This window comes from Tachysurus vachellii, chromosome 14 (assembly GCF_030014155.1).
Source record: "Tachysurus vachellii isolate PV-2020 chromosome 14, HZAU_Pvac_v1, whole genome shotgun sequence".
NCBI classification, from domain to species: Eukaryota; Metazoa; Chordata; class Actinopteri; order Siluriformes; family Bagridae; genus Tachysurus; species Tachysurus vachellii.
Window position 1 is genome coordinate 18,713,347 of NC_083473.1, and position 70,845 is coordinate 18,784,191.

Below are 70,845 nucleotides of genomic sequence, written 5' to 3' on the forward strand. Positions count from 1 at the left end.
GACGCAATGCGAGTCGCATTCTACCAAGCAAGCACCACGTCTGAACGAACCCACGTTTACCAGAACGCTACTGGTTAGTAAGTACGTATTATTAACGTTACAACCTGAAGTAAAAAGCTGAAGAAACCCTAAATGTTAACAGAAAAGACCCGCGAACCCGAGTGACTGAGGGAGAGACAGAGAGCTGTTCTGTGTGTGACTGTGAGTGAGCAGAGCGAGACACAGCAACACAATACATGTGTACTGTATGTGTGTAGGGGAGGGGCGCTGTGACTAGCCTATCACAGAACGCTGACAGCTGAAAGCTACCCAATGATGATTTTCATTCAATCCGAGCACAGATATTGACTCGTATTACTCGTATAATACTCATACTCGGCAGAAGTGCTTTATCCGTACCGGATACTCGTTTCAGCCGAGTATCCGGCTCATCTCTACCGAACATACACACCGTGTGTCATCCCAATAAGACATTTTTTGCTTTAGATATTAGACACTTCCTGTTTCTCTGAATTCGCCATAACCTAGTCGCCTCACCATGGCAGCACCATTTGAGATATCAAAAATCCCTTCGCAATTTAGCAAGTGCAATGTCTCGGCATCATGTTCACCACGTTTGATGTCATTCGCATGAATTCCCTAGGAGGAGTATTTAAAAGTTCACCGCATGCATTTATAAAACAATCCAAAATGGCCGACTTCCTGTTGGGCAAAGCTCATAGTTTAGAGCGCGAAAGTCGTTCGGGTCGATGAGATCTATATGCGTACCAACTCTCATACATAGGCGTACATAATTGCCCGATCTGTGCACCAATGTTTGTTTTTGCATTACAGGGGGCGCTAGAGAGCCCCCCTGCCACGCCCGTATTCCAGCCTTTGCCTGAGCCTAGTGTCACACGACTCTGACGTGTGTGCCAAATTTCAAGAGTTTTCGAGCATGTTAAGGGAGCACAATTGGCCAATGTGTGCATAAAAAAAAAAAAATAAATTTATAAACCCGAGCAAAAACAATAGGGCTTCGCACCTTTCGGTGCTCGGGCCCTAATAATAAATCTGAGCAAAAACAATAGGGCTTCGCACCTTTCAGTGCTCAGGCCCTAATTAAGACATTTTATCTGTTCGTTTGCTCAGAGCCGATCCTGACCTCCCTGGGGCCCTAAGCAAAATTCTGCTAAGGGGCTCTCCTACCTGACCTGTGAGCCATGTACACCATTTGCCACACATTCACACTTGACACCTCACTGCTCCCAGTACAGACCTCCCAGTACAGACCCTCCTTTTAAAAAAGTTTGCTCCTAGTGAATATGCAGATATCAGAATTTACATTTTTACTAGCGTAAAATGTAATTCCTGATATCAAAAATATGGTTACTACTAGAAATCACACTCTTAATATTTGCATTTTAATTATTGAAAACTGAATTCTTGATATCAAAAATCCATATCATGTGAATGTATAAAAGCTAAAATGGCTTGCCATACCGTATCACTGTGTTTTATAGTATGCATGAGAGCAATACTTGATCCCTGATGGTTATCATTTACTGAGAGATGTGCATTCATATTGACCTGGCATTATGCTCACTCCAATGTAAATCCATTGGTTTCCATATTGCATTTACGTTGTTGTAACCTTGATTGAGAGACTATAAACATTGTCATTTAGGAGTGCTATCACGCTACTTTTTGTACTGGTCCCCACACAGATGTTGCTGCTGGAACGGGCGCGTGTCATTTCGTGCACGTTTGCACGCGCATATGAACGCATGTCCGGTTATCGAGCTGCCGTTTATAAACTCTGTTGCCTTTGGGCGTTTATTTACGGGATTGTTCACGCAATAAATTGTTGTGTGACAGACAGGCCAAGAGATGCACTGGCAGCACTGCACAGCTAATGTAGCTAGTCAGATAGAGACTAGAGACAGAATCACATCAACTTAACTTTACTGTTATTTGCTCTTGCTGACATCAAACTTGAAGAGAACACAAGTTTACCTAATTGCTGTTCTCGCATTTCACTCTCATTTTGTTTCTTTTTTCTCTTTTCATGGCCAGATGCTCCGCTTCATATTGTCATATACTGCACACAGTAAACATTAACACGCGCTGTAAAATGAGGCAGGTTAGGTGGGGCCTTGCGTAATTTGCGGGTCCTAGGCAACTTGCGTAGTGAGCTTATCGGTTCTGCGTTTGCTTTTACATGTGTTGAAAAGTTTAATTGTTCCAAAGCAATTAGATATTGAGATCATTGATTGATGTTTCACTGATGTTTTGAGTATATCTCACGTTCTTGTTTTTTTTTTGTATTTAAATTCGAAACTTGAATTCAGTGCTTATGTGATATGGTAGGTATTAATTATTACTCTTGTATAGGTTTGGAAAGCCTATATACAAATACATATAAAACTTGATTGTAAAAAATGTTTTATTAATTTGCGACCATTTAAATAGGATTTAAAATGTTAACTGTTTACATAAGACTCTAAACTAAATCAAAATTAGATTCAATACATAACATTAATACAATAATAAAATTAAGATCATGATATAAATCCCAAACCGCAAAGCTATTATATAACAATTATAAGGCTGAGAGAAGGCAGAATTTTATTTGGTTTTACATAAATTTGTAAAAATCTTGCTCAGATTATGGCTGTCTTTCCATCTTCAATGGTCACACAGTCTCAGCTTTTCAAACTGTATTATTGTCTATCTTTCGTTGGGCATTATTTTATTAAGTGATGGGAGAGTGAAATGCACAACAGGGAGGTTTTGGAATACTCTTGGTGCTGTACAGGGGCAGTGTAGTGGTGCAGGAAAGATGGAGTTATGGAGCAACAGATGATTTAAACAAAGTTTATGAGAAGCAAACCGAAAGCTCCAGCCTCACCGGTATTACTGTGTACAATTTTGACTAGCTTTTGATCTCATCACTAAAATGACATGTAGACTGAAGCTTGTAGGATGAGACTGTACATAATTGATCATAATATATGAATTTGTTCCCTGAACCTGATTATGGCTGAAAGAAGCCGGAAAAGCAGTAAAAGTGGTTAACTGAGGCCCACGACAAACACTGAGACTCACTTTATCACAAAACTTTTAGAATTAAAAAGTTAGCTTTAGATTTTGTTCACTGTCCTCTTTGTTGTCCATTATTTTGTTTTACTTGTTCAAAGAGCAAATCAATAGATAAATTATGTATTTTCAACCTCTTGTGCACACCTCAGTCTTATAATATAAAACCGAAGTGGCGAGGTTACTGGGATCTAATATTACTGAAAAGTAAGTTTTTTTGTTTTTGTTTTTGTTTTTTTATTGCTTCTGCTGCTCTAGTAGCAGGAAAAGGATATTATTATTATTATTATTATTATTATTATTATTATTATTATTATTATTATTATTATTATTATTATTATAAACAAAAAGGCTCAACGTGGATGTGTGACCTGGTATCATAGTTAGAAAAAATAAGTATTTAATGAAAATATCTGTGCAAAGCTTTTATAAGACCTGGCAACCTATGATCACATATTTTGAGGAGCCTATTAGTGATAAATGCAAATAAATTTACACAAACTTTTTCGCTGAGACAATGTTCATTGTTAAAAGCGCTATACAAATAAAATTTAATTGAATGATTTTAAGTGAATGTAAAAAAATATGTAGAATAATTAAGATAAAATTATGAGTCAATTAATTTCAGCTTTATGCATCTTGTAATCACTTTGGTGCCCGTGATATGAACTATTATGTGTTTTGCTTTTAAAATTTAACGTGTTTTTTTTTGTTGTTGTTTTGTTTTGTTTTGTTTTGTTTGCTATCAGTCATCAATCGATGTCCGACGCCAGAATAGAAGTAGAATAGATTTAAAAGTAAAACGTGAAAAAGAACGCGGAGCTTTCATTGAAAACATTGAACTTTGTGCGAGTAATGTGTTTGTTAAAGTTACTTTGATTACGAGAAGTTAATAATGAAGAGGTTTATTAGTGCAGTTTGGGCGGCTGTACAGAGTTTTTCTTTGGGACTCCTGCTGGTGGCGATAGGAGCTGCAACCGCGGCAGTCATTATTTATTACTATGTTGATCAGGACGATGAGGAGGAAACGAAAGAGAACACAGAGGACACCACCGGCCCTGTAGTGTTCGCTGAAAGTTGGTGAAGTTTATTATCTCATTACAATGGCATCTGTCAAGAATTGCGATGTATTAGTCAATTCTCAAAGTTGATCTTTAACAAGAACCAAATTGTGGTCACGTGAGCTGATTGTGTCTGATCGGTGTTTATGTAAATCAAAGTTCTAAGTTTTGCATATGTTGACATGCAAATGTATAATCATAGACATTTAAGGACACCACAACAGCACAGACTGTATAACAGACAGCAGACATTCTCTCTTTATTTGAACTTTGTGGACAGTTCAATACTAGCCTTACACCTGATTTCATGAATGCCTTTAATGTTTTTTTTTTTTGTTTTTGTTTTTTGTGTGCATGCAATGAATTTTCCAGCAGACACTGAGCCCCAGGACTGGAGAGAGGTACAGAAATTGAAAATGCTAAATTGTAAATAAAATTTTTAACTAAAATGCCATTTAGTGTGAACTTCACTGATGCTTCTTTCTTACTTAAAATTCACAGCTTTACAAAAGGTTATATCAGCAAAGAGCAACGAAAAATAAATAATGAGGCATTATGCTCAAATTTCTCCAATTCATCTTCACCTCCAAGATCCCATCCGTCCTCTACAAACTCCTCTTTTTTCCCCCGGTATCGTCAGAGATGATGACAATCTGACACATGCTCTTCTTCAGGTTATCCTGCCACGCCAACACCATGACCTTATTGGCCGGTTTCTAGGTTACGAACCACCAGTTTGACGCCATTTGCCGAGGCCAGGGAGAGGCCATTATTTCTGGGATAATTTCTATTTATTACAGAATAAACTAAATATATTACAAAAAGATATGTGTACTTTTTAAATAACCAGAATGAAGTCATGATTTTTTCATAACACACTGTAAAAAGTTGCTGTAAAATATTTTGGACAGTAATTTTCCGTTTCTCATAAATACAACTGAATACTGTAAATGAAAATTAATTTGACGAGCAAACTAATAACAGCAAGCTACTGTCCAGTTTTACGGGATTTACAATACAGTATTGTATTTACAATACAGTATTTTTTTGGTCTGGTCATGCATGTCAGGCATGTGAAGAACTCGTCTCCAACAACGCACATTAACCTCGTCTCCAACAACGCACATTAACAGTCAAATAGATTTAATGACACTGTTTTTCTGCATGTCATGAACATATATCCGTTCAAAACACATTTAAACACCATATTACCCTTATAGTTACCTTAAAATGTATCTTTATATCCATAACCGTTAGCACACGTGACGTTAGAACGTGACGTTAGCATGACATTTTCTACTGATTTACACACTTAATTAATCAGTCAAACTTCATGTAAACATCACATACAAATATAAATAACAAAAATAATGTACATATTCTTGCAAAATATTTTAAATATATCCAATATTAATCTTGAATTTTTTACTCTATTAATGTTTCTATTCTTTATATTATTCTTTTGTTCTATGTTTATGTTCTGTAAAGCTGCTTTGAGACAATATCAATTGTAAAAAGCGCTATCAAAAATAAACTTGAATTAAAAATTGAATTGAAAAATAGAAAAGTCCATGAAACTCACCGTCAGATGATTTTACAATGTAATAGACACCTATTCACGGTCATCAAAGGTTCCACAATCGTCTTGTATCCATTTCAATAACAAACATCACACTGCAAATAATTCAATATAAATGCTCAAAGGTTCTGTCACACTTTTGTTATTTATTTGTAATTAACAATAATTATATAACAATAATTTTAAAACTTTAATTTACCATTTCACACTCGGGCATCATCTCACTCTACAGTTTCTTCATGACTGTCATAAGAAATTTCATCACACTTGCATATATTACCATGCATTATTTCTGCATTTTATTTATTTTCCTTATTCTTAAACAGTTATGTATCAGTTGTAATATATATATACTTGAATTGTAATAATTTTTAAACAAAATAGTTATATTTTATTTTTCATTCATTCATTACTTCGACATTTAGGATTACACTGACTTTATTCATTTTTTATTTTGTTTTGTGAGTCCACATATTTTGGGGGTTATTTAAATAAATTAATGTTCCTGTGGTATTTCATGATAAATTAGTTATTTGAATGTTTCTTTAGATATTAATGCACAGTGCAGTATTTTGAAGATTGTACAGCCCTTTGTTAGACATAATATTAAACATAATATTAAACAAATTGTAACACTACACCACTCCTTTAGTTTTAAAAAGAAACACTTCTAGAGAGCACAGGCCCAAAAACAAAACACTACAAATCATTCAAGGTACAAAGATTTATTACAAAAATAGGACAGCAAATGATATACACAACAATCAAACACAGACATGAAATGATTTATGTAAATAACTCATCAAAATTTGGTCACAGCTCTCCAAGATGTTAACAGCCAGCTCACACTCTTACTATATTAGCTAGTTTCCTGGCATATGGCAGACCCTTAAAGCGTAGGGAGACATCCACCTGATATAAACTGAAAAGAAAAAAAACAGCACAATTCAAATAAAACTAACACAACTCAAAACATAAACCTTCACTCAACCACTTCAAGAAAACACAGCAAATATGGATCCCATACACAGAAAAGCCCACACACACAGAAAGCAAGCATTAGGAATCAAGCTGGGAACGTAAGGCTGGGAAGGTGTTAAAAAAATTAATACAAAAACAAAACCCCAGCCAACCGGACTCGTACACAAACAAACAATCAACAAAATACACGTGCTGCCACCATGCAGTACACACCTCTGAGACCGGATAGGCAGGGAATCAAACAAAAAAACACAGGAGAAACAGCAATTGACTTAAATCTAAAACAGAAGAAAACAAAATTAACAAAACATCATATGTTTTATTACAACACTAAACATTTTCATAAACACAATTATCAACTGCCCCATTTCATTTTTATTAGATTAACAATAGTAATCCCCTCCCCCTCCCCCCCCCCCCCCCACACACACACATTTATCTTCATCGGGTACCCAAAATGAGCATTTCAGCATTTATCCACATCTATAACATTACAAAAAAAACACTAAACATTTAAAACCATGGTTACCATCTGCACACTCATTTTTCTTGAATTAAAATATGAATATGACATAAAATATGACATTTACTTTCTTTGCCAGATAGCAGATATAACAGTCAGTGTTTGAGCATCTATCCACATCTGAGTCAAAACAATTCCCAAAGAGAAATAAAATTAAAAACTTTCATCCCATCTTAATTAAAAATAAGACTAACAAGTCTACCCTGAGGGGGGCATGGTGGCTTAGTGGTTAGCACGTTCGCCTCACACCTCCAGGGTTGGGGGTTCGATTCCCGCCTCCGCCTTGTGTGTGTGGAGTTTGCATGTTCTCCCTGTGCCTCGGGGGTTTCCTCCGGGTACTCCGGTTTCCTCCCCCGGTCCAAAGATATGCATGGTAGGTTGATTGGCATCTATGGAAAATTGTCCTTAGTGTGTGATTGTGTGAGGGAATGAGTGTGCCCTGCGATGGGTTGGCACTTCGTCCAGGGTGTATCCTGCCTTGATGCCCAATGACGCCTGAGATAGGCACAGGCTCCCTGTGACCCGGGAATAGTTCGGATAAGCGGTAGAAGATGAGTGAGTGAGTGAGGTCTACCCTGCTACTAGATATAGTTCCATTCCTTACCTGTAGGGGGCAACCCTTTAGTGTGGCGAGTGTGTATAAGGAAAGAAGCTAGTAGAAGGAAAGACGTATAACGTATAGAGTTTGTGGTTTGCCAGTGTTTGTACTGGCTTCTTGATAGGAAACTTTTGTTTCTATTGCTATTGGCCTTTTGTGTCCATCCCATTTCATGCTTAAAGCATAACACGGACAATGGATTGAAACTGATGGCTTACTTTTATTGGAGTTGGAAGAATGTAGCTACCTTATTCAAGTGTATGTTGATGGAGATGTTTTACGTACACAAAGCAGATTTAACTCAACACGGATAAACAAATAACTTCTTTGCAAGAACATTGTTTGCTTTTGTCATCAGCGTTTCTGGTCTTCTCAAAACTGGACATCTACCCAGATAATAGATATTGTCAACATTTTGAATTACATTTACAACATTTAGCAGACACCCTTATCCAGAGTGACTTACAACTGAGCAACTGAGGGTTAAGGGCCTTGCTCAGGGGCCCAGCAGTGGCAGCTTGGTGGACCTGGGGTTCAAACCCATGAACCATTCTGATCAGTAGCACAACACCTTAATCACTGAGCTACCACATCCCTTAATCCACCATATTCATCCAAAATATGTTGCTCAAAGATTTGTGTATGATCGTAAAGCTGAGTAACCCTGTGTTTAAGGTGGATGAGAGTTCATAAATAATATTAAGCAAAGAAATTGTTTTTCTGGTTGCCTTACTTCACTTAGTGGTCTTTATCATCATTTATGTGAAAGTCTTGGAATAATTAGCCAACCACACCCACTACTGGTAGGCGCTTGCCTGGCTTCAATATGTACATATGAAAAAAGTATGCGTGCATTTATCATTGTGCGTTTGTACACATAGATATACAGTAAATGATGAGAGGTTTTTTTTTTGTGCCAAACATTAAAATTACAATGCAAACCCCCATTTTCCTTTTCTTTATTTGTGTGTCTCCCACTTATTGGTATCCACCTGGTTGTGCTGTAAGTCCCTGCCACTTGCATCTGAAGTACAGCAGTACATCTGTCTAATACACATAGTTAGAAGGACATGTATATCTAACTGCAAGTCAGCAACAGTATTGAATTTGGTATAGCAACATGATTGAAACAAAGTTTATGAGAAGCAAACAGAAAGCTCCAGCCTCACCAGTATTACTGTGTACAATATTGACTAGCTTTTGATCTCATCACTAAAAATGACATCTAGACTAAAGCATGTAGGATGAGACTGTACATAAACTGTACATCATAATAAATGAATTTGTTCCCTGAACCTGATTATGGCTGAAAGAAGCCGGAAAAGCAGTGAAAGTGGTTAACTGAGGCCCACGACAAACACTGAGACTCACTTTTTCACAAACCTTTTAGAGTTAAAAAGTTAGCTTTAGAATTTGTTCACTGTCCTCTTGGTCCTTTATTTTGTTTTACTTGTTCAAAGAGAAAATTTTCCGTAGTGTGTGAGTGCGTGAGGGAATGAGAGTGTGTGTGTGCCCTGCGATGGGTTGGCACTCCGTCCAGGGTGTATCCTGCCTTGATGCCCGATGACGCCTGAGATAGGCACAGGCTCCCCGTGACCCGAGGTAGTTCGGATAAGCGGTAGAAGATGAATGAATGAATGAATGAATGGTTTCAGGTGAATGTAAAAAAATCTGTGGAATAATTATGATAAAATTATGAGTCGAATAATTTCAGCTTTATGCATCTTTAATCACTTTGGTGAACATGATATGAATTATTTATATTTTGCTTTTAATCAGTCATCAATCGAGTTCCGACGTCATAGAGAATAGAAGTAGAACAGATTTAAAAGTAAAGAACGCGGAGCTTTCAGTAAGACATTGAACTTTGTGCGAGTGATGTGTTTGTTGAAGTTACTTTGATTACGAGAAGTAATAAATAATCATGAAGATTTTTATTGTTAGGGCGTCTGTAGAGAATCTTCCCCGGCGCGATGAGGACGAAACGACAGATAACACAGAGGACACCACCGGGCCTGTAGTGTTCGCTGAAAACAGGTAATTTTATTTGTACAACATTGAGAGTAAAACAGTAAACAATAGACTTTGGAAAGCTAGTGCCGCTTAATAACATAAGTAATTTAGTTTAGTAAGTTTGTGTGGTCTGACGCTTTGTGGCTGAGCTGATGTTGATCTGAGATGCTTCCATTTCACAGTAACAGCAATGTTTCAGCTGATCAGAACACAACTCAGAGTCCCGCTGGATTATCTACACACCAGGTGAGTGCTGAGATGTGTGTGATATGACAACATAATATTAGTATTGTGTTAATGATGTCATAATACATTTTCACAATACATTGTCACAATACTTTTCTGTGTCTGTGTCATGATATATTGTAAATATTTGTAATAATTACAAATGCCTTTTATTTTTTTTCTAAATATATAAAATGTTACACAGATTTATTTTGTATTTTTACACTATTCCCTTTGATGCAGGGTTAATTGTATAGCGCTTTTAACAGTGGACATTGTCGCAAAGGAGCTTACAGGAATTAAAAAATTAGATTAAAAATGATAAATGAATATTTATTTCTACTACTACTAACTACTGTTGCATTACATATTTTAATACAACAGAGTTGATGCTACAATAAGTTTCTATCAAGTATCGCAAGTATCGTAATATTTTTGTTTGGCATATTTCCTGTCTCTGCTTGTAAGATGGTAGAGGATGGATGGATATATACAGTATATATATACAGTATATGGGTGGTTGACGTGACATGTGATTTTAATGTTACATAGTGTAAATACTCACTAAAATGTGTTTTTTCTTACAACAATCATATGTAAATGAAGCAAATTACTGTATTTTATGTTGTAGTTTTACATTTGGATGAAAAAATATTTTTTGTTCCTGTTTATTTAAAGGCTTTTATGCCAAATGTCCTGCGGTGTGACAGTAACATAAATGAGATATGAAATATAAACAGCTATAAAATAAACCAGCAACATTTGGAATAATTCATAAGAGCTTTGGCATTATTTTACAAATTTTAACTTAATAAAAAAAGGTTTTTAGATACAAAAACAATATACAGGAATATTTATAACAAGCAAAATCTTGTAACATAAATGCCGTCCTGTGGCGTGACATGTAAGTCACGTGGTGTGACATCACTTTAAATGCAACTAAATGCCTTAAGTTAATTTGTGATCAAGTTTTATCATGATTAAGCACTGCATAATTTAACTATCACAAAAAAATAAACAGTGCAGTAAGACTTTTTCTCATTTTACGAAATATTTCTATGCGAGTGAGTGAGAAAAGAAGGTGCAAGTAAGGAGTGGAACTGAAAAACAGTTGTGAAAAATAACTGTATGTTGAATTTTAATGATGATTTTTAGAAAAGGCTTCTTAAACTTGAACATATGTGATTTGCAGTTGAAATCAGTAATATCTGTATATTTTCTCTTTACTGTAGTGTGGTGTCACACCGCAGGACATTTTACGTCTGTTGCTGTGAAAAAGGCTTAGAAAATAGCATAAAGAAGGGGAAATTCTATAAAACAGTAACAGTGACACCATCTTCAGCATTATAACATTATAATTTCATATATTTTGTTTGAAAAATATTTATTTTGTTTGTCAAATATATATTTTGTTTGTCATATAGGAAAAAAAATACTGTTTCACCTCTATTTGTCAAGTGCCCATATACGTATATATGTATATATATGCTTTTAATGAATGTCAGAAATCTGTGTGTCTTTTTTCCAAGAAGCTATTTTTATTATTTTTAGCCAAAGTTTCAGACTGTGTCTTGTTCCTTGTAATAATAAATAAGCAAATATATTTATAACATTTTCATCAACTCTGAGTTCATTCCTTCAGTCAGACACCAGCAGCAGCCATGAGAGCCCAGACAGTACATGTGCTACATGTGAGACTGAGGAGACTGATATGGACAGAGGTGAGGCTGAGCAGGGGGGGCTGGGACTCTTCATCCCTGAGCCCATGCTGTGCTGTGAAGCTGAGAAAGATAAGGTTCCTCACTCTCTAGAAACACTGTACCAGACTGTGCAGTGCAGCAGCACCTCGGACTGCCTGCTGTTAGCAGCCCACATGTTACTGCTGGAGACCGGCTTCTTGCCACAGGTCAGAGGTCACACAATACACAACCGATCAATTAATGCATAAGTCTATTTCAAAGACAATATTAGTATTAAAACCCTTAAAGTGCCTTACATTGTGTAGCTTTATTGCATTCTCTGTTGTCACTTTTACCAATCAAACAAAGAAAGCTTGGTGGTTGTTTGAGTGTTTAAAACGTGTGATTTGGTTTGATTATGTGATGAGTGCAGGGTAGTGACATCAGAGCCAGAGAAATGCCCAGCAGCTGGCTTGCATTAGAGTATCTCTGCAGGCTGCAGTACTTTCACCCGTTCTGTGAGTACAGCCCAGTTCAGATGGTTGGTGTGCTGAAGGGCCAAACACTTATTATAAAAGGTACGCATGTTGTTTCTGTTACATAGGTGTTGTTATTGCATTCATTCATTGTAGCTGCAGCTGATGGTGTAGTCATTGTGTCCCCCCTCTCAGCCACTATGACGGCAACCGGTGCAGAGTTTTCACAGATACTGGCACTGAATCCTGATGATTATGTGACTAAGGAGTGGGCAGGTGCAGTATAAGACACCATGTACATTAAATGAAAATATCTTCGTCATTAGTCTTTATTTTCATGGGTAGTAGGTCAGTTGTTCAGTCCCAGTCCTTGAACAATGTCCTTGACCATCTCTGCTATCATGGCTGACCCTGTGCTGACCCCAACCTCCTAAAAGTCTCAGATATACAAAATAAGGAATTTCACTGTGCTGTAATGTATAGGTGACAAATAAAGGTTGCTTTTTCTCAGTACATCATGGAAGAGCTGTTAAATTTAAACAAGCGTAACTCCACTGTCTAGCGCTGTAAAGAATTTGGTATAGATGCTCTAGAGTCTTAGAATCACTTAGGCTTATAGAAGACTTTGTAACAATTTATTTGTATTTATTGTCTTTTATGTACAGTTATATTTATGTATGAAGATCTAATGTGTGTTTATTGTACACATTTCCATGGACGATGCTTTTAATTTTTTGTCTGGTGGTTTTGCCTTCGTAGGTGGAAATGCTGGACTGGTCTACAGAGATATGCAGAAACTATCTCGTGTTTTTAAGGACCATTTGGTTTACCCACTAATTGCAAGAGCTAGAGAAGGTACAGTATATCCTTAAATCAGAGCCAGTTCTTTCTTTACTGTTCTACCCCTTTGCACACTAGTTACAGTAGATTTGTACCCACTTATACACAGAATGTCTGTGTTTTTGTTTCCTGCTCACTCTACAGCACTGGGTCTGCCTGCACTGTTTGGTCTGACTGTGCTGCCCCCTGAGCTGCTTTTAAGGATAATGCAGCTGCTGGATGTTCCCTCGATCCTAACTCTGTCTGAAGTATGCAGACGCCTGCACTCTGTTTCTCAAGATGACTTACTCTGGAAATACTTTGTGTACCGTGACTTCGGAGGTACCAGCACATCACACAGGCCATCTATAGAGTTAAACTGAAGATAGAGCTGGTCATTTTTTTTTGCTAGAGATTGTGCTATTACCAAGCTAGGAATCTTCTATATTTGTGAAGTGACCTGATAGATCTAGATCAAAACGTTGGATCTTCAACATTATCACCACGTTGTAACTATTAAGTATAATTTTTCATTTTAGCCGACTTTGGAGCTCTATTTATAGCTTATATGAAACCTCATGCACTCTCCAGACATTGTTTATTCTGTCAAGAGGTGCGATGTATTAGTCAGTTCTCAAAGTTGATCTAAGTGACTTTGACAAGAACCGAATTGTGATAGTACAGATATAATACATAGTATAATACAGATTTTCAAAGTTTTCAGTGTCTTTTGCTTTAAAGACAATCTTATAGAATCAATATACAGTAAAGTTCCATTTCTTTTTTAAATGATATGAAACAGGGTTTTTTCCAGAAAATTTACATTTGTGAATGTGAAACTTTGCTAACAAAAGGATCAGATTTATTATGTAAATACTATTGGCAGAATGTTAGTCTCTTTGATGCTTCAAAACACCAAAAAGCACATTTTTCCAAAATAAAGCAAAATTAACATCAATATTCTTAACAATAAAATCACAAACATTTTCCCAAAATGGTTTTACAAGTGGGCAGTACCCAGAGCTGATCCTGACCTCCCTGGAGCCCTAAGCAAAATTCTGCTAAGGGGCCCTTGATCCCAGATGGTTATTACTTACTGAGGGATGTGCATTCATATTGACCTGGCATTATGCCCATTCAAATGTAAATCCATTGGTTTCCATATTGCATTAACGTTGTTTTAACCTTGATTGAGAGACTATAAACATTGTCATTTAGGAGTGCTATCACGCTACCTTTTGTACTGGTCCCCACACAGATGTTGCTGCTGGAAAGCGTGCGTCATTTCGTGCACGATTGCACTCACATATGAACGCATGTTCACACGCGGCGCAGTTATCAAGCTGCCGTTTATAAACACCGTTGCCCTTGGGCATTTATTCATGCGAATGTTCACGCAATAAATTGTTGTGTGACAGACAGGCCAAGCACTGGCAGCACTGCACAGCTAATTGCTGTTCTCGCATTTCACTCTCATTTTGTTTCTTTTTTCTCTTTTCATGGCCAGATGGATAGTTCCGCTTCATATTGTCATCTACACAGTAAACATTAACACGCGCTGTAAAATGAGGCAGGGGAGCCCTACGCAACTTGCGTAGTGAGCATATAGGGCTGATCGGCTCTGGCAGTACCAATATAAGTGAACCACGGTTTCTAAGCTGTTATTACAAAATGTACAATTTGTGTCTATATCGCTTTTAAATTTCACAAGAAAATGTTTTGTTGGGTAGATCCTATGAATAAGTTTAAATGAGACTTCCTTTATTTTATGTGTAATTAAATATGGATTTGGAAGTAGCCAAACCTTTTTCCAAACAATATCATCTGTAAATTAGCACCAAAACGTTGCTGGTCTAGACTTAAGAACCGCTTGCGTCAGGGACTGGGGGTGGGGTTACTGTTAGATAACGTACCTTAAGTATACTAATGTTTAATACACTTTTACTTTACAGCAATATGATCAATTATCAGCACACATGATAGTGGGTAGCTACATGCTAAGGCTAACTTTTTTCGTGTTAATGCATGGATGCCAACTTTTGAGTTCAGCTTAGAGTGAGATCCTGGGGGCGGGGCTCTGGTTATGGGGAGGGGCTTGTGGAGGGGCGTGGCTTTGTGTGGAAAAAATACAAACACAAAATCCTTGCATTAGCAGAAGTGTATTAAGTATATATTGATTGTCAAAGTATTTGGTATCTGTACAGAATTTCTTGGGAGATTTACATTACATTTAATTTTCACAAACATTTTACAGAAATAGGATTAACATGTGATTAACATGTTCACAGATTAACATGTGCTCTATTGTAAGTGCTGGTGGCTGATTTTGCAGACTTAATCATTGATTGGGATGTCGTTGACTTGACATCCTGTTCTTAGAAAACAATAATTAACATTAACTACTAGGCATGTCCAGATATTTGTCATCTGGAAATGCTTTTGTACTGTTTTTTATGATAAAGTTATGTAAAATAACTGCTCAGTGCTGCAAAACAAATAACTCTGCTAATGCTAACTTAATTCTATATAAACTATATAACAGCATAGGCCTATTAGTTACTAGCCTAAACTGGACTTAAGTAAAGTTTCCCGAGTCAATAACCCCTGAGCTAAACGCTCTTTTTACATAAATAACACCTCTTTTCTATCGTAGTAATGTAGAGAGGCAGCTACAACCCAATTTTCCTCAAAATCTGCTTTCCTCCTTGGTGGACAAAATACATAAGTCTCTATGTGCAGATGGCTGAGAGACAGGTTCCAAGGGACCGTCTGCAAAGTGCAAAACCCGAAAAGCGAATACTAAAAAACAGTCAATAACTTCACTGTAATACACTGTACTGTCACCAGCTCACACATCACTGATGTGCCACTGTACTGTCACCACTGTTATACTACAACACTTACTTGGGGGAATTGACTTTTTTGTATAATTTATGATTTTTCATTTTAAAAAAAATCAATAACTTCACTGTAATTGTTACGCCCAAGGACATATGTTTTTGTGTTTTTTTTTTCCCCTTTCTTCCTGTTTCCCCTCTCTACTTCTCGCAAGCAGGAAGTAATAGGTACCACCTGACCCCAATGATTGGTGAGCTGATGTGATTGGAGGAGGAGAGGAAGCTGTGGAGATTTAAGCTGCACCATGGCACAGAGCAGTGTGTGTGGGAGGCTGTGTTGTGAGGCTTCTTTTCTGCAACCCTAAAGGCATTGACTTGAAGTCTGTTAATTGAATTTCTCCCAATGTGTTATTGGGCTAGTCATCTTGTTGTACAGGTTGCCTATTATCAGAGAACCCATTTTTGTTGTATGTTTACTGTTTTGTACATACTTTTGTTATCTCTTGACCTATTAAGTTATTGTTAATTCTTTGGGGAGGGATTTGTAGAGAGGTGGGTGCCATTTTTCTTTCATATATTGTTTTCTCTTGTTTAAGTTAGTTAGGGAGTTAGTTTAGTATTGTAAACTCTTGTTTTTTGTTTTCTTTTGTAGTTTAGTTAGTCTTTTTCTAATAGTTAGTGGGTTTGTTTGTTATTTTGGCCTTGCCCCCTCTTGAGGCCTTGAAATCCTCCCACATTTGAAAAATAAAAGAACTTGTTTTGGTCTTTGTAAAGCCCTGGGGTTTGGAACTTGAACCTCGCTGCCTCCACACATCACACCAGTTTTATTCTGTTACTCGTTCGGGTTTTGTACTTTGCAGACGGTCCCTTGGAATCTGTCTCTTAGGTATTTGCACATAGACTTGTGTATTTTGTCCAACGCGGAGGAAAGCTGATATTGAGGAAAATTGGGTTGTAGCTGCCTCTCTACATTAGTACTACGGTGAAAAAGGTGTTATTTGTGTAATAAAAGCGTTTAGCTCAGGAGTTATTGACTCGGGAAACTCCAATCTGTGAATATGTGGCCAACTTTAGTCTAAACTGGATGGGGACACGGAGCGCCCTGTAACTCACTGACCTGCCTGCGTTCAAACTTCACACGGTGCAGATGGGAGGGAGAACGGCTGACTACACGGTTTATGGGAATACATTGTGTATTTCCCTCACAATTGTCACAAAAAAACTCACTACACTGTCTGTCTGGTCTCTCTGCGCGTAGCTTTGCGAGATCATGAGGTGCGATTTGTTTTTCCTCACTGCTGCACGAGTCGGCGTGAGACTATGGGGGTGTGGCGTGAGAATCGGGTCAATTGAGTGAGTCTCACGCTGAATGCGTGAGAGTTGGCAGCCATGGTTAATGATAAAATAATGTTATGTACTTTCTCGATTACAACCTCCGTTTTTACAGATTACAGGGAGCTGCAATTACACGGTGGAATCGCCACATTTGGATGCCAATGTAGGTTCACAAAGCCATGAGCCTTAACAGTAAAGCAACTTCCACCATTGTTGATGTGTTTGTGTTTGCCGCTGCTGCGCTAAAGTTGCTGGGACACGTGACACGTATACAGTGACGTCAGACTCGGCTTTGTGATGGCTCTCTAACCGATGGAAAGGCAAACCGGTTCTTAGAAGGTTCGCCAGTGGAACCAACTGTGAACCAGCACCAGTGCTAGCTCTGAACCAGCACCCGGTTCTTTCTGGTGGAAAAGGGGCATAAAAGACAAGACATTCTCTCTATATTTGAACTCTGTGGGCAGTTCAGTAGGCTACTAGCCTTACACCTGATTTCATAAATGCCTAATTTTTTTTGTGTGTGCAATTATTTTCAAGGTGGAGTTAGTCGCAGATACAAAGACTGGAAAGAGGTACAGAAATTGAAAATGCTAAAGTGTAAATTAATTTTTCAACTAAAATGCCATTTATTGTGAACTTCACTGATGTTTCTCTCTTACTTAAAATCCACAGCTTTACAAAAAGGAATATAAGATAAGGAAGTCACAGAAAGGATGCAGATTTTCTAGTTTTATAGCATTCATATAGAGTTTCCAACCACCAGCGAAATTCCGCCAGGAGGAGGCCATTTTCTCTGGAACATTACAGAATAAATATATTACAAAAAGATTCATGTGGACTTTTTATACTGTATAACCCGAATGAAGTCAGATTTTTTCATAACAGGCTTGAAACTGAAAGCTGTAAGGAAGAGAAAAATCACGCAGCTGTCAGATCCAATTACTTCTTTTGATTAAAGCCAACAGTTTGACTTTGCTCATTTTCCTTGCTTCCCAGAATGTAATACAATTAAAAATATATATAATTTCCCCAAATTTAAACAGAAATGCTAACTGACTGTCCGATGCTTCTCATGCTATAAAGCCACCATTGATCTGACATACACTTGATGTCATTTATATGACTTGATTTGAGTTGTGACTTTATTTGATTCATGAAAAGCAAAAATGAATGAGGAGCGATTTGAGTGAAATCATATGGGTCACTGTATAACACATTAAATCAAGATGGCACTGAACCTCTTCATTTAAAGTGTAACAGTACTAGAAGATTTAAAACTGCTTTGCATATTCTGATGTTTGTGCTCATCATTAATTCAGACAACAGTGTTTCACTTAGGTTCCTTTCTCTGTTAAATTGAAAATCCATCAAATGTGACGTAACCTCTTGACAGATGTAATAATGTCTTAAGCTTAAATATAACTTGGTGCTTGGTGAAATCCAAGAAGGCATAAGTCTTAAAAAGTGAGGGATTCTTCATGGTTAGAAAATTGTAATTCTATAATATTTTACATGAGTCACACCATGTGCCTCCATTGACTCCTACACGGTCACAAATATAACCAGGATGTGAAGATTTTCTGCACCTAGCTTTTAGCAACTGATCATTTAATTTAATGTCTGTAGCATAATAAATAGTTTGGGAGAGAGTAATATTATTATTATTATTTTTTTGCCTGCTTTTATTACAATTAAGATCTTAATAGGATCTTAAAGTAAAATCTGAAATCTGTCATCACACAATACAGAGTCTGGCTCTTTGTATATGAATACACCCTGTTCAATCTCAAATACATTCTAATGCCCAAATGATGCTTTTTTTTTACACAGTCACTTGTGTGGTTTGTTAGTTGAGTTAGTCATGTGCTTTTGGTCTACAGAGGTTAGCATTTTTCTACAAAAGGCCGAATACCCTCCTGCCCATCATGCAGCACCAGATTGTCCACCATGACAGCTGTGACGGTGACATATGCAGCATCTCAGCTTTGTGCCATCTGCCTCTGAAAGGCTGTTTTTCCGAGAGCCGACTCTGGGCGACTAGACTTGCAGATTATGTGTGCGATGGCCAGTGTTTCTTCCATCCAAATATTCCTCATGCACCACCTTACTGACTAATCCATGTAGCAAAGCCTCCTGTGCAAAGCCTCCTGTAAACATCATCATTGCAACCTGGGTAAAATACAACACGGTTTAGGATGCTTGATCGAAAAAAAAAAAAGGTTTCAAGTTCCTAGTTACCTCTCTAGGAACAGCTCTTCCAATAGCCACTCCTGGAGTAGCGCAGAGCATGCCGACATTCACACCGGGAGTTGCAAAGCTTGATTTGTCCGTCGCTACAGCAATATCACAACTGGCAACTAGCTGGCATCCTGCTGCTTTGGAAATGAAATTATTAACCATTGCGATCACGGGAACTGGAAGGTCCTGAATCAGGGTCATGACCTTCAACAACAGTAATGGCCAAAAAGGACTAAAATGAACATCACCTTCTTTACCATACTATGCTTTGTTTTCATGTGACATCACAAAAACATGTGCACTGCCATTCTGATTCCTAACAAGAACATTTATGTGCCAAGATCATCACACTGTATAGTAAATATGAAATCATGTTGTGTTTTAACAAATTTGAATTTGATTTTCTTTAAAATAAATTACACTGAACAAAATTATAAATGCAAAACTTTTGTTTTTGCCCACATTTTTCATGAGCTGATCTCAAAGATCTAAGACTTTTTCTATGTACACAAAAGGCCTATAAAAACCGGTCCAAGTCCAAAAAAGTCCAAAAACCGGTCAGTATCTGGTGTGACCACCATTTGCCTCACGCAGTGCAACACATCTCCTTCACATAGAGTTGATCAGTTTGTTGATTGTTGAATGTTGGTCCACTCCTCTTCAATGGCTGTGCGAAGTTGCTGGATATTGGCAGGAACTGGAACACGCTGTTGTATACACCAATCCAGAGCATCCCAAACATACTCAGTGGGTGAATTGTGAGGAATTGTGTCCAGTGAGTATGCTGGCCATGCAAGAACTGGGATGTTTTCAGCTTCCAGGAATTGTGTACAGATCCTTACAACATGGGGCCGTGCATTATCATGCTGCAACATGAGTTGATGCTCGTGGATGAATGGCACAACAATGGGCCTCAGGATCATGTCACGGTATCTCTGTGCATTCAAAATGCCATCAATAAAATGCAACTGTGTTTGTTGTCCATAACATACGCCTTCCTATACCATAACCCCACCGCCACCATGGGCCACTCGATCCACAACATTGACATCAGAAAACCGCTCACCCGCGCCATACACGTTGTCTGCCATCTGCCCTGTAAAGTGAAATCCGGGATTCGTCCGTGAAGAGAACACCTCTCCAAAGTGCCACACGCCATCGAATGTGAGCATTTGCCCACTCAAGTCGGTGACAAACTTCCTTATTTTAGATTATTTATTTATCTCTCTCTTCTGTTTCCATACTTCTGTAAAGCTGCTTTGAGACAATGGGAATTGTTAAAAGAACTATACAAATAAATTGAATTTGAATTTGAAATACTCAAGGGTGGCTCGCCATCTCACTTTCACAGAGTTTGTGAAATTGCTTCCACTGTGTTTTTCAATCCAGGTCACAGACCTGTTTTTTGTTTTTGTTTTTTTTTCTTCCATAAAACCGTGTCATGAACATCTATCCAATCAGCACACGTGACATTAGCATGACATTTTCTACCGATCAAAACAATTAAGTAATCAATCAAACTTCATGTAAACACTAACGAAAATAATGTAGACATATTCTTGCAAAATAGAAAAGTGCATAAATCTCACCGTCAGATGATTTTACATTATAATAGACACCTTTTCCTGATCATCAAAGGTTCCACAATCGGCTTCAATATTAACAAACATCACACTGCAAATAATTCAATATTAATGCTCAAAGTTTTCTGTCACACTTTTGTTACTTATTTGTAATTAACAATAACTCTATACAATAATTCAATAATTGTAAATCTTTATTTTACCATTTCACAAGGTTTGGTGAATTTCTAACTCCTGTCACTCTCTGAGGCATCATCTCTGCATCACTATGCCATACGTAATTTCGTCACACTTGCATATATTACCATGCATTATTTCTGCATTTTATTTATTTTTCTTATTCTTAAACAGTTATGTCAATTGTAATACATATATACATATATTCTATCACAAAACGTTCAGAGTTAAAAAAGTTAGCTTTAGATTTTGTTCACTGTCCTCTTGGTCCTTTACTTTGTCCTTTAATGTGTGTTTTTTTCAAGGAGCAAATCAATAGATAAATTATGTATTTTCATCCTCTTGTGCACATCTCAGTCTAATACAACAGAAAGTCATCCAGCGTGCCTACTACATGATGTGTGTAACATAAAGGCAACAAATCAGACTTTCTTCATAGGTGAGTGACTATAGGACATTCATATTTAAAACACTAAATGAGGTCCTTAACTCCGATATAATACCGAAGTGTCGAAGTTACTGGAATGGAATATTACTGAAAGTATAAGGTAAAAAAACAAAACTGTTTTTTATACTGTGTTGCAGCTGTAGTAGCAGGAAGAAGATATTATTATTATTATTATTATTATTATTATTATTATTATTATTATTATTATTATTATTATTATTAACAAAAACGCTCAACGTGGATGTGTGCCTTGGTATCGTAGTTACAACTAGAAAAAATAAGTATTTAATGAAAATATCTGTCCAAAGCTTTTAGAACACCTGGCAACCCATGATCACATATTTTGAGAAGCTCATTAGGTATAAATAAATAAATAAATTTACATAAACATTTTGTTTTCTGTAAAGCTGCGTTAAGACCACGTTAAGACCATTGTTAAAAGCGCTATACAAATAAAATGTAATTGAATGGTTTCAGGTGAATGTAAAAAAAATCTCTGGAATAATTATGATAAAATTATGAGTCAAATAATTTCAGCTTCATGCATCTTGTAATCTCTGTGGTGCGCATGGTATGAATTATTTATATTTTGCTTATATTATTCATTCATTCATTCATTCATCTTCTACCGCTTATCCGAACTACCTCGGGTCATCTCAGGCGTCATCGGGCATCAAGGCAGGATACACCCTGGACGGAGTGCCAACCCATCGCAGGGCACACACACACACACTCTCATTCACTCACTACGGACAATTTTCCAGAGATGCCAATCAACCCACCATGCATGTCTTTGGACCGGGGGAGGAAACCGGAGTACCCAGAGGAAACCCCCGAGGCACGGGGAGAACATGCAAACTCCACACACACAAGGTGGAGGCGGGAATCGAACCCCCAACCCTGGAGGTGTGAGGCGAACGTGCTAACCACTATTGCTTATATTAAATTAAATTAATTTATTTTTTTGGCTATCAGTCACCAATCGATGCCCGACGTCATAGAGAATAGAAGTAGAACAGATTTAAAAGTAAAACGTGAAAAAGAACGCGGAGATTTCAGAAAAAACACTGAACTTTGTGCGAGTAATGTGTTTGTTAAAGTTACTTTGATTACGAGAAGTTAATAATGAAGAGGTTTATGAGTGCAGTTTGGGCGGCTGTAGAGAACCTTCCTTGGCGCTTCCTGCTGGCGATAGGAGCTGCAACCCCTGTAGCCGTTATTTATTATTATGTTAATCGGGACAATGAGGAGGAAACGACAGAGAACATAGTCGACACCACCGGCCACGTAGTGTTCACTGAAAACAGGTAATTTTATTTGTACAACAATGAGAGTAAAACAACATGAATCATTAAATTGCTTATTAACCAACTAACTAACTAACTAACTGTCAGCGGTTCACATCATGATAATATTAGTATACAGTCGCGGTAATAGTCATATGTTAAAGTGGGAGTGGAGGTTTGACCCAGTGTTCAGTATGCTAAAGGTTTATGTTAAAAGTTGTAGCAACAATCCACAACAAACACGTCACATATAGAAGTGTGTCTGTTCTCCTGGACTGAGGTGTGATAACTGTTTCCCCCTGTGCAGTAAAATGAAGTTAAGAGTAAGAGTAATCGAGCAGACGAGCCGAGTGGAGCTTGAGGGACCAGAACCGACCCTGACCCAACTCAGCACCCAGGTCAAAGAGGTCGTGCTGCCTTCAGCTGGACTCAGGTAAGTTCTCTCTTATATAAAGCTAAAGGTGTGTTTACACATGACCATCACACAGCTGGTTAAACACCCTCATTCAGGATTATTTCCCCTTTGTGTTATGATTCCACTTTACACTTTACACCACTGTAAACTCTACGCTTTTACATCACTTTAAACTCCACAGCACTAAACTCTATGCTTTACACCACTCTAAATTTTACAATTTATGCCACATTACACTTTACACAACTCTACATTTCACACTATTCTACACTTTACACAACTCTACACTTTACACTATTCTACACTTTACACCACTCTAAACTCTACGAGTTAAGCCATGCTACACTTTACTCCACTCTTCACTATTTCATGAGCACACAGTTTAGTACTGTAAGTTTGTGTGGTCTGACGCTTTGTGGCTGAGCTGTTGTTGATCTGATGCTTTTATTTCACAGTAACAGCAACGTTTCAGCTGATCACAACACACCTCAGAGTCCCGCTGGATTATCTACACACCAGGTGAGTGCTGAGATGTGTGTGATATGACAACATAATATTAGTATTGTGTTAATGATGTCATAATACACTTTTCTGAAGTGTTGTGACATATTGTGAATAAATGTAATAACTACCAATGTCTTATTCTTTTTTTTCTTAATATACAAAATGTTACACAGATTTTTTTTTGTTACATTTGTACACTATTCCCTTTGATGCAGGGTTAATTGTATAGCGCTTTTAACAGTGGACATTGTTGCAAAGCCGTTTACAGGAGTTAAAAAATTTAGATTAAAGATTAAAAATGATAAATCAATATTTATTCCTACTACTACTAACTACTGTTGCATAACATATTTTAAGACAACAGAGTTGATGTGGAGTTTTCTACAATACGTTTCTATCAACAATCGCAATATTTTTGTTTAGTATATTTCCTGTCTCTGTTTGTAAGGTGGTAGAGGATGGAGAGACATATATATATATATATATATATATATATATATATATATATATATATATATATATATATATATATATACCAGCTTTTAATGAATGTCAGTGTGTCTTTTTTCTGAGCTATTCTAAATATATGCAAATATATGTATAACATCTTCATCAACTGAATTGATTCCTTCAGTCAGGCACCAGCAGCAGCCATGAGAGCCCAGACAGTACATGTGCTACATGTGAGACTGAGGAGACTGATATGGACAGAGGTGAGGCTGAGCAGGAGGCAATGGGGCTCTTCATCCCTGAGCCCATGCTGTGCTGTGAAGCTGAGGAAGATAAGACCCCTCCCTCTCTAGAGACACTGTACCAGACTGTGCAGTGCAGCAGCACCTCGGACTGCCTGCTGTTAGCAGCCCACGTGTTACTGCTAGAGACCGGCTTCCTGCCACAGGTCAGAGGTCACACAATACACATGCATAAGTCTATTTCAAAGACAATATTAGTATTAAAACCCTTAAAGTGCCTTACATTGTGTAGCTTTATTGCATTCTCTATTGTCACTTTTACCAATCAAACAAAGAAAGCTTGGTGGTTGTTTGAGTGTTTAAAACGTGTCATTTGGTTTGATTATGTGATGAGTGCAGGGTAGTGACATCAGTGTCGGAAAAATGCCCAGCAGCTGGCGTGCAGCAGAGCGTCTCTGCATGCTGCAGTACTTTCACCTGTTCTGTGAGAACAGCCCAGTTTATATGGTTGGTGTGCTGATGGGCCAAACACTTGTCATAAAAGGTATGCATGTTGTTTATGTTACATAGGTATTGTTATTGCATTCATTCATTGTAGCTGCAGCTGATGGTGTAGTCATTGTGTCCCTCCTCACAGCCACAATGACGACAACTGGTGCAGAAGAGTTTTCACAGATACTGGCACTGAATCCTGACGATTACATGACTAAGGAGTGGGCAGGTGCGGTATATGACACTATGTACATTAAATGAAAATATATTCAAGTCATTAGTCTTTATATTTATGGGTAGTAGGTCAGTTGTTCAGCCCCAGTCCTTGAGCAATGTCCTTAACCCTCTCTGATACAGTCTGACCCTGTGCTGACCCCAACCTCCTAACAATCTCAGATATACAAAATAAGGAATTTCACTGTGCTGTAATATATATGTGACAAATAAGGGTTGCTTTTTCTCTTATATGCAACTGCAGTACATGAAAGAGCTGTTAAACAAGCGTAACTCCACTGTCTAGCTCTGTAAAGAATTTGGTATAGATCCTCTAGAATCCTAGAATCACTTAGGCTTATAGAAGATTTGTAACTTTTTTTTGTATTTATTGTCTTTTATGTATAGTTATATTTATGTATGAAGATCTAATGTGTGTTTATTGTACATGTTTCCATGAACGCTGCTTTTAATTGTTTGGTGAATTAAAGAGGTTTTGTCTTCGTAGGTGGAAACACTGGACTGGTCTACAGAGATATACAGAAACTATCTTGTGTTTTTAAGGACCAGTTGGTTTACCCACTCATTGCAAGAGCTAGAGAAGGTACAGTATATCCTTTAATCAGAGCCAGCTCTGACTTTGCTGTTCTACCCCTTTGCACACTAGTTACAGTAGATTTGTACCCACTTATACACCAAATGTCTGTGTTTTTGTTTCTTGCTCACTCTGCAGCACTGGGTCTGCCTGCACTGTTTGGTCTGACTGTGCTGCCCCCTGAGCTGCTTTTAAGTATAATGTTGCTGCTGGATGTTCCCTCGATCCTAAAGCTGTCTGAAGTATGCAGATACCTGCACTCTGTAACTCAAGATGACTTACTCTGGAAACACTTTGTGTACCGTGACTTTGGAGGTATCAGCACATCACACATGCTATCTATAGAGTTAAACTGCAGATAGAGCGCACTGGTCACGTGATCACTTTGTTCTGTGACTGTGCCGTTAGGAAACTAGGAAGCTTCTGCACTTGTGAAGTGACCTGATAGATACAGATCACAAAGTTATCGCCACGTTAAAATGATTAAGTAGACTTTGCCAATTTAGCCGACTTTGGAGCTCTATATGTAGCTTATGTTACACCTCATGCACTGTCCAAAGTCCAGACATTGTTTATTCTGTCAAGAGGTGCAATGTATTAGTCAATCAAGTTGATCTAAGTGACTTTGATAAGAACCGAATTGTGGTCATGTGATCTGATCGTAGCTGATAGGTGTGTATGTAAATACAAGTTCTTAGTTTTGCGTACACTGCCATGCATATGTCTAATCATACTGGCAAAGGATATTATTTTGCATTTCAGTACACCACAACAGTACAGACTGTATAACAAACAGACTCTCTCTATATTTGAACTCTGTGGACAATTTAATACTAGCCTTACACCTGATTTCATAAAAGGCATTAATGTTTTTTTTTTTTTGTGTGCAATGAATTTTCAAGAAGACACTAAGCACAGAAGACACATTGACTGGAAAAAGGTACAGAAATTGAAAATGCTAAATTGTAAATTCATTTCTAAACTAAAATGCCATTTAGTATGAACTTCACTGATGCTTCTCTCTCACTTAAAATCCACAGCTTTACAAAAAGAAATATCAGCAAAAGATGAAACGGCAAAAATGCAGAATGGGGATTGTATTCTTGCTGTAGTTCTGAGTTAGGTACCACCAGTGTGACCATTTGCTGAGGCCAGGGAGAGGCCATTATTTCTGGGACATTACAGAATAAACTAAATATATTACAAAAAGATTTATGTGGACTTTTTAAATAAACAGAATGAAGTCATGATTTTTTCATAACAGGTTTTAAACTGAAAATGTATGGACGAGAAAAATAACCAGATCTAATTTCCTCTTTTGATCAGATCCAACAGTTTGACTTTGCTCATTTTCATTGCTTCCCAGAATGCAATACAATTTAAAAAATATATCATTTTTTTCCCCCAAATTTAATTGAACAGAAATGCTCACTGACTGTCTGATGCTTCTCATGCTGTAAAGCTACTGTTGATCTGACATACGCTTAATGTCATATACAGCGGGTAAAATAAGTATTGAACACGTCACCATTTTTCTCATAAATTTATTTCTAAATGTGCTATTGACATGAAATTTTTACCAGATGTTGGTAACAGCCCATTCAATCCACACATGCAAAGAAATCAAACCATAGATGTCCGTAAATTAAGTTATGTTTAATAATGTTAAATGACACAGGGAAAAAGTATTGAACACAGGTGCAAAAAGGCACGGAAAGCCAAGACAATCAGTAATTAGAAAGCAATCCTGCCCCTTGTCAATGCAAATTAATATCAGCTGGTTCTGTCCAAACTGATGGCCTATAAAAAGGTCTCGTTACCAAGGTATCACACAAGAAACATCTCATGTTTCTCATCTCATGATGGGTAAAAGCAAAGAACTCTCTCAAGACCTTCGCAACCTTATTGTTGCAAAACATTCTGATGGCATTGGTTACAGAAGGATTTCAAAGCTTCTGAATGTTCCAGTGAGCACTGTTGGGGCCATAATCCATAAGAACATCATTATACCATAAACAGGCCACGACCAGGTGCTCCTCGCAAGATTTCTGACAGAGGAGTGAAAAGAATTATCAGAAGTGTTATCCAAGAGCCAAGGATCACTTGTGGGCTGCTTCAGAAAGACCTGGAATCAGCAGGTACAGTTGTTTCAAAGAAAACAATAAGTAATGCACTCAACCGCCATGGCCTGTATGTAACGCTCACCATGCAAGACTCCACTGCTGAAGAAAAGACATGTTGAAGCTCGTTTAAAGTTTTCTGCACAACATTTGGATAAGCCTGTGAAATACTGGGAGAATATAGTCTGGTCAGATGAGACCAAAATTGAACTCTTTGGATGCCATAATACACACCATGTTTGGAGGAGAAATGGCACTGCACATCACCCCAAAAACACCATACCAACAGTAAAGTTTGGAGGTGGGCACATCATGGCCCATGGCAAACTTCATATAATTGAAGGAAGGATGAATGGGAAAATGTACAGAGACATTCTTGATAAAAATCTGCTGCCATCTACAAGCAAGACAATGATCCCAAACACACAGCCAAGGAAACTCTCAACTGATTTCAGAGAAAGAAAATAAAGCTGCTAGAATGGCCCAGCTAATCACCTGACTTGAATCCAATTGAAATCTATGGAAAGAACTAAAGATCAGAGTTCATAGAAGAGGCCCATGGAACCTTCAAGATTTGAAGACTGTTTGTGTGGAAGAATGGGCCAAAATCACACCTCAGCAATGCATGCAACTCGTTTCTCCATACAGGAGGTGTCTTGAAGCTGTCACTACCAACAAATGCTTTTGTACAAAGTATTAAATATGTTTCGGTAAGCGTGTTCAATACTTTTTTCCTGTGTCATTTAACATTATTAAACATAACGTAATTTATGGACATCTATGGTTTGATTTCTTTGAATGTGTGGATTGAATGGGTTGTTACAAACATCTGGTGAAAATTTCATGTCAATAGCACCTTTAGAAATAAATTTACCGAGATAAATGGTGACGTGTTCAATACTTATTTTACCCGCTGTATAAATGACATTAAGCGTATGTCAGATCAACAGTAGCTTTACAGCATGAGAAGCATCAGACAATAAACAACTACTTCTTCATTAAGTAGTTTATTCCCACGTAGCAGTGACAAAATTCATGAAGTACTTTGGGTTCAGCGGAGTCAAGAAGAACACAGGACGATGACCTTGATGTCCTGCTGCCACTCCCATACTAACACTTTAATCAAGTTTATTTAGCCTTTCTGCAACTGATTGTTTATTTTTTTCTTTTTTTCAGTAGTTTTATTAAAACACATAATTGGAGCATACTAAATAGAGAGTAAGACTATTTTTTTTGTCTGCTTTTATTACAGTTAAGATCCTAATAGGATCTTAAAGTGAAATCCGAAATCTGTCATCACACAATACAGAGTCTGGCTCTTTGTTTATGAATACACCCTGTTCAATCTCAAATACATTCTAATGCTGAAATGATGCTTTTTCTACACAGTCATTTGTGTGGTTTGTTAGTTGAGTTAGTCATGTGCTTTCTCAGTGCTGTTGGTCCACAGAGGTTGGCGTTTTTCTATAAAAGCCCTAATTCCTTCCTGCCCATCATGCAGCGCCAGATTGTCCACCATGACAGCTGTGGCGGTGACATACGCAGCATCTCGGCTTTGCGCCATCTGCCTCTGAAAGGCTGCTTTTCCGAGAGCCACCACTGGGCGACTAGACTCGCAGATTCTGCGTGCGATTGCCAGCGTTTCTTCCTCCAAACATTCCTCACGCACCACCTTACTGACTAATCCATGTAGCAAAGCCTCCTGTGCAGTGATAGGCCGGCCTGTAAACAACATCTCCATTGCAACCTGGGTAAAATACAACACGGTTTAGGATGCTTGATGGAAAGAATTTAAAGGTTTCATGTTCCTAATTACCTTTCTAGGAACAGCTCTTCCAATAGCCACTCCTGGAGTAGAGCAGAAGAGGCCGACATTCACACCAGGAGTTGCAAAGCTCGATTTGTCCGTCGCTACAGCAATATCACAACTGGCAACTAGCTGGCATCCTGCTGCTGTGGCAATGCCATTAACCATCGCGATCACGGGAACTGGAAGGTCCTGAATCAGGGTCATGACCTACAACAACAATAATGGCCAAAAAGGACTAAAATGAACATCACCTACTCTACAATACTATGCTTTGTTTTCATGTAACATTACAAAAATATGTGCACTGCCACTTTGTTTCCTAACAAGAACATTTATGTGCAAAGAGCATCACAATGTATAGTAAATATGAAACCATGTTGTGTTTTAACAACGTTGATTTGATTTGAAGTTCTTATCTAGGGAAGCAAAATGAACAAATACTGTATTGTGCGTAATTGTTTAGATTGCAGTGACTTCATTGAAAACAAAATATTGTTACAAAGGATGGTGTTTTGGAGAAATATTTAGTAATTATGGCCTGACCTCTGTGCAAACCCTGAACACTCTTGTATGATAATCTCTGCCTTGTTCCGAGGTCAGCTCCTTCAGATCATGCCCAGAGGAGAACACTGGACCCTGCGCTAATCAGTAAAAGAGAGTGATCCAAAAAGTCATTACATTATTTCCCATAGCAATTGCTGCAGTCTTATTTATACATGACGAGACCTGCCTGATATGATAATGACTCTTAGGTCCTTGTCGTCTATACCAGTCAGGATGTTCTCTTGTAGAGAGGTTAACATGGCGAGAGACAGAGCATTCCTCTTCTTGGGGTTATTCAAAATGAGTCTCCTAGAATAACAACTTAATCTTACTTATGTAATCAGTGATCTTACAAAGTTAGAAAAAAATTGAAGCACAGAGCCATATTACTTAATAATATAATCCATAAGCCATAATATACTTAACAGTGACATAGTTACATATTAAGCATTTTCACCTTAATGACATTTATCAGCTTACAGGGGGAAAAATCAGACATTGCCAAAAGGATTTCTTATATAGAAAACTATATCTTAATTAAAATGTATTTTCCAGAGATATGTGTTTTGTTTTGGCCCACTGATTTATTATAGTAGCTTCACGTGTTTTTTCCTCCTGAACTTGCAGTACATGTTGTGTTGTTGTTGTGTAAATGGCACTGATCAGATGAATTTGAACCTTATCCCGTCCTCTTGCTCCCGATTTATTAATGGAGAAGTCATCTGAGTGCAGAACATCCGTGTCGATAAACGATAGAAGCTGGAGAACCTTCCGAACACCTGAGACATGTTTATAACTGAGACTCTGCTGAGACACTATGCAGTGGGGTTAAAGTGACAGTTCATAATAAAAGTCCGTGTTAATAACGCTGCGTTCAGAGTGTTAACAGTTGTACAAGTAGTATAAATAAACAAACAAACAAACAAAAAACAAACAGTAATACCTCGAACAAAATTCGCTAATTTAGGTTCCAGAACCCGTCTCGGATCAGGAGGAATCGTGAATGTTTGGTACGAGCCACTAAAAACGCTTATTTCTAGAGTTTAACACCCTAAACACGACCCAAATCATTCTCCCAAAGCACTTTAAATTCATTTACAAGGTAAAAGTTGATGTAAAAATACCGCACATTTACAGTACGGTGTACTAACGTTACCCCTACAGTATACTAATTCATTGGCCTTCAATACGAACTTTTAACTCGTCAATTTACGGCGATGTTCTCAACCAGTTTCTTCCGTGTTTACTAAGTGACGTCAAACCAACCGCACTCAGGGGGAGAAACTTTACGAGTAGGAATTACGATTTGGAGAGTAGGTTAAATTGGAGGGGGAGTAACGATACATTCTGTTTACGATTCGATTCTTCGATTTATTTATTTATTTACTTATTTAAATAAATATTTATTAATTAACTAATAAAAATAATAATTATTATCATTATTATTATCATTATTATTATCATTATTATTATTATTATTTTAATTCTTCACATTTCATCTGCTCTCTGTTCGGGGTCGCCACAGGATTAACTCTTCAGCTCTTCAATAATTAACGGCCAAATGGCCCAATTATATTTTACTTTGTTTTAAATTGTAAACTAAATATTTGTTTGTTTGTTATCAGTGTTGTTTATGGATGAAAAAGGTGAGGTTTTTAATTCAAAGAACAGCATCCTTAAAGTAACAATACCAAAGTAAAAAAGTGCCCTTCACAAAGTCCTGGCTAGAAAATATTGTCTGAGAAAGGAAGGGTTAAAGTGACGAGTGAGGGAGGAGATATGCTGTTTTTTCTGCATAAGCTCTTCTACAGTGATTCTGATGTTAATGCAGGCCCAGTAGTACAGGTTTAGAAAGGATGTCAGAGCCTTGTACATGTTTCCATGTATCGGCTAAGTCTTATGTCTTGTGGGCTCTTTGTCGCATTTATATATCAGCACATCACTATCTGCTGCATCAAACCCTGTGGATAATGAGGACAGCTGAGAAGATCAGCAGAGTCCAGGGCTCTCGTGACAGTCACATATTTTGGTCTTTTGTAACGCTCTCCTGCCACACATTGTATTTCTCCCACAGAAAAACTTACAATTTATCATATATTTAATATGCCGCAGCGCCCAAAACGTATCTGTCCGCACCGCTGTGTCTATGGAACCGGGCAGGAACCAAGCATTGCCAAGCACTCCGCTGGAGTTCTTAGCCGAGCCTGACAATTATCAGCCAATCAAAAAAAGAGGCTACACAATAGCCAATCAGAAAATAGCACTATTGTATCTGGGTAAGATTTAATGCAACAACCAATGACAAAAAAGCAGATCCTGGAAATGTTCAGCATCATCCTCGTTCACCAACAGAGAAAACCATTGGAGCTGTGAGAATCATTTTGAGCACAGAGTAAGTCATGATCTCCTGTTTTAATGTTACAACAAATTCACCACTTGTTTGACACAAACAATGACATTTTGACTGCTGTTAGAGACGTTTTCCAGATAATCAGCATCAGTTTTTCATGAGTTTCTGTAACTTAGCCAACAGTTTTACAGCCTGTTCACTGACAACACCTGCTCAGAACAAGTAGTCTAGACCAGTGGACCTCAAACTGGGGGCCCTGAGATGGTTTGAGATGGTTTGAGAATGCTTAGTTGCATTCTCTGATTCGCCATGAGAGGAAAGGCCAGGTTGCAGGATGCTGGCCCAGAGAAGGTGTCGAATACGGTAGGCCCATTGTTGTGTTTGGGTGGGGGGTTGGAGATGTCACTCTTGCCTGTCTTCAAAACTTGAGAGCCCTGAGAGTCTCTCTTCCCTCTATCATGGATATCTTTGGGATGCTGATGATTCCAAGCACCCATCACACACACTCTTAACCGCTCTGCCATCTGGAGAAAGGTAATGGAGCATTCAAGCCCTCATAACCAGAGTGTGTAACCATTTCTTTCCTCAAGCCATCAGACTCCTTAACACCCCAGAACTGAACTGAACTCTCGCTCTCTCACACTCTCTCTCACACAAACATACACACTCATTTAATATACATCTATTTTTACAGCACCACTCATATAAACAGTGGCTGTTTTTCACATTACATCACATTTTTTTTACATTACAGTTTAATGTTTCCACCAGCTGTTGCTATTGTCAGTTTACATGTTGCCCATTGGTAAGTACAGACTGTATTCTGGTCGGGGCTATTTTGTATATCTATCCTGTAGTGGATTGTGTTGTCTGTCTGCACTGTCTTTATGTGGCTAGGACAACTTACTTTTTAGTTCTTAGCTCTGGTTGTTTTATTTTACTATGTACTGTGCCAGCTATAAATATTGTTAAAATGACAATAAAAGCTTCTTGACTGTTTGCTCTTGACATCAACAATGGCCAAATCTGCCTAGTAGTACTACTAGTAGTCCCGGTTATACTGTGACCATTGGTGTTAGCCTTTTCGGGACTATACTCTCAAAGGTCTTCATGCAATGAAGCTAATCCTTAAGAGTACTGACTGGATGTATGAGTATACAGAAAGTATTCCAGAGGCAGTGCACTTTTTGTAATATTAGGCAGACAGAAAACAAATTCTCTGGTATGCTACACACCTGGCTGGCACAGACCTACAGTACACTGGGGACATGACTGGCAGAATTTTCCCAGTTCTTTTCTCATTTGGCCAACTGTAGTAGTCAGGTGTTGGAAAGGAAATATGCAATGGTGGCAGAGGTGGTGTCTTCAGTAGGCTGTCATTAATAGACGAGATCTTAATGCAAGGGATTTCAATTTTATCCACAAAGGGCTGGCGTGGCTGCTGGCTTTCAGTTACAACAAAATCGGCGGCACATTTGATAGCTGAGGCAAGGACGAACGAAAACCCGCACGCGCATAATGCTCTTTGTGAATAAGATTAAAGAAAATCCCCTGGCACCTGTAAGTCAATTAAAAAAACAGATTTGACTCATTAGCACTCTTCTAAAACTATGTATTCGATGATGGTCCTATGAACTAACATTAGAGTAAATATACTAATGCATACTGTCGGTTCCAAAACCTGACCCTGGTCTGCCCCCTGTACTGCACATCTTTAGTTTTCTACTCAGCTAATTAACAGCCCTTCCTCCGCTGATGTGGGTGTGTTAATGAAGGGTAAACAGGAGAACATATCAGAAGATCTTAAACTCTGGTAAGGAAGCTAAGGTAAGATTAGTGGGATTTGGATTGGGGATCTTGGATTACTTTTCAAATAGAGAAATGAGCATATTACTTGACTGAAGTGAATGAAAGGATGAAAGCACTTTTTCTGTGAAAGCTTCATGAATGTCCCTACAAAATATTAAATTATAGTATCTGATCTCTGATTGCTATTCATGTAAAACCAAAACTGGATACACTCCATTCATCTGCACTACTCTGCAATTTAATCTTTAATTATAGACTGTTGATGACAAGGATGAATATCTTTCATATATTTTATTTGTGAATGATCTCATTTAAATATTGCGTTGGCTACACATAAAAAAAGCATCCCAAAACACTGCTGTGATGGGAAGACTACAATATTATAAATGTCACTACTGTTGGAACACTAAAGTATACTAGAATTATACTTACAGCATTGGACTGAATGCACTTATTTATTTATTTATTTATTTATTTATTTATTTATTTATTTATATTGATGTTACTAATCAAAAGGATTTATAACACCTAAAGGAACACAGGCCTGATCCTGGTTGTGACAGGGTAATAAAAAAGTCTACTAAAATAATAGTCTCACATCAAGAAGCAGGTAAATATGTCACGTTTCCATTTTCCATAATTGAAACTTCAGAATTCCTGTTTAGCTACTAGTCCTGGGGATTACCCTGGACACTGTATAGGACATGCGAGAAAGGAGGATGGTAGTTAAGCTATCATCATTGATGAAGAATGACTCTCTCCCCCTGTATGAAACAGTTTTATTTTTGAGCCGCTCCTTCAGTGACAGACTGTTATATCCTAAGTGTCTGAAGTAAAGATACCGAAGGTCTTTTCTCCCTGCTGCTATTAGACTGTATAATCCGAGCTGCTCCCAGTAAACCAGTCACCATAATGCACACTGCTTTTAATGTTTTTTTTTTTATCTGTACTTTCTTTGCTGCTATATAGAAATTTCCGCACTGTGTGACGAATAAAGGTATATCTTATCTTATCTTATGTTACCTTATCTTATCGTATCTTTAAGAAAAATACATAAGGAGAATCCTCAGGAGGAGGAGTTTGTCTCTATATAAAACCTGTGAGGAACATTTCCAACTGAGAGGATTCCCAAATGAACCCCTGTATGAATTGCAAAAAACCTTAACTATCCTTATAACCTGTGAACAACCTTTTGTTTCTGTACTGGTGCAATGCTTTGTCCTTTCACCAGTCTTAATCACAAAAACCACAAGAGGGAGACACACACCAAATATGCTATGTGGCACTCTTGGTTTAAATTTATGACACCGCAATGCCATTTACACAGTTTGTGCAAATGTAGAAGGTCAAATTGATAATAGGTAAGCTGCTATACAGTAGGAATCCTGAAAATGTCACTTTCTTCCTTTTTAGCTTAATTAAAAATATTGTTGATCATATTTTACAGACAGAGAAACACATCTGTACTGTATGTAAGTCATATCAGTCACAGTCTTAACATTCATTCATTCATTCTCAGGCTTCATCGGGCATCAAGGCAGGATACACCCTGGATGGAGTGCCAAACCGGAGGAAACCGGAGAACCCGGAGAAAACCCCCGAGGCACGGTGAGAACATGCAAACTCCACACACACAAGGCGGAGGCGGGAATCGAACCCCCAACCCTGGAGGTTGTGAGGCGAACGAAATTCTATGAAATTATGTCATGATTAATACAAGATGCTAACTGGTGTCCATACAGTACGTCTCCATTAATGGGTACATAATTAAGCTTCATCTCTACAGATCAAACCTGACTAAAAAAATATTTGGACACAATATACATGCCTGCATCATGGCTCATCAAGTAAAAATTAATGTAAAAACAAATTCAATTGAATTCATTGCAAATCAAATTTATTTGTATAGTGCTTTTAACAATTGACATTGTCTCAAAGCAGCTTTACAGAACATAAACATAAAACAAAAAGTTAATACAAAGAATAATATAAAGATTAATACAATACAGAAAAAAAAATTCAAGATTAATATTAGATATATTTAAATGTGTTTGTTTTTATCCCCAATGAGCAAGTCTGGGATGACTCAGGTGACTGTGGGAAGGAAAAACTCCCTTGAATGGTAAAGGAAGAAACCTTGAGAGGAACCAGACTCAAAGGGGAACCTCATCCTCATATGTTGACACTGTAGGGTGTGATTATAAATATAAGTCTGATAAATGTATTGATGAGGAGATTGTTGTCCTCAAAGACCACATGGAGGCATCTCCTCTGTAGTATAGCAGAGTCCAACTGGAGCTGGTAAATCTCTAGATGGCTCAGGATGGTTAGAAAGAAAGAAGTATGGAGAGGGATTAACATAGCTGCTGTTCATAATATTAGCAAGCACTAGATGATAATGTGCGTTTGGTCAGATGTACAAGAGCACAAGATTATGGGAAGTATTGTGTGTATGCCTTACTAAAGACATGTTTTTAATCTATATTTAAACTTGGAAAGTGTGTCTGACAAATAATAAACAGACTGTAGCTGATTTATGGTCTACACTGAACAAGGACTCCATTATATTCTGCTGCACCATATTAAAATACGTTTTATTTATTGTGTATTGTTTACATCTGTGGTTTTTGGGGAATGATGTCTAGAATAGAAGACCACAAGACGCTTGGCTCAGAGACTATAATTTGCAAGGATGGATTTGGCTCCACAGTCCAAGAGCGTTTAAAGCATATAGCCAAGGAGTTATGTAGGCTTTAATAAGGCTCATGAAGGTGGCACTTTGTGGTGGGTGTGTAGCTGTTACAGCACTACCCTGTTCTGCTCAGGGGCGGGGGCGGGGCCGTCGCTGTGACGTCACCTAGGCGAACCGGACGCGCCACTTCAGGCGCAATGAAGCAGCTCCACAAAGTTAAAACACCAAACACACTTCCACTTACTTCAGAACTGCTCAAAACATCACGCTTTACTTACCACACGTCAAGCTGATTTCGACTTCAACCGAATTCTTTCTGAACTCCTGTGGCTTTTTCTCTCAGGCCAAAGGTGCGTATTTTTTTCCCTACCAATCATTATTATTATTATTATTATTGTTATTATTATTGTTATTATTATTATTATTATTACTTTATTTCAATGTATTTAGTTGGAACGAATTATAGCCCACTGTGGATGTGCCATTTAATTATCAAATATGTGTGTGTGTGTGTGTGTGTGTGTCCTGTAGCTGTAGCTGTGTGTTAACGCGCGCGAGCCGGAGTGTGAGGTCCCAGGCCCCAGGTGGAGATGCTCGTGTTGAACGTTACCACGTGACCGCTGAGCTGCGAGACACGGTGTCGCTGACCTTGTAACCATGGACGTACCACGTCAAGTCCAAGGCACCCCGCGTCTTCACTACAGACTCAACGGCTGCCAGCAACCTGTAAGTCCTGAGGAGTGTCTCATAGACTTATATACAGGGAGAGAAATTCTCTCTCTCTCTCTCTCTCTCTCTCTCTCTCTCTCTCTCTCTCTCTCTCACTCACACACACACAGCATGTCTTAGTACCTTCTTAAGGACCTTCCATTGACCTAATTAATAATGCAGTTAATTAAGCTCCTTAAAAACCTTCTTTAGGTTTTTCTTTTTTTATTTTATTTTATTATTATTATTATTTTTTAAAATAAAAACCAACCAACTTTTGTCCTCACAAAGTCATATGTGTTCTGTTCAGCTGCTCAGAGAAAGATTTGTTAATAGAGTCGATGAGTCACAAAATGTCAGAATTCTAGTTTCTATAGGACTGAAATTGATATATTTTTCAATAATGAGAACTATATCTGGAGTTAACTGAGTAGATCTGTAAAATGAATATGAATAATACATTTCTGTGTGGACAAAAAAATGGTGTCAAATAATAACACCTGCTTCGTCGTGACCATGTATTGTTTAAACACGAGAGGAGGTTATAGTTTTATCAAAAAAAATTCTGCTTGGTTTCGAAACAATGAGAATACGCTAAAAATAATGCTATTTTTAAAGCTTTTAGAAACAGATGTATAAATATACACATTTATTTACATGAGGGTAAACACTATATATTCTCAAAAACACACTGATTAAAATATTTATGTAGATACACACATACACATCCAGAAGAGAGGAAGGGAAACCAGTTCTGCTGCAGTTTTGGACAGGACAGCGTGTCAGGAGAGCTCATTATTCTTCTCATACTTTTTGTAAGGTGTGGCCCCTAACACAGACATGTGTATAAATATTCCCGAAAAAGCATAAAATATAGAAACCTGATAACACTAAGCTTTATTCTTATAACAGAGAAAACCTAAAAACGTGCATATTTGTCGTGCCAGTTTAACCGTCATAGAACATCTTGCAGAATTTGCAGGGGTTTTTTTTTTCTTCTTTTTTACAAAAATAAAGACACATAACACTTATAGTAGAAGTGTTGTATAGTGCAGTCATGGTTATTTCCTGATTGTATTCAGCTTGGGCTGTGCTTAGATAAGGTCAGAGCTTAGATAGAGCTGCTCTGGCCACACCGCCACTGCCACAGAGCCTAATGCATTGTGTTTGATACAAAGTCCGAGTAACATGAGAGCTCGCTGTGATGAGTTGAGTTGCTTACTGAATTCAACACAGGCAGAAAAGCTGGTTCTACTTCTTTTCTCTCACCTGTCTCTTTCTCTCTGTCTGCCCCACATCTGTCATCAATAATGATGTTAATCAAGGAAAGGTTCAGGATCTATAATAGCTTTCTACTAGTTTTAGCTTCCTATTTAATCCTTTATTGAATCAAACTCTAAGGACATGGTATAATATTGCTGTGACTGCCTCTGTGCTTAGAGGGTGACTTTATGTTTTTTTTACAGAAGCATTCAGGGCACCCCACCCTTACATAATCCTCCAGCACAGATGCAGGTATAGTTATCCTGTCTTCCACGTCAGGTTGAGAGGTGGGGGCATGGGACCAGAGAAACAAGTAGCCTACTGTTCACTTGCGCACACACACACACACACACACACACACACACACACACACACAAGAGCGAGAGAGACAGGAGGGTGCTGACTGCTTGCACACTGTGCTGTGTGTTGTGTATGTGATGCTGAGGCGAAACATTTCTGCACTGAATCAAGCCATGGTAAAATAACTGACATGGCAGACGAGTCTGAAAAGTCACTTTTCTGCTTTTTATTTATTTTTTAATTGTTCATTTTAGAGAAACTCCTTACAATTATAGATAAATACACCAATCCCTCTATTTATTGTGCATCTCTGGGTGGGGTGGTTTGTTATTTATCTTGAACATGAACACAGTCCATTTCAGATAAATAGATAACAGATATTGTATAAATTTGCACTACAACACTCTTAAATTTAGTTTTTTGCCCCTTGAATGTCTAAGGATTAATGATGCTTTCAAAGGTATGATGTACAAAATCAGTTTTTACTGTGTAGTCAGGATGTGCTGAGTTTTCCTGATTTTTCATTTTCCTGAGTAGATTGCAGTATTTCAGCGGCTGCTTTGTTGTTGTTTTTTTTGTCTAGAAAGATGATGGCTTACAGTTTCTTAGTGTGGAGGAAAAGGAGTGTATACAGTTCTTTGAGGAGACTATAGACTCACTGGAGGAGGGTTTTGATGACACCACAGGATTGACCTTACGAAGAACCGCTCCTGCTGAGAACCTTCAGACTCCATCTCGTTCATCGTTAAGTCCTGCCCTTGCTGCAAATGTTTCCCCCAGCCTAATGGAGCATGACATCATTGACTTGGTGCATTCTCCAACTAACTTCACTATGCCAGGTACTGGTTCATATTTCTGATTACTGAAAAGTGATTTACTTATTTGACCAATTCTACAACAGAGCTGTGTACAAAACTATATAAATAGATAAGTGAACAGAAATAAAGTCTTATTTATTTGGGGCAGAAATAAGCTTCAAAGTAAAACCTAAGCATATCAGTTATAGAAGTGCCTATAAAACACAACAGAAAAAAAGAATAAAACAAACACTAGAGTTATGAAAGGCACATGAGTAATAGAGTATAAATAAATCAGCTGCACTGACAATAGATACAGGTGGTTGTAATGGCAGTAATAATCAAGGGAGTGATCAGACAGAGGTGGTGCAGTTTGATTAGTCACGCCAATATGTTATATATTTGAGAAATTGAATGTAATCTAATGCTGAACATGTTTTGCTCCACAGATTTTCAGAACCTTGCTGTAACACCAGAGTTTCATTATGAAATCCTACCAAAAAAAGACCCTAATGAGAGTGTTGTCCCATCCTCGACTGCAAGCTGTAATGATTATGAGGAGAACAACCACCAGCCTCCTCCAGGATCCGTTCCCACACCCGTTGTCATAGCCAGCAAGATCGCCGAGCACCAGGGCACTGGCGGAATCACTCCATCCACACTATTAAGCCACAGACGCAGCCTAGAATCCAAACGTGAGCATCCAGTGTCTGCTAGGAACTCCCGTCTTCCCAGCAAAATCAGCATGACTCGGAGCACACGAGACACCAGCCCTCACTCAATTGCCACGGCAGCTGTCAACATTCAGGAGCGCCGCTCACAGATGATTGCTAACCTGCCTGTTGGCAGCCACCCACTAGAGGGGGGAGAACCTTCCTGCATCCGCAACTTGCCCATACGCAGTGTGTCATTCAAAGATATGGCACCTGAGAGATCCAGGATGGAGGCATTGTCCAAGCTTGGGCTAACAGGGGGCAAAACATCTAATTCAACAACCAACTATGTTATTACAGGGAGCAGCACCAATATTTCACCTATTAGCAGCCCTAACAAAGTGAACAGCAGTGCTGATTCACCTATCAGCAGCCCAAACAAAGTGAACAGCAGTGCTAATTCACTAATCAGCAGCCCTAACAAAGTGAACAGCAGTGCTAATTCACTAATCAGCAGCCCTAACAAAGTGAACAGCAGTGCTAATTCACTAATCAGCAGCCCAAACAAAGTGAACAGCAGTGCTAATTCACTAATCAGCAGCCCTAACAAAGTGAACAGCAGTGCTAATTCACAAATCAGCAGCCCTAACAAAGTGAACAGCAGTGCTAATTCAGCTAGTAACACTGCTAACAAAGTGAGTGTCAACACACAGGCTCATATTTCTAACAACATTCATACTTCAAGTAACATCTTTGCCTCCAGCAGTAGCTACGAGCCAAAACCCAAGAGTGAAGTCTCTTCCAACAGCTTTAGCTATTATGGGGGAAAGGGAAAATCTGCAGCGATCTCACCTATGAATAAAGACACTGCCGCAATTGTAAACCAAGAAAGAAGGTCTAGCGTCCCACCTTCAAGTGCTGAATTGAAACAGACCGACTTTAACAGCTATGGTGGTAAGACCACCATTTTGAATCCCACAAAAAGTGTCAAGGAAGAGTCTGTCCCTTCCTCCTCTACAAACATGTCTGAGCCAGCTGAAACCCATTTCAACAGTTACGGTGGCAGATCAAAAGTTATAAATCCTTTGTTGAACACAGACGTACCACACGGGGTGAATTGCCACTCACCAACTAATGCTGTCACACCCACCATGCATCACAGTGACCCCACCAGATCAAGACAGCCATTCGATCAAACCAGCTATCATGCTACACCCAAAGTTCCAACCCCTTTACAACCTGACCCAGTTCACCAACCTATAGTCAGGACCAGGCCTGCAACGCTGCCTCCTCCAACAGCCCCCAGACCCCACTATTCCACTGGATCTGTAAGACCTCGTCCAGATCCGGTTCCTCCAGAGATCCTCAGTAAACCTGCACCGTCATTCCGCGCTCAAGGCATCACAGTACAGTTTTCCGGCAAAGGAACGACAGGAGAAGCCAGGCGAGATGCTTTGCGCAGACTTGGACTGCTAAAGAACACTCACTAAACACAGTACCTTTGGACATTATTTCCTGAAACCCATTTTAACAAAAAGTCTGATGAACTAAAGGCTAAAAGTTTAAAGATTAAACAGTTGTCTTTGATAATGGAGCTCATCAACTGCTATAGTATTATTTTCTATTTTGAAAATATGTAATCGGTTATAGTTATTTGAATTATATCTAATCTCATGGAAATTTATTTAAGATTGTATAGTGCTTAAGAGCTGCTACATCGCTATTCAACAAACCACCAACTATGACACAGGCTATTATTTAGCCAGTCTAAGGAAAAAGGCAGACCTCTTATTGTGATTTCTGAGACAAGTTGGACTGATGTACATGCATGGCATTTAGCCCACGTGCCAAAGTGACTTGCGCTTATTTCATTTATTCAGTTGAGGATTAAGCATCTTGCTTGAAGGTCCAGCAGTGATATCTTGGCAGTGCTGGGATTTAATCCGTCCAGTGTGAAGTCCGGGATCGCTGAGCTACCGCTGCCATGGAAATTTTCTCTACAACAATCACTACAACAGTGGTGCAAGAACAATACAATGCAAGAAGGATCACAGTGCCACAGGCCAAATATGGTTGTTCCCCAGCAATCTCTGAGCACCTGAATGGCCTCTTGGTTGACAGTAAATTGAGCAATGTCTATAGACATTGTAATGAACATGAGCGAAGTCTCCGCTACTGATTTGGTAGTGGGTGATCCACATCTGGGCTGGACATTTGGATAATACGCTATAAAGGACCATGTCACTGGTGATCTTTTACCAGATGTTATGCAGAAACCACACCATCCAGATGTAACACGTTTACGCCTGTCAACTCTCAGATGAGTTATTTCTCACAATCCGGCCTGTGAGTAACCTTTTAAAGACAGCAATTTGTCAACAGTTCTCAGCAGTTTGAAGCACAATTGATAAACAATGAATTTGCAGATTCCAGCTCCTTGTTTAGAGTTGGCTTCTTTATGCTGTGCTCATGTCTGCAGGATATTTTTAAACGGCACGGCAGCATCTCCCACACTAAACCACAGCAATCCAAATGTAGCCTCTATAGATGAGGGTGGTGATGGAAAATATATTTTTTTTCCTCTTTTTTGGTTCTGTTTCTGTTTGGATTGGCACACTTTTATTCTGGACTTTTTCACTCTGAACTGAAGTCTTTAATATTTGCTACAGCGTTTTTGTTCAGTTTATTCAAAGATATGAGTATATTCTGTGATTTGTGTTGTATAAGTAGTTTGTGTGCATAAGTATGTGTAAGGAAACATCTTTGTGACAATGCAAGTGTGTGTGCATTTGTAGGTATGAGTGTGTGTGTGTGTGTGTGTGTGTGTGTGTGTGTGTGTGTGTGTGTGTTAAATGTGTTGAATGATGTATGTATGTTTTTATTATTTTTTTTTATTTTATTGTATTTATTTTTTAAATACTGACTCCGGTTTTTTGTAGCAATTCTACAAACATAATTGAAGGACCTAAAACACAAGGCTGTGTCTTTGCTTACATGCACACAACACACAAACACACAAAGCAAACCAATCTTAATAATCCATTTTTCATTTTATTTCAGTCTTCACAAATGGTGCCACTGCAATAAGAAACAGAACCATAAGCCTTGTTTTCTTTTCCCCTTTTTCCCCATTTAAATAACATGTCTACTTTTGAGCTATTTGTATTGTCAATTCTAAGTTATAAAGTTACTCCTGTATCACAGCCTGCTATTTTTTCTGTGAATAAAAGCAGTTTCTCACCCTCGTGATTGTGCTTATGCCTTTAGAATCTGTGCCGTGTTCTTAACTGAGTAATGAATTAATAAAGCTGTAAATATATATTTTAATCATTTAATTAAAACATCATGCTTTAAGGATACAGTAGATGTATGAGCACTGTTTCCTTTCAGCTCCCTTTAGCAGATTATACTTTTCAAGAAGTATTAGCAAACAGAATCTGATGAAAAATTCCTAACTGGAATTCCTAACGAGGAAAGAAACAGAGAAAGCATTTAGGCTTGGAAAAAAAAAAGGAATGTCAAAACTAACTGCACAAGAAATGGCCTGGAAATAAATGAAGTACTGTATATAACAAACAAGTTAAGTGCCTTAGTTCTTATAAAATGATGACATTTTATGCAATATGATGCATTATGAAATTGATTTGAGACTGTCTGTAATATTTAGAATAAAAGCATTTACATTTATGAGTTATTCACAACCACAAGGCTTGATATAACAGACTATATGATCTTCCTCATCAGTTGATCATCATGCCCTTTATTAGCTGTGTCAGGTCTGTTACGGCAGGAAGCTAAAATTGTGATTAAAAGGGAAGTCCAGTAAACATTCATGTCCCCTCATGTCCATCTGGATAAACAAACAGAAAGGTTATAGAAGAGGCAGATATTGTCATGGTCAAACTTAAAATAGAGTTAAAATATTAAACTCTGTGCAGTTGAGCTACAAAGTAGGAGGAAAATCTGGACACCTCCATGTTGGTCTTTTGTTTGCTAAAAGCTAGCTAACTAACTGAAACGAACAAAAAGCTAACCATGAGGAGTGGTTATAGGAATATGTTTGCAGCTTGCCCTATTAGAAGAGGCCCAGACTGTCCAGGGTGATGCCTACCTTGTGCCCAGTGTCCCCTGGGATTGACTCCAGACGTGGTTAAGGTTTAAGTTAAAGAACTTGAGTGTACTGCACAGAGCCCTGACTCTGACTCAACCCCACAAAACACCTTTGGTATGAAATGGAATGAACACCAGACCTCCTCACTCTTACATCTGATCTCACTAATGCACTTGTAGATGAATGATCACTAATCCACACAGACACGATCCAACATCTAGTGGAAAACCTTACCAGAAGAGAAGAGTGGAGCTTATTATAACAAAAAGGAGAGGAACTACATATTAATGCCCATGGATTTGGAATAGTTGCTCAACAAGGACATACTGTACTATAAGTGTGAAGGTCACATGTCCACATACTGTACCACATACTGTACTTTTGGCCATATAGAGTATAACTACAAACTTATACATTCCATGTAGTGTAACTGTATGTTAGAAGCCAGATGCACAGGCCTCGTAGAAATTCTGATCCTGATTGGCCATTACTGTACAACAACATCCTCTTATAACACACCAATGGGGTATAATCTGGTTATAAATTCAGCCCAATTTGAAGGAGGGAAATTATTCCAAATGTCCTTGGTCCAGTGACTGATTTTTGCTGTTCTCAACTAACGCTTGGTTTTGCTACATGGCAGGTTAGGAACAGAGCCAAGAACAGCGTATAACGTTAAGAATTTGGAGGAGAAAACAGAGGCCAAATGATGGATTCTTATCTTCCGTGATAATCTCTACCTGAAACCCATGCTCCCACATCCTTAATCCCCTGCCCCATTGATTCTGCCCCAAAATGTACCTAAAGAAAGGCATTTTAAAGTTCTCTCATTTGATTTGATCCCACCTCTGATCAGACATGATTTGGGGCTGAGGGTGTCATTCTTAGCACAACAGATATTTGTGTAGCACAAATTCAACAGATGTACTGTAGAATTGTTATTGAGGCATTCACATGCCTACAATTAATGAAAAATGTATTAGACACACCTACATTTTAGGTACACCCTGTAGGCATACAGTTCAAAATGACATTGTGTTCATTTTCTTCAACTTGACTTTGTTTATCATACTGTCTAAACTGCTACTGAAACTCTGATACAGTTATGCCATTTCAGTGTCACTGCTGTTCCCATTAGAGCCTTTCTATACTATACATACAGTGGCTTGTGTAATATGTTGATTATATATTGATTATATGTCACACATCTAGCCAAAAGAACCCGTAAAAAGTAAAGTGGAGGTAGAAATCAACTTATGTTAGATGAAAATTAGAACTGTAAAAGCTGAGACTATATATGTATTCACCCATTATTTTAAAGCTTCTTATTTAGTTCTGGTGTAACCAGTTGCCATCAGGCATCATATAATTAGTTAAATGGAGTTGACCTGTGTGCCATTAAATGTGAACTCAGTAATAGACCTGTTCTTGGAATAGTTCAGAACATTCCTAAACAAATATCGTCATGGAGAGCAATTAAAACAATCAAGGAAAAGGTATCGAGCAATCCCTGAACATTCTGTGAAGCATGAATAACCAGGTAAATTGGGGCTTAATCAAACAACAACAAAAAAAAAAGTCAAATCAAAAAGCAAATCAGAGGCCAAAATTAACTCTCACCATGATGCAATCACCACCATGTTTCATTGTGGGGTTTCACGGTGTTCTCAGGTTGATTATCAGTGTTGTATTTCCTGCCAAAGAACCAACACGTCTCCAACAGCTCTTTTGGTAAACTCTATATGGGATTTCAAGTTGAGAACATCTGAAATTTGGATCTCTCCAAGCTCCTTTAGAGTTCCTCTTGACCTTTTGACTGCTTCTCTGACTAAATTCCAGCCTTACCTTTAGTGAACAAAAAGCGTTCCATTGCACCCCCACTCAACCCCCTCTCACACACACAAACAACCATGTACACACTTCAGTAGAATGGTTTATTTTGTGTAGAATTATGACATAATCCTACTTAAGTCCTTTTAAGTTCCAGGTCATAAGAAAAAACAGAAAATGTGGAAGTTTAAGAGGGGGAATATTAATGTTTGTTCATTCATTTTCTACCGCTTATCCGAACTGTTCTCGGGTCACAGGGAGCCCGTGCCTATCTCAGGCGTCATTGGGCATCAAGGCAGGATACACCCTGGACGGAGTATTAATGTTTGTTATATCACTTAATTAATAAACCTCTATACTATTTCAGGTAGCAGTAGTAACATTCATCAGTTTCACTTTGTATTCCTTTTCAATTTTAACTTTGGAACAATTTTTTGGAAATCTGGAGTAAACTGTAAATAACCAAAAGTTGTACGTTCATCAATGGTCCAACTAATTATCACCTGATCTATGAATCAGATGTGTTGATAGTAATGGAAACTTTAAACTGTGCACTGTGTTCAGTCTCTAGGCCTGGAGTTGTACGTATTAACCAGTCTTACTACTTAAGATATTTTAGCCAAAGAACTTTGTACACTATGTACACTCTGTAGCACATATCAGCTTCTTCGTGAAGAAACCTCTTCAGTAAATACTGTACGACCGATCCCATATGTGCTTGTTGAACATCCCGTTCCAGATTTATTCCCTCTTTCCCTCATTTCTCAATCATTCAGCTACAAGAATATTAGTGAGATCAGATACTGATGTTGTAAGAGTTTGTGATCCAGTTCATCCCAAAGGTTTTGAATAGGGATAAGGTCAGTCTTTCCACTCCAGTCTTTATACACCATGTCTTAATGGAGCTCTATGCTTTGTGCACAGGGGTATCGTCATGCAGGAACAGGGTTTGAGCCTATTAGTTCAACGAAAGCTACAGCATACAAAAGCATTCTATACAATACTGCTTCCAACTTTGTGTAACAGTTTGGAGAAGAACCACTTATTTTTGGCCATAAAGTGTTTATTATTTTCTGTAGTTATGTGATAGAAATGCTTTGCTAATTAATCATAGGCTAAAAAAAAATTATAGGTACATTGTTGACTTCCCCATCTGATATTTCCTATATTCTCCAGTTATTTTAGGAAACGTGTTGGTTTCATTGGGCTTGGCCAGGCTCTCCCAGCTGGGCAGGACAATTAGAACAAAACAAAACAAAACAAAAAAAAAAATCAGAAGACACTATTGCTAATTGAGTTCAAAGAGCAATCATGGTTTACTGAATGGTTTCCATTTGTGTATGCAATCTATTTAACAATCAGAAAGGAATGCAGCAGAACGGGGCTCATTCCATGTGCTGGTGTGTCAGACACGTACCATCAATGTGGCTTCATGACCCAGCTGCTTTGCATACAAGCACCACTTTCAGTCCAGAAAGATCTACTGAACTTTTGTCCAGTAGTTAGTTTGTGTGACCACAACGACTTTTTTACCTTCCTAATCATTTTTATCTTTTGTCATGTGTTACTTGTGTATGCCCAGTGTAAGCACACCCTGTAATAGAGTTTGGATCAGAATCTATACACAGATGAGTGACAAATTAAAGAAAAAAAGAAACACCACCACAAAAGCATCTTAATCTTGATCTACTGCAACCTGCTAGAAGTTTCAGCATACCAGAAGTCAGTCAAAAACAGTGAAAAGAAACAGGACAGGAGACATTGTGATCACAGCAAATAATTCACTTTTTATTTCATGTTATTAATATTCAGTGATAAAGCATATGCTGAGGCTTTTTGCCATCTCTAAGAACACATATCTATTTTAATACAAGCTGCATAACAGAGAGAAAAATCACTTGCCACTAGAGTCGGGTGAATGTGGGATGTCAGGAAAGAGGGATCATTTGTTCAAAACTTGATAAAAAGCACAAAAGAATGAAAGAAAGACAGAAAGAAACAGATCCAGGAGTGCGAATGATTTACAAATTAGAAAGCTTGCCCATGAAAAATAAACAGCACAACAGTTTTCCCTGCTTGTCCAACTCCTCTGCTCCTGCTGAGGGAAGCAGCGTGTTCTACAGTACTCTCACACCTTCGTGTCTTCAGCTGCCCATTTTGCTCCTTTTATTTTGATTTGTTTTTACCCGGGCCCTGTTTCCTTTTTGAGTTCTCTAACCCTGTGCAAGTTGGTCACCACGTTCTCCTTGTTGCAGTGTGATGCAGCTGCCGAAACAATTCAACACACACACCAAATATTGACCCACTGCAAGCCTTCACACATGTACAGTCTGCGCTCTGGAGCCTGTCTGTCCATCACATGGACTCTGTCTATAACTGGAGATATCCGTTTGTGTGTGTGTATATGTGTGTGTCCATATCTTGTTCTTCTGTGTGTGAACCGTACTGGTCGTTGAACTCCGCAGCCGTAGAGCTGATGGGGCTCGTCTTTGTCGCCTTGCTCTCCTCTCAGGTTGGTGTAAGTTGGAGTCTGTAGCGGGTACGGTTTCCCATCAGTGAGGGAGCAGTGCACCACGCTCTCCCTTTGTTTCTCTCTTCTTCGTGTGATCGCTCGCTCGCTCAGCGTCTCCTAGGAGGCAGAACAGCATGTTATCATATGTGATAATCCTTAGGCAATGTGAGTACGTGTGCTTCTCTACAACTAGACAATTTAATTGGTGGCCCGTGGGCAGAATCTGGCTGCGAGGTAATTTGTTCCACCCATCAGGTAGCCTAATATGAAAAAGACATGTCTAGAGTAAATTCGGTTCAGCTGGACAACAGACCCTACACTTATGAAGTGACGCATGCCTGTTCCATTCGGCATGAGCCACAGTCGCAGTACAGAGCAGGAGTCACATCACGTTAGGTGTGACGTGAGCAGCCTTTACTCTGAGACAAGCCAAATTATTAAGATGGATGTCGAAAAATACAATAAAACAATGATATTTTCCATATTGTGAACTTTTCTGTCTTATGCACTTAAGTCTCTGTTAAATGAGTTCTGATTTATTTCCCTTTCCTGATATAATACCCTCCACTTTTCTCCTTCCACTAGATTTTGGCACGTGGCTGCGGGTGGATTAGTGATCATTCATGAACAAGTGCATTAGTGAGATCAGACACTGATGTTAAAAGAGTAAGGAGGTCTGGGGATCCAGCTCATTCCAAAGGTGTTCAATGGTGTTGAGTTAGAGTCAGGGCTCTGTGCAAGACACTCAAGTTCTTCTACTCCAAAATGAACTTCTACACCATGTCTTCATGGAGCTCTGTGCTTTGTGCACAGCGGCATTGTCATGCTGGAACAGGATTCGAGTCTCTTAGTTCCATTGAAGGGAAATTGTAAAGCTACAGCATACATAAATGTTTAATACGACTGTGTGCTTCAAACTAGTAGTAGTAGTAAAAGTCTGGGAAAGAAGCACATATGGGTTTGATGGTCAGTCAGGAGTTTATATGCTTTCATTTACAAACATCAGGCTGCACAATGCCTTTGTAACAAAATGTTCTCCGCTGTTATGAAAAGAAATATCCCATTAAAAATCATCCTGTCATTATACGTTTACGTACACAGTTTACGTACACATTTCGAAAGCGTGTGAATGTTTCTGAGCTTTCTTTAAAGACACAATTTCAAACATTTGAGCAAATCTGATATAACGATTAAACATCGTTTTGCTAATTTGGGTAAGAAATCAGTTCCCTGTCTTACTCAGTCACCTTTAATAGAAAGTCAGAAACGTGTTTGTGAGCAGCAGAGCGCTGTTTCTCAGTCAGTGTTGAATAACCAGAGCAGATTGATGTGTGCTAGAAAACGACAAGCAGCTTTATTGTGTGCTGTTTGAAGTGGATCACTGATCTGCTCTGAAGTGACTGTCTTCCCTGCTGCTCTGTCACCACCACCTCTCCTCAGCCCCTGGTTTACGTCTCTGGTTTGCCCTACGGTACCTTCTTTCTGCTCACAGAAACAGCAACCAGGAATTGTCTATTCCAAAAAAACCAAATTGTGTTGCCCAAACTATTAGCACAGACTTATATAGACTGAGAAAAGGTCAAGCAGAGAAGCCAGATTAACTCTTTTTTGATTTATATATTTTTTAAACTTTTTTTTTAATTCACAGGATCTTTCCTTTTTACATTTTAATTAAAAAAATATTTATAGTATTTATTTAAAATATTTATAAGTATTTATATAAATGTAGTATTTATTTCTAGAAAGAAACATATACCTGGCAATACAATAAAAAAATTCTATTCTATATTTTACATTTTAAATAAATTAGTATTTGACGTGACGTGACATACGGCTAAGTACGGTGACCCATACTCAGAATTCGTTCTCTGCATTTAACCCATCCAAAGTGCACACACACAGCAGTGAACACACACACACCGTGAACACACACCCGGAGCAGTGGGCAGCCATTTATGCTGCGGCACTTGGGGAGCAGTTGGGGGGGGTTCGGTGCCTTGCTCAAAGGCACCTCAGTCGTGGTATTGCTGGCCCGAGACTCAAACCCACAACCTTAGGGTTAGGAGTCAGACTCTCTAATTATTAAGCCACGACATTTCTGGAAATAAACAGTGAAAGGAGCAAAACCTCTTTAGTTCTCTGGATATTTTACCTTCCTCCAGTCTTGAATATCAGGTCTGCATTTGGTGCTCCTTTAGGGTGCTGGTAGCGTGGCCTTCGCTCTCGGTTGGTGTTAGCAGGGGCAGGTCTCTGAGCCAGTGACTGCATCATCTCTGTGTGCAAAAGGAAAAAAAAAACAAAAAAAAAACCAGCCAACCAGTCAACAAAACCACACAAACACTAATTAAGATCCTAAACTGAACTGTTTTCCTTCTCTCACCCTGGTAGTCTTCCTGCTCCTGTCGTTCATTGATGTCCAGAGTGAGTTTCTTCATACGCATGCGCTCCTCCTGCTCGGCCTGCTGCTGGTTGAAGTGATTGGCGGCCAGATGTGATGACAGCGGAACGTTCAGGATCTTAAACTGTAAGAAAACGGTTTATGAATCAGGTTTTGCGGAGCACACTGAACTTTATAAGAATGTTGTAAAGAGCAAGTTTATTGACCATACTTTCATTTATTTGGCACATTTAAACAGTGTAGGGGATTTAACTGTGTCTGTGTTTGTATGCTATAACTGATTTTCCACAAGCCGCTTCCTGAACACACCCTACTGTTTCAGCCCAAAATATTCATTCCATGTCCAACACACACTTTCACACAGACCTGCTGTTTGTTGCCTTTCCTGGTCAGCATAACAAACTGCATGGTGTCGATGTCAGAATCTGCCTCTCCTGTGCATGCAGGGGTGGAGCCTTTCTTTAACTGACTCTTCAGGTGCAGCGGGATAGCAACATCAAGCTGATGCACTTTCACTGCCTCGCCACTGCGCTGCTGCTCACACACACACACACACCACAAATAAGTTGAAAAATGAAAAGATGGGTTACTAGATAGTTGCTATGATATTCCAGGTGGTTGCTATGATATTCCAGGCAGTTGTTAGGATGTTGCTAGGTGGTTGCTAGGTTAACTCCATTGGTTGCGCACACACACACAGTTGAAAAACGAAAAGGTGGGTTACTAGATGGTTGCTAGGATATTACAGGTGGTTTCTGGACGGTTGCTTGATGATTGCTATGCTACACCAAATGGTTGCTAGGAGGTTGCTAATGGTGTTGCTAGGATGTTGCTGCAATATCCCTGCATAGTTGTTAGATTAACCCAATTGGGTTGCTAGAGTGTTGCTAGGTGGTTGCTATGATATTCCTGTTGGCTGTTCAGTTGCAGGTAGGTAATGGTCATGATATTTCAGATTGCCACTAGGATGTTGTTATGTGGTTGCTATGCTAACCCAGACAGTTCTAGGACATTCCAGGAGGATGCTGGGTTGCCATGGTCTGAGGTGTGCATGTTTTAACATGTTTACGCACCTGTAGGTTTTCCAACATCATCTTATCCAGAGCCTGAATGAAGTCGTCATCCTCAGCACAAGCCACGTGTTTCAGACCTCCACCACGGATCATCACTTCCTACACAGAACAAATTCCGACGCAAACTTTACAATTAAACTGCTTATCAACCACTTCCTGTTTGGCTAGTCCAACTAAACCCATGTTCTCTGAATCACTTACATTGTTTTCTTCGTCCGTCTCGTTCTCTTTATTGGAATCCGTCAGGTAGTCGGTGTTCTCTTCCTCCTCGTCACGCTCTTCTTCCTCATTCTCAGAGGCTTCCTGCATGCACACATGCCAAGATCATGATCAAATCTTACAAGAGTTCTTTAAACCCGAAACCTGTTTGTCTTTGCTAGATCATATGATAGTATCTGTTTCTCAACCAAAATTTTTTTGTTTAAAACTAGTTTTTACTGTACAGGTAAACAAAACAAAATAAACAGCTAATTCTCCTGCGTCCCAGCAACTATGGAGTTAAACGCTGTGCATGTGGGAGCAGAGCCCAAAACTCACTACATCTCCTACAACCTGTTCCCTCCGACGGAGTGGTGTGTCATGCCCTTCTGCACTCACCTCCTCCTCAGGTTCATTCATTTCGCTCTCGTTTCCGGACTGCTCTTCTCTCTCGACTCCACGTTCGTCTTCGTCTTCCTCATCCTCCTCGTCGAGAGCCTCTCCTTCCCCCATGCTGCTGGAACAGGTTCCGTCCTTCTCTGTAGCAAAGCCTGCACACACACACACACAGTGTTTGTCATGTTTGTGTGAGAACAATAGCAGCTGGTTGTCTCTGCAGACCCGTTTGAGTACGCACAGATATCCTGCTTCACTTCCACAAGCTTATCTGCTTCAGTCTTATTTCCCCTTTTATTCAAAGTGATAACAAAAGAGCTAATAATTTACTAATCCAGGGGTAAACCAGGCACATGCTTTTCTGAGCACGTTCTAGTGTTTTTTCTTTCTGGAATCTTGAGCACAGGCTGAATTAGCATTCACAGGTATAAACAGGATTAGGTTTTGAACAATGAGTGGAACACACGCTGACCTAATTCACGCTACAAGCAGAACAGAATTCTGTCGATGGCATAAAAAGACACCAGAGTTTGTGCCCCACGACCCGTAGGGCAGGTGTAAACACTTTACATCAGATGACGATGACAAACCCCTTAAACTCTTATCTTGTATTAGCGTTTTAGAATGTTTACTTTAATAAACATTTCATTCCGAGAATTAAATTTGAATGCTAATAATAAAAAAAAAATAATAATTATGCACTTGTACCGAAAACGACGGTTTTATTTTCCTACAATTCTGGATTTAGACAAAAACATTTTAAATAGACCAAGTGGCTGAAAGTATGTATACACTTCACCATAACATGAGGTCAGAACCCAGAGTGACGGCTATTTTAACCTCTGTGAGAGAGAGAGAGAGAGAGAGAGAGAGAGAGAGAGAGAGAGAAAAGGATGGACACCTCAGTGCTAGCTTTTTTATCAGCTTTATCTGTATCTGAATGTTGATGGATCTAAAACAAATAAAAAAACAATGCAAAGCATTTCAAGGTAAGAATTGCTTAGCCCTGAGCAGCCATATATTGACTTGATGTCACTTGCTGAACTTGTGAACTGTCCAACATTTACGAGTACGAGTTCCGAGCTGAGGGAGAATTTCTACATACCGAGAGAGAGAGTGAGAGAGAGACAGACAGACCGACAGACAGAGAGAGAAAGATTTCCTAATCAAGGGAACAAGAGTTACAAGATGCAGTCGAATGTAACATCAGACTGAATTTAATCCAAAGAAGAAAAAAAAGAAAATCTATTTTTCCAGTTGATGTATTTGTGGGAGATAAAGTGATTATTATTTTCGTATCCTTTGATATATCTGAACAAAATGTTTTATTACATGACTTTATATGTTTATAACAAGGTTTATATGACTGCCATCTAAATCACCACGCATTCAAGTTCCATACGTTATAACAGAAATAATACAGATCATTTCAGATAAACTGACTACGATCAAACTGTAAAGGTGCCAAGACAAAAAGCACACATATATATTTAGCCTCTTCCACGCGTCAGAGATACTGAATTACTAATGACTTAAATGATCCCACCACAGTCACATTACACGGGTTTAAGCTTGTGCAAATTCTTTTATCCAATGCTGGAAAAATGCAAACCCTTTTGTGTCACAACAAGGAAGGAATAAGGGTAGGTTGAGAGCCAACTCCTATTTCTGCTACTATTAGAAAGACATTTACTCAGAATACCACACACACACACACACACACACACAGATAGAGGTATGACTGCATTCCAGGTCAACACCTTCGGAACACACCATACAAAAGAATTCTGGTGCTAATATATAGCTCTCTCTCTCTTTCTGATAATGATGAACAGCTATAAATGAGTGAGTCAAAGTACTTCCTCTCGCGTCTCACAAACACACACACGTATAGGAATGCTGCTTAGCAGGGATGACAGAAACGCAGAACTGGGATAACAAGCACAACAATGTGTCTCTCTCACACACACACACACACACACACTTTTCTGCTCGTCAGAAACATTCCAGTTAAACTTAGCCTTGGAACAACTATTGAAATCCTCCGGTTGTTCTTTTCTTTCTTTTGAGAACGTCTTCTCTATAAACACAGACGACGTAAGAGGTTTTGTCATTTCAGCCATTCAACTCTAAACTAGTGAGGTTTGCAGTATCGCTTAATCAAATACAGATCATTGCTTCATTTCGTTTCCTATCTGTAGATGGGAACTGAAGTCTGAGGACGTCAATCCAATCGTCATTTCGATCCAAACGGTTAGATCCGTCTCTTTGGTGGGACACGCACACAGACGCACACAGACGCACACAGACGCACACAGACGCACACAGACGCACACAGACGCACACAGACGCACACAGACGCACACAAAGACCTATAGAAGCAAATTTACCCAGTTTGATGAGGACTTCTCTCTCGAGTTCAGCGACCTGATGGCAAGCTTCCTCCAGAGAGCAGCACAGGTGCATTTTGGGTCTCAGTAAATCCAGTGTGTCACTGATCATGTAGTCGATATCGATGGGAAACTGGTGATCTTTAGTCCACACATCCAAACTCTTTTTCCACCAGATATACCTCTACACACACAGAATAATGACAGTGCTAATAAGTTTCCAGTCCAGGCAGATTCAGGCCAGAAACTGAGCACATTTACAGACATTCACACGATGCACAATAAGAATAAGGAGGAAAAAACAACCTGGAAGTAGATGAGGAAACAGTCCAGCTTCTTCTTGCTGGAACCGCGATCGAAGTACTGGCCGCAGGTGTCGAGCAGCGTGCACACCATGCGGATGCGGAACAGGTGTTCGGGGGGATCCAGGGGACTGGACGAGCCGTCCTGATTCACGCCGAACGAGATGAAAGAGAAAAGCGTGCGGAAGATCACGGCCGACTCCACCATGCGGTAGTTGTACAGCTCGCCGAGGAACTTTGCGCAGCTAATACGCCGCTGGTTAAACTTCGGCTGGTTCACCTGAAAAATACAAGTTCGCACTGTTCTGACCGGCTGGGCCAACTATAAACAGAATTGTAGACAATATAATAAAAGTATGACGTCTTGCCAGCTGTGTGAGTGTAAGTTTTCATACCACAGTAAAAGTCTTATAAATAACATGTAAAACATATTATGTAAGGAGTAACACACGTTTCTTAAAAAAATTTAATTAATTAATTTAAAATAAAAAAACAAAACAAAAAAAAAAGAACTGACCAATGAATTAAACTGATGTCTTCCACATGTATTAAAAAAAAAAAAAAAAAAAGGTTTTTTCTATAAACAACACATCTCTCGTTATATATGAATCAATGGGATGCAGGAAATTAATGGTGCTGTGCTAGAACAACAATTTCCAGTCTAAATCTGGAATTTTTACCTGCATAGAATTCTTGGAATAAGAAGTTGAATGAGCTTATAAGACTTTTTTTTTTTGATGCACTTTCAACAAAAACACTGGCACAAAACCTTGAACTCATGCAGACATGAGAAACACCCGGAAAAACCATAAGCCAGGAAGAAAAAAGATATAAAGGTCATGTGATGCTGATAGCTTTTCACTGAAAGTATGATTCTTTCGTGTCTTTGCAAACGTTCTCTAGCACAAACAAACGTTTAGATGTGTGTACAAAACACGCACCTCCATGCCGAGGCGTATGTCCTCCAGCACGCCATCCACGACGTGAATACCCACATCTTCCTGATACGCGACGAGACCAGCCAGGAGGTTAGCCACACAGTGGATACTGTTGTACTTCACGTTCCAGATGTTTACCATGCAGCAGATCAGGTAGCTCTTCAAATCTGCCTCGTGCCAGGGCAATTTGCGCATCTGCCTTAAAACCTGTACAGAAAAAAATAAACAAAGGGATTTATTTTGAATTGAAAGAAACGTAGTGTATGTGTGAGAGAGAGAGAGAGAGAGACAGATGACGAGGACTCGCACCTTCTCCGTGGTCACCTTCGACAGGTCTTTGTAGAGCAGCTTGCGGATATACTCCTGCAGAGGAGGCCTCTTCTTGCGCACGGTTTTCTCCATGGGTGGTGGGTTGCAGTAGTAGTAGGCGTTCTCCACCATGGTCACGTAGCGGGCATCCAGATGCTGCGCCTGCTTTTTCCGCATCATTTGCTCCTGTAGTTTACCCAACATGCACATATATTACTACAGTGTCAATATGACTAAGAAGTAAGAATAATAAAGGAGAAAAGAGGTGTTTGTGAGCTGTGACGCTTTATTTCACTCTCACACACACACACATTTTAATACTGCTGCCTTTGTACTGACCAGTAAGACGCTGGTGCGCAAGTGAGAGTCAGGTGACCTAAACAGGAAACGTCCGCACGTCTCCAGTAAAGTGCAGGCCATTTCGATATGGTGATGAGAGAAATCAGACAGGAGCATCTGCAGATCACAGGTGTGTTACATCGCTACGGAACATACAGCGAGTTGGTTTGTGTTTATTAAAAAAAAAAAAAAAAACGCGCTCTCACCTTCAGACAATGCAGTGTGTCCGTTTTGGAAAACATTTTGAACTTGGCCAACTCGCCGATAAACCTCACCGTCTTGTTCTTGGTCTCAATGTTAATTTGGTCCTTCTTTCTTACCTGTGAGAGAAAAGGAAAAAAAAAAGGTTTTGCTTACAGGATTAATAAAAGGATGGCTGTAGCAGGGTTGACGTGTAACACGGGCTGTGTGTACGAGTACGAGATCTAGTACGCACATGGAATCGGAAGTCTCCTTTGAGCATGGAGCAGAGATCCTCGGCAACATCAGACATGCACGGGTGCAGAGTAGCCACCAGCCGGGAATAGAACGGCAACAGATCCAGCCTGTGACAGGAAATTGATTTTGAAAACACAATAATAATCTGTAGCTCAGATTAAAGTAGATACAGATGCAAGAACATGTTTTGTAAGTTCTATTTGGGTAAAATAAAAAAAAAAAATCATAGACCATTATTCCTGTTTCTTTTGGGTTCTTGTGGCTATCGTCGCATCATCGTCGTATCGCATAACTGACACACTATTGCACTCTGTTTCATAGTATAAACATGCGAGTCACGTTTTCGCACAGAAGGCCCCAAACGCACTTCAAATACCCAGATGATTCACTTATTCAGCAGAAGAAGAAAAAAAATACAGTGTTGAATGCTGGACCCTTGCGTAGTGGTAAAGGGGCGGGTCTACAAGGCACTCACATTGGATAAAAATGATAAAAAAAAAAAAAAAAAAAAAGATAGCTGTCGACTCTCCGGTTTACGAGACATCAGATAAGAGTCATTTATTTTCAACATATAAAAAAGTCACTGTGTTCTGCTAAAGCTCGCGGCGTCACATTTTGTACGCAAGTTTGTTGTCGTTAGCTATCGACTGGAAAATGGCATACATTACAGTTAGTAAAAAAAAAAAAAAACAAACACGTTCCAGTTAAGACGAAGCTACGCTTCGAACACACAAACACAAGATGTTTATATATACAATTAAATAGTGCATAGGTTGTACCCGAGCAAAACAGGGTCACGATACGAAGCGTTACGGTATTTATGTACGTAATTATTTGTATCTCTATGCTGAGATCAGGGATTAATAAATCTGCTGGAGTTAAACCCTGCTAGAGTTTATGGTTCGGTAACTGAATAAGTTGAAAGGCACAACAGCTCCATCTAGTGTTCACTGAGGGTGTAGATCTGTAGATTGTTCTGAAATGGGAACAAACTGTTAATGATTTCTCCTTAGCAAAAAATGTGTTAAGGTAAGCCACACATGAGAAGAATGTCCTTTTATAACGTTATAATCCATCAAGATCGATAGTCAGCAACTCTGTAAGCTTACTGTGTCTCTCTTTTTAGCTGTACTCGTTATAAAATCGTCGGTTCAAGAAGGAATAAAGGTTCCATCAGGGCATCTTTTAATTTTGGGATGTTTTAGAAAACAGCCATTATATGTAATGGTTAAAAAAATGGTCGGTCCATTGAGTCATGTTGTTTTCTCACATCACCAGTGTTCTTTCACTTGTTTTGGAGCGAATCGGAGCTCAATTGCCTTGTTCATAAACGTATAAAAGAACCGAACCGAGACCAAGTGAGAAAATGCACCAGGAGCGGAATAAAAAGAACCAGGTATGAGAAGTGAGGCAGACTGGAATACGAGGGCTACCTCTGTCTGGGAACGGTGAAAAGTGCACGGACGAGCTTCCTGCGGTTAGACTTCGTGTTCATGTTCATACAGAAGTCCATTGCAGCCTGGAAGAAATCAGAACCAAAAAAACGATTTTAGGACATTAAAAAAAAAATAAAATTGCAAAAAATATATAAAATGAAATATTGGCACGAAAGGTCTTTAGTTATGCATACAACAAATATGGTTCTGCAGCATTGCTGAGGCGTCTCACACACAAGCGCAGTCGCTCGATAAAGCACGTATGATCTTAAACACCCAAAGGGATCGAAATACATTTGTCTCGCTGAGGTGTGAGAGGAAAGCGGCGTTTACCTTTTCGATCAGGTCTCTGTTGACACAGTTGGGAAGCTGCTGGATGAAAGCATCAACGATGAGTTTAAGATGAGATCCAGTGCTGGCTTCTTCATCCTCTTGTTCTTTAAAAGCACAAATTTATTTGCGATCTTAATTCTCCGATACAATTACACGGCGTAACTCTTTATAGATGCATATTTCTAATCACATACCTGAAAACATCTGCAGTTTTAATTAAACTGTGATACTAGGATCACGTAGCTACTCACCTTGCTCATCGAGAAGTTTCTTGGCCAGTTCTTCGTTCTCAGCCTCGTCGGAAGGCTCGAGCTCCAGAGGGTCCTCTGCGATATCCAGAGCCTCCATCTCCAGTTCTAGCTCCTCCGTGCAGCTCACGTCTTTCCCCTCGCGGCCTTCTTTACCGTCTGCGAAAGAAACACAGACTCGGTTACAATTTATTTGCAGACGTAACAAACCGACCGCATCAGACATAACAAACTGACCGCACCTTTGCTGTCGTCCTTGTCTTTGCTCTGGCTGCTCTTCTCGTTGTCTTTGAACAGAATGGCAGGTACGAAGGCCTTCAGGTCCACCAGGTTTTCGTAAAAGTTCCGTGCGTCCTCGTCCTCCCAGATCCCTCCGTCCAGCTCGTAGTCTCCGGGTTTTCCTGGAGTGAAGATGTCGATCCCTGGGCCGTGCTCTGCCACGCAAACACACAACACACCGTGTCACAACAGCAAACTCTGACAGATCTATCAGGAAGTTACGAAGAGAAAATCTGAATTATATTGTGGTACTGGACTGAGGTGCATCATAATGCAAATGAAGGTTGCTTCATTTTATTCCGTTTACAGCATTTAACGGACGCTAAATCCAAAGCGATTATCCAAAGCGAGCCACGGCAGAGCTTTAGCATCGCAAACCCATCGATTAAGTCAAATAAAACTAATCAGTTAATTATTTAAAAAAATAAAATAAATAAATAAGAATAAACCTAGAGATCCTAGAGATGGCTGTAAACTCCTCAGCTGATAAAAGATTTAGCAATCGCTTATTATTATTATTATTAATGTTATTATTATTAAAATATTTCTTGGCACAGTAGTGAAACAAAACATTTCCCACCCCCCACTACAATGACACAATCATGTCCCAGTTCAAGGTTATACGCCACAAATTTGCGGGTGGAGGGGGTAAATACTTTCGCAACCAACTGCAGGAGTAAACAAATTTGTGTGTATTTTTTGTGTGTACCTTCCTGGACCGTTTTATCCTGAGGTAGATCAGGCATGTTCTCATCTAGTAGATCAGCCAGAGACTGAGTGTTAGCCAGCAGTTTCTGGTAGCATGTTGCAAACTCCTCATACTGCTTATGCCTGTCCTCGCTCAGCTCTCCTTTTGAGTGAAGGATACGCCTGAAAGAAGAGAGAGAACATGTTTTTGAGAACAGTCACAGGAGCTCAGCTTTGTCTGAGAAGTAATCAAGCAGCGCTTATAACCTGTTTTGTCTCTCGATGTTCTGCAGCTCTCTGTGGTCTTTCTTCAGGTGCTTGGTGAGAGAAGTGAAATACTCTCTGAGCAAATTCTGGAATGGTTGCTGCTTCTCGGTGTTGATGATCTCGCTGGGAGGAAAGGCCAGGCTGAACTTCTCCGCTGCACTCTTCACGCGCCGAGGGACCAACCCGGCGATATCGTCACCGCAGTGCTTGCAGAAGCTGATCACCACAGATATGTGGGTGTGGGTTTCACGGTCCACCCCGATGATGTTTTTCAGCTGCTCGTAGATCAGCGAGAGGCCTTCCTTATCAGTGAACAATCCCACTATAGTGAGTTCGGCTATGAAGCGCAGGTCTGTGCGCAGCTTGCTCACGTTCGGCGCTTTCTCCTCCTTGCGCGCCTCAAAGTGCCTCTTCCAGGTGGCTAGCAGCTGTGGAGCAAAGTCTGAGTAGCGCTGGTGGAAAAGCGAGCACAGGTGAACGGCACAGCCCACGTCTGAGATCTTCAGCTTTGCTTCCACCAGTGAGCTGACTGCCTCGCCAATGTACTTGCTGAGGTTGAGCGAGTCGAAGTCGTGCGAGAGCGAACTGCGCTGTTGCTCTGTGAGTGTACGGAGCTTCTTAACAAATGCTGTGTTCTTCTTCAGGCTGGAATCCAGGCGGCTGAAAAAGGCTTCTTCGGGACGGCTCTCTTGTGCATGCTGATTCCTCACACGGAGCTCCTTCCTGGTTTGGTGTCTCTCCCAGGCCTCCTGGTGCAGCTGCTGAGCTTCCTCTTTCTCCCTAAAGAGAATAACAAATCATGTAACTCCTAACCACAAATCACCTAACAAATAAATCAAAAAGAAGAATTCAGCTTACTTTAGCTGAGCCGCCTCCTCTTCTTTCTGTCGTTTAGCTTCCTCCTCCAGCAGCTTCTTTTCCTGTTCCTCCTGCTGCTTTTGCTCCTCTTCTTCTTTCCTCTTCTGCTCCTCTTCAGCCTTCTGCTTCTCCTCCTCCCTCTTTTTCCGCTCCTTCTCTTCTTTCCGCCTCTTCTCTTCCTCGATCCTTCGCCTCTTCTCGTCGGCAGATTTGCCGCCTTCTTTCTTTCCGCTCATTTTGCCCTCGTCTCGGCCCTTGTCCCGGGAGAATGTCGGTCTTCTGTCTCCGTCTTTCTCCCTCTCCTTGTTACCAAACAGACCCGTCTCTTTCTCCTCTGCGTTTACTGATTTTTTGCGTTCAGCCGGCATGCTGCTGAAACATCAGAGATGTTAACTGTTAACTGTGTCACAAACATAAAAAAAGGACCCAGCTACCTTAATAGTGCTAAACAACGTACTGAGCGCTCCACACTTTTTTCTTATTTATTCTTATCGTCCGTGTGTTGTCTCTGTGTATTCCTTATATGTGCGTGCGTACTTGGCAATGAAGCTCCTTCTGATTCTGATTCTTCTGAGTCTTTAGTGAAATAAGCTATAAATATGGTAATGTACAGCTAACAATATTGCATATCGAAATGATATGTGACAGCTGTAAAGCCAGAGCAAAAACAGAGCACAAGAAAATTGTTCGCAGCCTAAATTGTGCATTTAACTTTAGACAAGCTTGATCGAGTAATGTTCAAGAGAAATGTATGAACAAAAATAATCTAACCTGGCTAAGAGTCAAAGACACGGAGGGAGAGAGAGAGAGAGAGAGGGAGGGAGAGAGAGAGAGACGGGGTGTAAATTAAATGTAAAGAACAGAGTTGAAAGATGGAAAATTGTGATTCTTTATTTTAAGTTTAATTAATGCTTAGTGATGATGTGCACAAAAGTTCATTTTCCTCCTCAGGACATTCAGCGTGCAAAGTGGGAAAAACAAAACAAAAACAAAAACAAACAAAAATAAAAACCTGGACTTCAGTTCGAATATAGTGAACTGCAAAGCACAAAATAGCTGGCTGACGTTAATTATATGAGTGATAACTAATGGCGTTCTCTGTGTCTGCATGTTAACTGCTCGAACACCAATACTGCTATAAACTCATGTAAAAGTAGAGAAGAAGGACTTTACACTGCTCACAGGGGGAGCGGCCATGTTGATATGACGTCAATTAGGAAGAAAGGAACTGATAGCCAAGTTGACGAGTTTAAATTTCACGTTGAGACCTTTTCTGTGTTGTATACCGGGAATTACAGCATTAAGGAGCAAGAAGTGTTTATAAAACGTTTGACAGGAGGCGCGTTTGGACCGGAAGTCTGTAAAATAAATAAGCAGCGTGAACCGGAAGTCTGTTTTCACAATCGACTTATTAAACTTTTGCTAAACCCACCCGTTTTCATTCTTACTCACGTTCTATCTATCTGCATAATTATCTGCCTAATTATTATATATATATATATAAAAATCGACTGCACCTTCAGAATAAAAGTCCCTTCAGCTAGCTAGCTGCATCTCGTTTGCAACCGCAACATGGCCGTAATAATTATACATCACTGTGGAAAATAAAGAGCAGTTGCAGATATGACGGTATTAGCGGGCTGCACTTTCCCCGTGTCGTTTACTAGAATAAATTAAACCTATATACACACAAATAAGCTCACAAGTTAGCAGATAAATAAACATTAATGACCAAATAAGCTAAGCATTTACAGTCCCCGCCGTTCAGTTAGTAAACACTGGGCGTGTTAGCTAACACTTAGGAGTGCTAAAAACTTCCCACGTCTATATTCTCCTCAATAATCCACACATTAACACGATTCTGCTTCTGATTCGGATAATATCTTTTCTGCTGATGAAAGCTAGTGCTCACATTTAAGTGTCAGTGGCACCATTTGGTTTCTGAGCGTTAACTAGTTCGGTTTTATTTCAGGCCGTTCGAAGAGGTTTGTATGTAAACACTGATCAAAACACCAGCAACACAGACACCAACAAACAGGTCAATGCCACACACACACACAAAAACAACATCGGATGATGATGATGACGCATTTTCAGAAAGAATTGTCCACAAAAAAATAATCTTACCTTCAAAATAATCGAAGAAAACCACGAAATAGTTTTAATGAGACGGTTTACTCCTATCGCTTCCGCTAGCTTCCGTTGCTAGTTTAGGACCCCAAAGTGGATCATTTTTCAGCGCCTGAACAAAAAACATACAGCAGTGTCAGTAAACAGCAAGGAAACGTGTGTTTATTTAAATATCTGTATCAAAAAAATGTAACCACTTAAAATGATTTACATTTATGGAAACCCAAAGGTTTTCTTTCCCCAGGGAATCACCCTGATTAACAACTCACCATAATTATATTCCCTGCTTCATTTCTATAAGTACTGTATTATCAGAACTTAGTGTATTCTTATCAGAACTGTCAGTCATCACATCATCAGTATATGTTACACACACTACTGCTGCTGTATATTGTACAAAAAACACAATATTGCACAATACTGTTATTTGCACTACCATGCCCTTCTCACACTTTATGTACATTACTGATGTCATATATTCTGTATTCTTATTTAATACTCGTACTGTCTATATTGTCTTACATCGTCTGTATCGTCTTGTCGTGTATAGTCTGTTTTGTCTCGTCTTGTATACCCCAAGCTAAATGTATAGTATAGTGTTATTTATGTCTGTACTTTGGAGAGTCACAAACAGCTGGAACCAAATTCCTTGTGTGTGTGAACACACATGGAAAATAAACCGGATTCTGATTTATATGTCTCTAGTTTATTTTTGAACCGTTACCTGATTTGTTATATTGATGCTGCATGAGGCTGGTTTTAAATTTAACTTAATTTATTTTGTGTAGCGCTTTTAATAATGGACCTTGTCTCATAGCAGCTTTACAGAGCATAAGTAATTAAATGTAGTACAAAAAGTTTATTATACAAAGATGAATATGATACAAATGTTCAAGATTAATATTAGACATATTTAAATGTGTTTGTATTTATCCCCAATGAGCAAAAGTGAGGAAGTAAAGCTTCATACCTTGAAGCTGTATGCAAGCTGAAATCATGGCTTTTACAAGCCTTATAGCAGAGCATTTAAAAAGGGAAATCACAGTGGAGCCTGAGCATACAAGCTTTGCACTGTGGCGGCTGGGGGTTTGTTTCCTGCCCCTGAGCTGTGTGTGTGGGGTTTAATTTGGGTACTTCAGTTTCCACCCAATTCCAAAGACATGTCTAAGGAGGATTGACATCTCTAAATTATGATCATGCCCTGCAATGGGTTGGCACACTGCCCAGGTTATCCCTCACCTTGTGTCCCTAGTCCACCGGGATAGACTGGAGGCTGGAAGAGTGGATGAATGAAAAAAATCTAATGGATTTTTATCTGTCCTGGGAATAAACTCCAATTTCCAGAATTTCACACCAACTACTTCCACATCAATCTCCATTTCCCAGCAATCTGATGACAAACTCTGACAGCCACATGACTTATACCCAGACCACAAGCTCAGCAAAAGTGTTCACGATCTCTCTCTCTCTCTCTCTCTCTCTCTCTCTCTCTCTCTCTCTCTCTCTCTCTCTGCCTCTGCCTTGGGGGTTTCTTCCGGGTACTCCGGTTTCCTCCCCGGTCCAAAGACATGCATGGTAGGTTGATTGGAACCTCTGGAAAATTGTCTGTAGTGTGTGATTGCGTGAGTGAATGAGTGTGTGTGTGTGTGCCCTGCGACGGGTTGGCACTCCGTCCAGGGTGTATCCTGCCTTGATGCCCGATGATGCCTGAGATGGCTCCCCGTGACCCGAGGTAGTTCGGATAAGCGGTAGAAAATGAACGAATGAATGTTGATTCCCTCTTCACCATCTTTACTGTGCTTTGATTTGAGATTTAGACGTGTTTAACATAACCCCAACATATGCTGGATTTTAGTCTGTATTATAAATTTACATCTTGCAATATCATATTTTTAACAAAGGACATTATCACAAAGCTTTACAGAAATATATAAATTCAGGATTTCTATTTTAAATGAATAAATCTTTCCCTATTTAGCTCAAACTCAAAACGATGAAGTTTTTTGTTTTCCTTTCTCAAAATTGTGCATGTGGATGACTGTCTTTAATTCAGACCATAGTGGAGTCCATGTGGAAAACGCTCAATTCAAAATTGTGTTTTTTGTGTCATCTAAATAAATATTGTCTATACACTTACCTCGTACTAAAAGCTCTATCTGTGACCAACCTCCTCACAGAGGCAAGCAGGTGTTAGGGCTGAAATCCTGATGCTTAGCCAAAACATTAACAATCCACCTCCATATTTCACAGCAGGTGTCAGGTGCATGTCCTGAGACTCACTGATAGCATGCAACAACGAAAATGTTCGACTCTGCTCTCACACACAACACTAAATACTGTAATTCTGACAATGTACTGTAATTCTGTAAAATCTTTTTTCTTTGAAAAGAATGTTTGCATTTATTGAAACTATTAAAACCACATGATTGGCCGATTGGATTAAAGCAGGAATGAGCAATATTTATTGTTCTTATTAAAGTAGCCGGTATGTGTAGCTTAAGCATCTAATGAAGACATCTGGACATCCAAAGGTCAAGAACGTATATTTCAACTTATTCATTTAAAAAAAAAAAATTATATTCAATTCTAGATTTGTTTGGAAAAAAGTTAATTTAGGTTGATTGCGGAATAAATGATGCCGTTGGTCCACCTAGGTTTATACAAAAAAAGCTCTTTAGAGTTCTGGCTCAGTCAGGAAGTGAGACAGACCACGACAAAATTTGGTTGTAAGAGTGCTATACAATGCTAGTACAGTAGTATAGTGGTATACAATTTTGACATAATATTTTGTACATTAGTATTGTAATGTTTTGAGAGTGTTGTCACTCTGCCCCAAGGTCTTTTTTAATACTTTTATAGAGTTGAAGCAGTGTATCAGCCCACAGCTCCCTCTGATGGTCCATGTTGCTCTGTGCTATTCGCTGAGCCGTGTACACCATGGTAAGCACGGTCCGCTCAAAGTCTTCCTTGCTCAAGCGAGCCCGGTGCTGTTCCAGATGATGGCAGAGGCGGCGGATATCTGACAGAGTCCTCGGGAGAACGTCTTCACAGACTACCTCCAGGGGCTGCAGTCTCCGAAGAGAACCAAGTTCCTCATCAGCCACGTGGAGCACGTTGTTCTCTGCTTCCACATACAGCCCTGACCACACCACCTAACACACACAACAGTTACGTGAGGAAGAAGGTATTTCCATTGAGTAAACAACACACATGGATATATTATCTCCCCAATAGAGTTTTTAGTCTGATACATTTTTAGTCCATGACCAAGTGAACCATTATGAGGGTATATTTATTAGAGATGAGCCGGATACTCGGCTGAAACGAGTATCCGGTACGGATAAAGCACTTCTGCCGAGTACGAGTATTATACGAGTAATACGAGTCAATATCTGTGCTCGGATTAAATGAAAATCATCATTGGGTAGCTGATTGTGTCAGCGTTCTGTGATAGGCTAGTCACAGCGCCCCTCCCCTACAGTGATAGGCTAGTCACAGCGCCCCTCCCCTACAGTGATAGGCTAGTCACAGTGCCCCTCCCCTACACACATACAGATGTATTGTGTTGCTGTGTCTCGCTCTGCTCACTCACAGTCACACACAGAACAGCTCTCTGTCTCTCCCTCAGTCACTCGGGTTCATGGGTCTTTTCCGTTAACGTTTAGGGTTTCTTCAGCTTTTTACTTCGGGTTGTAACGTTAATAATACGTACTTACTAACCAGTAGAGTTCTGGTAAATGTGGGTTCGTTCAGACGTGGTGCTTGCTTGGTAGAATGCGACTCGCATTGCGTCTCTGCCTGTCGGAGATTTTTTTTCTTTTTTAAACCTTCAGCTGTCTCTAACCAGTAACCAGACACTGAGTGTCTGACACGTTTTTGCTGTATTTCATAAAAACATAAAGGTAGTAAGCTAGTGTTATAAATATTACAAATTAATTATTACCAGTTACAGCCCCGCCCGTTTCAAGGCAAGCCCCGCCTACCTCCGGGTTAGGCCCCACCCACTCCGAGTACGCATACGGATACAGATAATGCTGTACTCGCTCATCCCTAATATTTATTGATCAAGACTTCAAAGTTCGTCTGTTAGTTGCTCTAGGAAATAGGTCGCATTTACTGTACCAGATGCCATGAATGTAAAAGGATCAGCTCAAGAAGAATTCAAATAGTAAATAATAAAAATACAGCCACAAAGTTTGTCAAAATCGTCTTTGTTGGGCAACGAGTCCCATGTGCAGCAGTCATACTGTTGCTATATTCAGCCCTGACTTGCATCAAGTTCAGCAGAAAAGCATGGTGCTGCAACCCCATGAATAGAAAAGCCCATGTGTGCTATATGGTGGCACATGTGGAATGCAGGTGGTTGCTATGCTACGGGTCTGGTGTGAATTATAGATAGAGTCGTGGGTATTATGGCAAGTTCATGAGGGTTGAATAGAAGATTTTGACACCTGTGGCCTGGATCTGTTTTTTTCTTTAAGCCAGCAAAAGACAGTACACTTTATGACCAAAAATATGTGGATACCTGACTATTACATCTACTATATGTGCTTGTTAAACATCCCTTTCCAGATTTCTGTTCTAGTAACCACCACTCTTCTGGGAAGGCTTTCCACTAGATGTTGGAGATTATTGATGATTCAGCTACAAGAGTGTTATTGAGATCAAACACTGATGATGTAAGAGTAAGGAGGTCTGGGGTGCAGTAGGTGTTCCAGTTCATCCCAAAGGTGTTCAGTGGGCCAGAGCCAGCATACAGAGACTCACTCACTCTCACTCATTTTCTACCGCTTATCTGAACTATCTCGGGTCGCGGTGAGCTTGTGCCTCTCAGGCGTCATTGGGCATCAAGGCAGGATACACCCTGGACGGAGTGCCAACCCATCGCAGGGCACACACGCACACTCTCATTCACTCACGCAATCACACACTACAGACAATTTTTCCAGAGATGCCAATCAACCTACCATGCATGTCTTTGGACCGGGGGAGGTAACTGGAGTACCCGGAGGAAAACCCCGAGGCACGGGGAGATCATGAAAACTCCACACACAATGCGGAGGCGGGAATCGAACCCCCAACCCTGGAGGTGTGAGGCGGACGTGTGTGCCACTAAGGACAGGTGTTAACCACTAAGCCACCGTCCCCCCCACCCCCACAATTGTGTGCTTCAAACTTTGTGGAACAGTTTTGGAAAAAAACACACATGGGTGTACTGGTCATACTTTTGTCCATATGGTGTATATTTACATTACTCAATACGTGTATTTTAGGAATTGTTGCTTTTTTACAACCTGTCAGACCTCAAGTCAATGTCAGCATAATCTGTGGGTAATTCTGAGGTCTAAAATTTGTTCTGTGCAAATTCCAGGAACTACATTCCAGTTACTCAGTTACATCGCTTTAAAATATGCTTTCCATTTACAGATTTTCTTGTATTAGAACAAGTAAATACTGATAGATGCCGTTATCTAAACCAGTGTTGTACAACTGACAATTTATCAGTATTACAGATTGCTTATTGATAGAACTATAGAGTAAAACTACTCCTAGCAAGTAATAGGTGTTTTTTTTTTAAACTATACACCCAAGATGACCTGTACGATTGGAATGTTCAAAGTCATCACATTCTATAAACCTGAACATGTCCGTTTTCCTTTATCTGTTTACATCCACAGCTTGTTTTCAGAATACACATAAACAGTACTGGATGTTGACAAGCCGTTCTTATGCTGCAGCCAATAGACTGCTAAAAGCTAGTTTGCTCGCTGCTTCAGCAATCTTTCTATCTTTCTAACCAAACTTTTCTATCAGCATCAAGTCCTTAAACAGCTATATGCTTAAACTGTAGTTTTAGGAATTTTTTATAGAACTTTTAGAAAGCTGAGCAAATCAACAGAACATTGGTTTATATCAATTATATTTTCATATATTTTATAATATGGATGGACTAATTACTTAAAAGATGTACATGTAAGTAGTTAAACAGTAGTTTACTGGAATAAACAGTGGGCTTCCGGTGCCATTATGGATGTTATGCTCCTGAAATGATATGTCATTACTGTTGTCATGCAGTAAATGACTATTCATGTCATCATAGATGTCGTGTGTTTGGTAGTCTTTAAAAAAGTAGTGAAAAACAAGCCATACTTTTGAGGAGTGATTGAGGAGTACCTCATAGAGCAGGTTGGCGTCCTCCACTGATCTCTGAATTGAGGGGTTAAGCAGTGCTGGAGTTCCTCTCTTCACTCTAAAGGCAGATGGGTACAGTACTGAAGAAGAGAAGATCATAAGTCATTCCATGTTCATCGTACCACATTTTCTTTCTTGTCTCGGTTGAGATACACGTCAACCCCAAACGCTTAAATCACCTGGAACAACTGCAGGGAATGTATAACAGCTTGTGGTTGGCGGCAACTGCGCTTTACTAGGAGACGCCTCATCTGCTCCTAGGTCACTACATGCTTCTCATGTTTCACAT

The 70,845-nt window shown here is 39.3% G+C and overlaps 6 protein-coding genes and 1 pseudogene across 12 annotated transcripts in view; 3 read left to right on the forward strand and 4 right to left on the reverse strand.

Moving 5' to 3' along the window:
• Positions 1–9,744: 9,744 nt before the first annotated feature.
• LOC132856640 (F-box only protein 7-like) lies at positions 9,745–13,415 on the forward strand. Its single transcript, XM_060886271.1, has 7 exons — positions 9,745–9,857; positions 10,016–10,079; positions 11,701–11,964; positions 12,171–12,315; positions 12,409–12,489; positions 12,973–13,068; positions 13,198–13,415. The coding sequence occupies exons 1-7, from the start codon at positions 9,745–9,747 to the stop codon at positions 13,413–13,415; spliced, it is 981 nt and encodes a 326-aa protein (XP_060742254.1).
• Positions 13,416–19,087: 5,672 nt separating this feature from the next.
• Positions 19,088–20,614, reverse strand: LOC132856641 (enoyl-CoA hydratase domain-containing protein 3, mitochondrial-like; annotated as a pseudogene).
• A 2,161-nt stretch (positions 20,615–22,775) lies between these two features.
• Positions 22,776–26,263, forward strand: LOC132856642 (F-box only protein 7-like). Its single transcript, XM_060886272.1, has 9 exons — positions 22,776–22,957; positions 23,244–23,369; positions 23,807–23,870; positions 24,490–24,753; positions 24,947–25,091; positions 25,185–25,268; positions 25,761–25,856; positions 25,986–26,162; positions 26,256–26,263. Exons 1-9 carry the CDS (start codon positions 22,776–22,778, stop codon positions 26,261–26,263), a joined length of 1,146 nt encoding a protein of 381 aa, XP_060742255.1.
• A 2,916-nt stretch (positions 26,264–29,179) lies between these two features.
• On the reverse strand, positions 29,180–31,554 carry echdc3 (enoyl CoA hydratase domain containing 3). 4 transcript variants are annotated; one of them, XM_060887426.1, is made up of 6 exons: positions 31,264–31,554; positions 30,999–31,099; positions 30,508–30,629; positions 30,321–30,418; positions 29,784–29,984; positions 29,180–29,714 (listed from the first exon to the last, which is right to left on the reverse strand). In XM_060887426.1, exons 2-6 carry the CDS (start codon positions 31,055–31,057, stop codon positions 29,382–29,384), a joined length of 813 nt encoding a protein of 270 aa, XP_060743409.1. In that variant the 5' UTR covers positions 31,058–31,099; positions 31,264–31,554; the 3' UTR covers positions 29,180–29,381. The 4 variants fall into 4 exon arrangements, with proteins under 4 accessions (XP_060743409.1, XP_060743407.1, XP_060743408.1 ...); XM_060887424.1 differs by having other exon boundaries at positions 30,999–31,135; XM_060887425.1 differs by lacking the exon at positions 31,264–31,554 and having other exon boundaries at positions 30,999–31,245.
• A 5,801-nt stretch (positions 31,555–37,355) lies between these two features.
• Positions 37,356–44,141, forward strand: LOC132857460 (mucin-3B). Of its 2 annotated transcripts, none has more exons than XM_060887419.1 (4): positions 37,356–37,521; positions 37,703–37,897; positions 40,026–40,281; positions 40,689–44,141. In XM_060887419.1, exons 2-4 carry the CDS (start codon positions 37,829–37,831, stop codon positions 42,380–42,382), a joined length of 2,019 nt encoding a protein of 672 aa, XP_060743402.1. In that variant the 5' UTR covers positions 37,356–37,521; positions 37,703–37,828; the 3' UTR covers positions 42,383–44,141. The 2 variants fall into 2 exon arrangements, with proteins under 2 accessions (XP_060743402.1, XP_060743403.1); XM_060887420.1 differs by having other exon boundaries at positions 37,709–37,897.
• A 4,453-nt stretch (positions 44,142–48,594) lies between these two features.
• On the reverse strand, positions 48,595–64,464 carry upf2 (UPF2 regulator of nonsense mediated mRNA decay). 3 transcript variants are annotated; one of them, XM_060887416.1, is made up of 22 exons: positions 64,362–64,464; positions 62,235–62,603; positions 61,377–62,156; positions 61,132–61,292; positions 60,386–60,577; positions 60,147–60,302; positions 59,896–59,999; positions 59,560–59,645; positions 58,125–58,233; positions 57,895–58,008; positions 57,689–57,805; positions 57,350–57,535; positions 57,044–57,247; positions 56,107–56,382; positions 55,801–55,984; positions 53,414–53,565; positions 53,018–53,119; positions 52,817–52,915; positions 52,110–52,277; positions 51,726–51,867; positions 51,498–51,618; positions 48,595–49,462 (listed from the first exon to the last, which is right to left on the reverse strand). In XM_060887416.1, exons 2-22 carry the CDS (start codon positions 62,600–62,602, stop codon positions 49,453–49,455), a joined length of 3,831 nt encoding a protein of 1,276 aa, XP_060743399.1. In that variant the 5' UTR covers position 62,603; positions 64,362–64,464; the 3' UTR covers positions 48,595–49,452. The 3 variants fall into 3 exon arrangements, with proteins under 3 accessions (XP_060743399.1, XP_060743400.1, XP_060743401.1); XM_060887417.1 differs by having other exon boundaries at positions 62,235–62,606; positions 64,362–64,458; XM_060887418.1 differs by lacking the exon at positions 48,595–49,462 and having other exon boundaries at positions 51,494–51,618.
• A 2,387-nt stretch (positions 64,465–66,851) lies between these two features.
• The window catches only part of LOC132857465 (protein FAM180A), a 7,285-nt gene continuing 3,291 nt past the window's right edge, over positions 66,852–70,845 (reverse strand). The window contains exons 2-3 of the mRNA XM_060887429.1: positions 70,539–70,636; positions 66,852–67,516 (exon numbers count right to left, since the gene is read on the reverse strand). Coding sequence (XP_060743412.1) covers positions 67,187–67,516; positions 70,539–70,636 — 428 coding nt within the window. The 3' untranslated portion in view covers positions 66,852–67,186. The remainder of the gene's footprint in view (positions 67,517–70,538; positions 70,637–70,845) is intronic.

Coding starts and splice junctions, on each gene's coding strand:
- LOC132856640 (XM_060886271.1), top strand. CDS start 9,745: ATGAAGATTTTTATTGTTAGGGCGTCTGTAGAGAATCTTCCCCGGCGC. Junction 10,080..11,700: donor CTGGATTATCTACACACCAG/GTGAGTGCTGAG, acceptor TCATTCCTTCAG/TCAGACACCAGCAGCAGCCA. Junction 13,069..13,197: donor AATTGCAAGAGCTAGAGAAG/GTACAGTATATC, acceptor CTCACTCTACAG/CACTGGGTCTGCCTGCACTG.
- LOC132856642 (XM_060886272.1), top strand. CDS start 22,776: ATGAAGAGGTTTATGAGTGCAGTTTGGGCGGCTGTAGAGAACCTTCCT. Junction 25,092..25,184: donor CCAAACACTTGTCATAAAAG/GTATGCATGTTG, acceptor CCCTCCTCACAG/CCACAATGACGACAACTGGT. Junction 25,269..25,760: donor CATGACTAAGGAGTGGGCAG/GTGCGGTATATG, acceptor TTGTCTTCGTAG/GTGGAAACACTGGACTGGTC.
- LOC132857460 (XM_060887419.1), top strand. CDS start 37,829: ATGGACGTACCACGTCAAGTCCAAGGCACCCCGCGTCTTCACTACAGA. Junction 37,898..40,025: donor TCAACGGCTGCCAGCAACCT/GTAAGTCCTGAG, acceptor TTTTTTGTCTAG/AAAGATGATGGCTTACAGTT. Junction 40,282..40,688: donor AACTAACTTCACTATGCCAG/GTACTGGTTCAT, acceptor TTTGCTCCACAG/ATTTTCAGAACCTTGCTGTA.
- echdc3 (XM_060887424.1), bottom strand. CDS start 31,108: ATGTCTCAGGTGTTCGGAAGGTTCTCCAGCTTCTATCGTTTATCGACA. Junction 30,419..30,507: donor AAGAGTCATTATCATATCAG/GCAGGTCTCGTC, acceptor TTTACTGATTAG/CGCAGGGTCCAGTGTTCTCC. Junction 29,985..30,320: donor TGTTCAGGGTTTGCACAGAG/GTCAGGCCATAA, acceptor TTGTTGTTGTAG/GTCATGACCCTGATTCAGGA.
- upf2 (XM_060887416.1), bottom strand. CDS start 62,602: ATGCCGGCTGAACGCAAAAAATCAGTAAACGCAGAGGAGAAAGAGACG. Junction 60,000..60,146: donor GAAACTTCTCGATGAGCAAG/GTGAGTAGCTAC, acceptor GTGCTTTTAAAG/AACAAGAGGATGAAGAAGCC. Junction 56,383..57,043: donor ACATACGCCTCGGCATGGAG/GTGCGTGTTTTG, acceptor TGTATTTTTCAG/GTGAACCAGCCGAAGTTTAA.